Raw genomic sequence first — 72,089 nt, 5'->3', positions numbered from 1 at the left:
CCGGACTACATGCCAAATACCTCGCTACATCAGCAACCGGTCAACTACTTCTTCAAGGTGCCAGTTACATAAGTTTTTGTTACCATGTTTTAATTTACTAAAAACATTTTTATTACAAGTTGTTTTGTTATAACGAAGACTTCGAGAAGTTGCACCTGTCCCTGTCCGACCATTTGGTGTGTAGTCTAGGGGATGAAACTAAAGCGTGGTCTTGGGTTGATCAGTTTCAATGTAATTTTTTTTTCATAAAATAAAAAACGTATCATTTCTCAACACCGCGAAATTCGCGGGTATTAGCACTAGTTTATTCAAATATATTTGCTATAATTTTAGGGCTAAGGTTGTTTTATGTTGGCCAGAAGATTTAGTCATGTCACGTCTTAGAAAATGGGCAGAATCAACATCGTTTGGAGATCTGTTGCATTCTCTCTTCGTCTCTGCTCTGGTATGGTATGGGATATAATGCTTAGTATCAGCTTCAATTCAATTCTGTTTTAGATATAATGTTCTTGATTTTGTTCAAGCCCATTCTAGAGAATAGCTAAACCTTAGGGCTAAATATGTTATGATTTATTATGCTCTTTAATTCTTGATTGGCAATCTAATGCTCTCTAATAACTTAAAAAATAATTTGGATAGTCGATGAAGTTTGCTGACCACCGTGTTATATATGTAACTTTGTAAGCTTTCCGGACCAGAAGCTTGATAGTGGAGTGTGGATACAAGTATTTTCTCATTTTATTTAAGATACTTTAGGTATTTTTAAACTTTTAGCTGCTTGTTGTGTCGTATTAATGGAATTAGGGATTCGTTTATGAATGCGTATTTGTGTGATCAGTGAGGGGGAGAATGGTATTGATTTGTGTTAGCTCTTGGCAATTGCTGTGTTTCTCATAGGCATTATGAGCAATCAAGAAGAGAAAAAGTGCCATTTGATGTTAAAAGTTATGGTTTATTATACTAAAGTATTACCTGATTATAGTTCTCACGATTAAACTTAGTTACTCGGCGGCAATTCTCATTCTTCAATCCAATTGTATACAAAATATCTGCATTTTGCTAAACAGGTTAGTTCTCACGATTAAACTTAGTTACTCAGCGGCCAACATAGGATCTTTTCCAAGCATAGAAAGGTACAAACTTTCAGTTACTATGTGAATTTCCATATACACTTTCTTGATACATTATTTTTGGGTTTATGTTGCTTGAATGATTTGTAATCCTTGTAATGTTCATTATATTTTGAAGGCACCCGGATATTAGCAGGCAAAGTGGGGCCATTAACTTAGACATTTTGAAGGACCAATGGAGCCCAACAATAGCATAAATAAACAGCAGATGTGTCTTTGGATCTTATCTGTAGTTGCCACTGTTCAGGTCTTCGTGGAGGTAAGACTTTTACTCTTATGAGTTCTGCATTTATATGACTTTTTTTATTATTTTTAATAACGAACGCCTTACATATGTGATGTACACTTCGAGCATTGTTTGTTAAGAATCGTTAAGAATCAGGTTTCGGAATCAAAACGCGTTGGATTGCCACACCTTTGATAACACCAGGACAATAAGCACTCTTTGACACTCATTTTATGATTCATTTGGTTGAATATTGTTGCCTTTATAAGGTGTTTTGTCAGAATACAATCGTTTTATGATTATGTTTTAAAAAGTTGTCTTTTTTCAATATATTTTTAGTGGGTAATTCTTAAATCGTCTTATGAAATTTTCATGTTTATGAAATGTAGCAACCACGTTGTTCAAGAACGGGCCAGAGGACAAGGCAGCAAAAGCAGAACATCTTAAAAATGAGCTGAGCTCCTCACTTTTCAAATCGCATTGCTTGCAACACATGCTTTTCTCTCTTCAGGCGATTTGTTAGATCTTGGGATTCTTGTTGTTACATGATGTGCAGGCAACTTTAGCTTTGTTTGCAGCAAGAAAAACTTCAGGGATTCTTGTCAATATCGGTTTTAATCAAACATCTGTTGTACCAAGTATGCTATCTCTTACTTTTTTAATCATTTTACTAATATCAGCCTTTATAAACAAAATCTTGTGCGAGTGTGAAGTTATTTTGAATTAGTTTTATAAATTCTGATTTTATTGTCCATGGTTTCTTGTCAATATCGGTTTTAATCAAACATCTGTTGTACCAAGTATGCTATCTCTTACTTTAAGTGGAAGTGGCAGAAACCATGGAAGCTGTCAAGCCTGATTAGAAGCAGTGATCGGATTAACTGTGATAAGACTTTAAAGGGTCATGATTTGTCTCTCTGGCTTGGTCCAACCACATGATCTTTTCACATCTATCTATCTGGGTATAAAAATGAACGTATCGACTAATTGTACATTCTTTATCCTCGGCTTGGTCCAATCACGAGTTACATTGTAATAATTGTATTTTATCATTTGATTATTGTTGACATTGTATTGATGAGAAACTCTAATCATTTTATTGTTAAGAAATATTTTCATATTTTGATAGAAAATGGCTTATGTAAATGATGTATAGTCATTCGTCGTTTAATAAAACGAGGTATGCAAAATTTCTAAAAACTACCCGTGTTTGCACACGGGGTTTACTACTAGGGGGTTTGGAATATATTGATTTGGAACTAAATGATGTATTAGATAATATATTTTTAATTACTGTGTTTTCTGTGTTAGTGAAATTAAATCATTTAGTGAAATTAAACATGTTTTGTGGGTTCGTTATGCTTCTCTTGTGTCTAAACTTAATCAGTTGACAAATTTAATGTATTCTTAAGTATAATGCGAATGTGAATTCATTAAATAATTTCACATCATATTTTACATATAAACGTAGGCTTACATTCAATGTTTACGATGTACCCGCGTCCATCGGACGGGTGAAGCCCATTTATGCTTTGTGGTCTCAAAACTATGGGTCATTGGGTTGTCATGTGTATTAGTAATCTAATGGCTTACTACTTTATTATGTTTAGTTTCATCTCAAGCATAACAAAAAATTAGCTAAAATGGAACTTGGTCAAGCGGGTTAAAAATCATCCATATTTATTTTAATACATGCATTCTCTTAAATCTAAAACCTAAAAGTGGTTACAAGCAAAGACCACTTGACCTGTTTGACAAGTGCTTAAATGCCTTGTACAAGCCAAGCCCACTTAACATGTTTTGACAAGTGCCAAAATGGGCCGTACAAGCCAACATTTGAATAAGTAACAATTTTTTATGATTTAAAAAAATAGACACAATAGTCCTTTTCTCGATTTTAACTATCAGTGAAAAAATTAGAATTTGTGACGATTCACTATATTTGAATTAAAGGATTGCTCTTCGGTTATGAGTGAATTTGATCAAACGAAAAAAAAAAATAACAAAAGATCAAACGCTAGATAATTTTATATGGTTTCATTAAGTATAATGCGAATGTGAATTCATTAAATAATTTTACATCATATTTTACATATAAACGTAGACAAAAACTTTTATCATTATACTTATAATACTAACACATACTACATACTGTCTTTAACATTGTTTTATAAAGATATGCAACTAAACACAAACAATTTAAATGATATATTATAATCTGTTTTTTTAGTATTTGATTTCGAACGTTATTAAACCTACCCTTATGTTAACACGGGTCTTACAACTAGTGCTAATAACAAGAAGAAGTAAATCAAAATTATTGAATGTGAGAGGGGTGTTTATGTAATGTTTTGTTTCTTCTCCTCATCGTTTTTCTAATTATTTAATATTTTACTAACTAGTGATAGAAACCAACGAAAAAGATGTGCGTTCCAATATAATAATGGCAGGGTGTGATCCGTTCACTTGATCAAATTATCATTTAATGACCATGTTTCCATGTTGTAATACTGAAATTCCCATAATTTAAAATATACTAAGGGGGTGTTTGGCCTAGTTTTTATTTTTTGGCTTATGCTTATATTTTAAAATAGCTTATAGCTTATTTTCTATCATTTGATAAGCTATTTTTAAGTGTTTGGATTAGCTTATAGCTTATTTATATCATTTGCCCTCACACAAAGAAGGGTTCTTCAAATAAGCTAAAAAACCATCATCAAATAAGCTTGTTCAAATTAGCTTATATAAGCTAATAAGCATAACCTTAAAAAGCTAAACCAAACACCAAATTAAGCTTATTTTGTAAAAAAGCTAAACTTTGTTAAAAAAGCTAGGCCAAACACCCCCTAAATAAAAGTATAATAGTTGTAATAGTAATTTAACATTATTTCACGTTATTTTGGCAAACAATTGAGACAAGTAAAAGTAAACAGATGATACTGGTGGCCATTATAATTAATAAACACTTGTAAAGAGTGGCGGAGTTTGACCAAAAATTCCGAGGGGACAGAAAGTCGTGGGACCTAATTTATATATTGTATAAATATTTAGGCAAAATAATTGGGAGAACAATCCTATACAATTTTAAAATTTTCGGACAAAAAATAGAAAATTTTACATTTCTAACTGAAACATTGAGGGTGAGGGTGGGGTGCACCCCCCACTTCACACTAAGCTACGCCCCTGCTTGCAAAGAAACGGACATTGATAAAATATTCGAAGTTAAGAGCATCAATTGCGGATGCTTTTAAATTTACGGTTTCACATTAATCCCATGCTTGCACAGGCTTTGCCCTCCTCATAGTAAAAAAAGGTTCCAAAATGTGTATAACGATTCTTTTGACACCATGGCTAGGCTTCGATCAACATACAACCCGTGTATCGCACATCAAGTTAATCATATACACATACATGCAATTCAATGATCAAACCTTACTAAGATATGGGAATATATATACGTTCAATGTTGAACATGTCCAAACTAATAAGTTATAAATTAAATTGTTATTATATTTTACTCAAGGGATATGATGTGGTGAAGAGATTCTCCACTCAACCAAATGATAAAAAAGTTAAATTCCGCAAGCTACGGTTATTAGTGCATTTTGGAGTAGGTTACTTTCGCGTTAAAAAATAACAACCATACCCAGTAAATCTCACAAATAGCAAAGCTACTTATAGAGTCTGATGAGGGTGGGATGTAGACAGACCTTGTCTCTATCCCTAGGGATAAGAAACCGCTTCCAGAGAGACCCTCGGCTTTAAAACGAACATCATACCAACACACCAAGTCAAAGAAAATAGAGAAAAGAAGTCACCAACGTTTATTAGATGGGGCTAATGATGGGTCGGTCTTTGGTAGACCAACATTTTTTTCCATTCGGCCCACGAGGAACAGCCATTGTATTTAGCCTACGATATTTAGATTTTAGCCCACTGGCTCAATGTACCCTTTTGGCAAATCAAAATTACATATTTTCCTTTAATTAAGTTAGTTTCATAAATTTTAAGAATGTTTATAAGTATATAGAATTTCGTGAATTAAATTCGTTTAATTTTGTATAAATTGCATAGTTCAAAATTTATAGAATATATCGAATGTTTATAAGAATATAGAATTTCGTGAATGATTTGTATTTTGTGATTCAAATAAATAAACAGTGTTGAATACTATTTTAGTCTTTGAGGTTTGTTTAAAATATCTGTTTTAGTTTAAGATATTTTTAAACTTTTTTAATCAAATAGTTTTGGTTTTCATATCAATTTAGGTCCAGTCCACTAATCACATCCAACTTTTTTTGTTAATTTCTCATGAAAAAGCCAAAATACCCCTAGCTCATTTTTAAACTAATATTTTATATTGCTATACCAATAAACGAAAATCTTTTCGAATACTTATCACCCTATGACGCCTCCTCATTTTTAAATAATAATGTAATGATTTTATACACACTATTAGGTATATATATCTTCTCTCTCATATTAAATAATAATTTAATTAAATATAATTTTATTTACTACATTAACGTATATAACCCTACAAAATAATATTAAAAAATATTTTTTTTCTTTATACATGTTTTTAAGATAGTCAGAAAATAATCTGAGAAAAAAACACTGGTAATTTAACCCGTGCATACCATCTTAATAATATAAAATATATTATTTTGATAGAAAGAATAATCACTTATATATTATCAAAATAACATGTATAAGTACTTATTATTGGGTTATCTAAATAAAATACCAAATTATCTTTATAATGTTATTTTGATAGCCATGTTGGCATAATGCACGTATTTATTCAACCCGATCAGACTGTAGAGAACGATGATCGTGAGAGGGATGCGATTGACTTTCACTCAGAGCGGGAAGCGATAAGTAGAATGTCCGGGTCAAAGTCTATCGCTTAACAACTTAGAATTTTACTTTTAGATTTGGGTAAAATGTGTATAAATATAAATTGTATATTTGTATATATAATGGGTCGATATCCATAAGAGTAATATATAAAAAATGATAAATATAATTAATATTTGTGTGCGTGTGTGTATATAATTATTTATATAAATAAACTAAAAAATAATTCGAGTCAAACCAAGCCGAATGGACCTTTGTAGTGTCATATGCATTGTTGTAAAAATCTAAATAAGATTTATTTAAATTATTATCTAACATTAGTATATTATTATTATTATTATTATTATTATTATTATTATTTAATAGAAGAATATTTAAATATTATTATCTAACGTTATTATATTATTATTATTATTGCAATTCGGTCATCTTATATGGTCGAATTGTCCCTCTAGTTAACATAATTACATATGAAATGACCGAATTGTGCTTCTAATTAACAGAAAAAATAGATTAAATTAACCCAGTAGACTAAAATGGCAACGATGAAACCTTTTTGGATCCACGAACAAAAAATGAAACCTTTAGACTAAATTAACAAAATGACCCAAACCACAGAGACTAAAATGACATTTAACTCTGTTATAAAGGTTTAAAATTATAAGATACCAAATAGTTAACTAGTGTGATGATAAATTATTAGGTTTTTCTAATAAATATTAAAAGTTGGTTTAACACACAAATAAACCACAAACAAATTAATACTAATTAAAGCAAATAAATAAACTCAGGTAAAACAAAGCAGAAGACTCGGGAAACTGGAGAAAACTCGATGCTAGGAGAAAACAGCTACCTAAGTCTAGAATCCTACCTGCAATCTACAACTCTCGGGATTTGGACAATGGAATGGCTACTGGGTTCCTAAAAAATACGACTAAATCAAGAAAACCCTAAAGACTGCTAGATCACCTCCTGTTCTCACTAACACCTCTCGGAGAATCCTAAGATGGATGTGTAAATCACCGGTTACATATCAGACCACCTCTCGGTCTCACGTCACTAGGGAATGCTAAGGTACCCAAATGACTCGCTCACCTCCCGGTCTCGCTAATCACAACACACCCTAAAGTATGAAGGGGTTATCTAAGTTTGTTGACAATAAATCGAGTTTGCTAGGAAAACTAAGGTAGCTAAGTAAGGATCTCCTCCCGGTCTCACCTTTACTCAAAACCCAAGAACTAGACAAACCGACACTCTATCTCCTCCCGGTCTCAAGAGTGGCAAAACATTAATTTCAAAGACTCACAAGGTTGCTTATAGGTTTATCTAAGACAAGATACCCCTAGATTAAACCACTAACACAAAGTCTATGAAAAATCACGCAAAATCCTAGATTTGAAACTACTAAAGTAACAAACTGGATAATACGCAAAGCAACAATCAAGTAAACCAATTACTATAAGCATCCATACGCATTATTATCAACAACACACAGTTTTTTTAACCAAATTATTAAGCCAAAAATTAAATTATCCAAAACCGAAAGTCATAGGTCACAAAATATTCATCAATACGACCTAGGTAGGATAACACAAATAAACTTAAAGTCATAAAATTCAGCAAACATGTCTAGTATATAAAGTTTAAACAACCTAAAAATAATAAACGATGCTAACCAAACAATAGAAATAAACTTTAGGCCAAGTTTCTGTAGGATCTAGGTTCACTTTTTATAAAATATAATTACAAAATATATAATAAGGAGACTCTCATTATTCGTAGAAAATATCATAGTACAATACCAGTTGCAATAACTAAATAGAAAGAATATAAAATATAATTATATATACCAATCTTGATTCAAGCCGCATCTCTGGTGGGTCCTTCACGCACACTTGATAGCATCCTAGACTCGAGTATTCATCATCTTGAGTCTTGAAAAATACTCCTTGACTGCAACAAATAGCACACTAAAACGTTGACGATTTTGGTTGAGGCACGTGTTCAACACACTTCCCTTAAAACAGATTTCGCGCCTCTACTAAAGACGACACGCCTGTCTCCCAGGGTACAACAGCCGAAGCAGTCTGTACTGCCGGAAATGGCCACGCGCCCGAGGTTACACCGAATAGAATTATAGTCTTTGAACTTGTGGAAAAATAATGATACGAATGTGATGGAATCGAGTAGAGAAAACTTATCTCTCTATAATTCCCAACATATGGATGTTCAAGTCTTCACCACTTCTCCAAGAATTCTTCATACATATTATCTTTCTCTTGTAGTTTTCTTATCATTCCAATTAGTCACATAGCCTACCATTTTTACAAGAGTTGTGTGTAGTGAAGAGTTTCTCTTAATTGATGATTTTATTAGATATATAAAACTCTAATAAAAGTTCCGCTTAATTAGTGATTTAATTAGAGACATAAAAACTCTAATAAAAGCTAATCAAGTGACATAAAACTCTACTGAAAAGTTTCACCATATGAAGGAGTTTAATTAGTAATTATAATTTCACTCAATTATAAATTAACTAAATATCCATTCACTAATTTTCCCAACAGTTTCTTCAAACACAAGCATTCTCTGTCTTCTTCTCGCCTCAGAATTCGTCCCTTTTGCTGCCTTATGTTCGTTGAATGATGTACCAGCCATCAACAGTAGGTTTTCGTATAATGTCTATCTCTTTCCTTTTATATTATGCAATGTGTATATATAAAAGACCTCCCAAAAAATTTCCCTAAGCTTCTGCCGTTAATTTATGTTGTCATCCAATTAGAATAACAAGCTTCAACACTTTCGGGCTCGCACAGGCGGTCTGTTGGTGTTTAGACTATAGACTAGGTCAATTCTAAGACATCAAACCCGGACTAGGTCGTGTCTTTCCTAGTTCCCTATAGTTATGGCTCTGATACCAATCTGTCACACCCCAACCGATGGCGGAAACATCGGGGCCTGGCACTGAGCGAAACAGATTGTCCAAGAGAATTCATAACAACTATTAGTGACAATATATTTAGCATTAATGTCCCATAATATTAACATATAAAGCATAAACAGTCATTACAGATATAGTCTCAAAAACAAATAAACTATTCCGATAACTCAGATTTTATTGAATGACGTTTCTAGACCTCCTACTCGACTCATCAAACAAGCGAGCTTAGCATCCTACCAACCTGTCACATAAGTTAAAATAAAGTCAATACATATAATGTAAAGGTGAGTACACAAGTTTGAATAGCATATAGTAGTGAAAGCGTTTACGCATAACCAACATGTAACACATAGAAATGTGAATCAAGTAAGCTATCGACAATGGCGTACGCAACCGACATGACTGCGAGTGTAGAATGTACAACACATTATCACCACCGTGACCATGTGAAGTAAAACCCTTAATAACCCCTGTCCACGACAGGTGCTGAGTCCAAACTATAGTACTATCGTTGCTAAGGTGTCAGGAAACAATCACTGTGTAAACATAACATACAAGCATTAATCGAATCATGTATAACATGCGAGAGCGGTTAGCGTTAAAAGTGTTTGCATTGTGTGTTGATGTGATTTGATATCGATAACAACGGGAAACTACACCAAGTCCAACTCAGTCGATCGGATGGGAATCACCCCATTCGATCAGCCTAACTGTTCTTGATGGAGTTTCATGTTCAACCCGTGAATCGGTCGTCTTCTCCGGTGGAAATCCGTTTTCAGACCGGTTCTCAACTAGAGAATGAGTAGAGAGCATGAATGAGTCTGGATTCCATCGGTTTGAGTAGAAAAGTGAAGAAAGCTGGAGAAAAGTTGAGGAAATGCATGAAAACAGTTGAAAATGTATAGATCTTGTGGAAATTTGTGTAAAATAGTGTGGAAATCCTTTAGATCTGGACATATCTTGATGAGATGATGTCACACTACAATTCTCATAAGAAACCGAGATGACGTCACCTTAAAGAAGTCCAAATCAGGTGATTTCATGGTGAAAATTAGTGACTTTGATGGAGAAGATGATGAAGATGTGTGTAATGATGATGGAAGTACAAGATTTAGGAAGAAAACTTACGAAAAATGGCCTTGAATCGAGTGAAAAGTGCTTGAGAATGTCTTGAGAGCGTCTGGGTCGGATAGAGCTGTCACATCAGTGAACAGTGATGTGACAGGCGGGTATTTATAGCGTGAGAGGAGATAAGGCAGTGCAAGTGCGTGGGTCGGATGTCCATTCGATCGAGTGGTCATTCCATCGGCCAAGTTGAGTGAGTTAGTTTTCCGACTTTCGTTTCGTTCGTTAAGCGTTGCGTTGCGTTTAAGTGAGTTGCGAGTAAACGTTGCGATAAGATAATCATTAAACAAGTAATCACATAAATAACACATAAGATGCATAAAAGTAAATCTGCGTTTCGAGTTGCGATGAGATTGCGCGATGCGATAACGTTTAGTATAAACATGTGATGTGATATGTGATAGAATGCATTTAAATAGTATGTGTTGTAATAGCGTTAAATGCGATAATTGCGTTTTGAATAAGCATTGTGAATGCGTTGTAAAACATAGTTTAAAATATCGTTTAAACCCATTGCGATAATCGAAATCTCGAGAGTACAAGATAATTAAGGGATAAGCAATAATTAAGCAAGAAATGGTAGATCTGTCATTTCTTATTATAAGACCCGAAAGGTCGGGTTGTTACAGTCGAATACGATCGACCTCCGTTCCACAATGAGGGATTCAAGTTCGAGTGCTACTATCTGGGCCATCTATCTTTATCCTTCGTCGCGTTTGCCAAATTCGTTTGTGTTCGTGAACCGTTCGCGAACACGCTCATTTCCTTAATGAACGAATACGAACACAAAATCGCGTTCGGTAAGTGTTCATGAACCGTTCATGAACACATTTATTCTCTTAACGAACGAACACGAACAAGGCCTTGTTCGTGTTCGTTCGGTTCGTTTACAACCCTAGTTAAAGTTAAAATATAAGGGAGACTTGCAAGTGTGGTTATTAAGATTTGATGGTGAAAAGTCCAATTTGCACCTATATCTAACGGTCAACATAACTGTTAACTAACGGTACGAGGCATATGGTAAAGAAATACACATGTCAGGGTTTTAGAGGGCAAAACGTGAAAGATATAGAGTAATTGGGCAATTTGGACCAAACCACATGAAAACAAATTATACTTTACTCTTATATTAATTATGGTTCAAAATTTGGTAACATAAATATTAACAAATGCTTTATATAAGAACTCACAAAAATATAGAACCCCTAACCCCTAACCGAGTCGCTTCAAAACAAATTTTTTTTTGAAAGGTGAATTTCTTTAATCCTTGTCGTCTGTGGGACTTGAACACAGACCTTCCCATTCCCAACCTAGGTGTTTTAAAGGCTTTGCCTTTGCCAATGGACCACCACCCCATTGGTCGCTTCAAAACAATTTAATAAGAAAAAAACAAATAACCATCTTTTTTTTTTTGTTATGAATATTACATAGTTACATAATACATAAAAAATCAAGAAAACAAAGTTAAGAAGACTTGCGAGTAATGGACAATACATTCCATTACCTATTTACCTTGCCTTTGAAAGCAAATTTCGTTGGGACCATGGTGCAATCCCTAGAGCTATTGACTCCCCAAGTTCACAAAAGTGAAAAACTAACCTTGAAGCGTGTGCACTAAATGTTGAACGTTTAGAGTCTTAAACCGATAACAAAATAAAAAGAGAAAAATGCCCGGATAGTCCCTGTGGTTCGCCTTTTTTCACCTATAGTCCTCAACTTTCTAAAATTACCTGTATAGTCCTCAAGTTTTTAATTTTCGTTCCCGGATAGTCCCTGGCGTGGATGGAGGTTACTTTTCTCAGTTAAGTTGGTGCAAAATTACTATAATGCCCTTACTGTTTAATTAGTAACTAAAAAGTTTCAAAAAAATATAATTAATATTTAAAATTTATGTGAGACCCACCACACCCACTTTATCTTCCACCACCCCCCCCCCCCACCACCAAGATCTCCATATGCATCACAGACACCTTCATTCACACACAATTCCACATATGAACTTATAACGTCAACAACCTGGTAATAAACTTCAAACTTCACTCCAGTTGCAATTCTTGATTAAAGTTCTGATAAAGTATCAAAGTAAAAAAAAATTAAGATCTCTATGTGCATCAGGTAGATAGATACATTCATACATGCACAGTTCCACACATTGACTTATATAGTCAAACCTGGTAAGAAACTTCACTCCACAGATTGTTTCGCTTACCAGATCCTCTAATATCAGCCGTTCGATGTATAAATCGGCCATTGTTTCCGGCGAGATCTTTTTTCAGATCTAAGAAATTTTCAGCCGTTTCGGGTTCGCGAATCTTTTGAAATTCACAACAGATTTGTTTAATGAGTTTCTTGATTCCGATGAAGCAACTGAACTGAGATCGAGCTTCGAATATGAAAGCTAATTCTCATTTCATTCTCGCCATTATCATCGAAACATCAAAATCGCCGAAAAAACGAACAATTAAACCATCGCTGGAAAAAACGAACAATAAAACCATACCCACAAAATCCCCGGACAACCGCGCCACTGTCGGTACATAAAAAAGTTGTAGGTTTTCTTCATGGCTCAACCGATTGTCGGAAGATGTGGTTGTTGCAGGTTTGAGGTGGTGGCCGGTGGAAACGAGGGGTTGCAGGTTTGAAGTGGTGGGCGGTGGAAAAAGGTGTTGCAGGTGAATGAGGAAGAGAGAAAGCAGTGAGGGAGATGGGGTGGGGTGGGGTAGGAGTAGAATAAAGGTAAGTCTCTTTTTTTAATCAGTAAGGGGATTATAGTCATTTCTGTTGGAAAAATAGGTGAAAATAGCATTTTTCACAAATATAGGAAAATGATTTTTTTTCCTATTTTGGACTAGAAATAAATATAATAAAATGAGAGGGTTTTATATATTTATTTGTGGGTTTGTGTTCTATGTTGGAAGAGCTTCGCAACGAACTAATCCACGTCCAAAACCGAGCTAAGATGAATGAGATATCGATGCTCAAAGTTGGGTGTTTGAAACATTGAATGCTGAAACAAAAGGGAAAGTAGCACCTTGTCCAACATCGGAGGAGAGATGGAACTTAAATGGGTATTTAAGGTGGAAATCTCCATCCTTATTGTTTCATGGAAGCACACACTAGTGTCCTCGCGAAGGGTAGCACCCTAACTCGCACTCGCACGAGCCCGCGCGCGCGCGTGGCGTGGGCGATGAGGCGCAATGTGGCGCTTTGATGGCGCACTTTGCACTTCGCATCGCCGCGAGCCGTTTGAGAGCCGCCTTTGTATTTTTAACTGCGTGCGCGTGGTGGAGCACAAGGGTTGCAAGGACCAAGTGGTAGGTGATGTGGCGCATGGCGTGGCAGTCATGCGCATGCGCGCGCGAGTACACATGGCACGGAGGCGCGCGGTTGCGCATGGTGCATGGGGGTCTGATGTGAAGTGCGCGGCGCACCGAAGTGAGCCAAAACGGCCCGACGGTGTGGCGTGCTCGTAGAGGCTCACAGGTGACATGGCGCACGCGCGCATGGACTTTAGTCAGTGTGGCGCACGCGTGCATGGAAGTGAGCCAAGAGGACGCACCACGCATGGGTGTGCAGACCTGGGCGCGCGCGCACCAGGGTGACTTGCGCGCGCACGCGCGCGCAGAATTTTCCAGCATTGAATGACAGTGCAGTTTCAGTCCAGCTTCGTAACTGACGAGTTAATAGGCTCTGACTGATAATTAAATGACGCATTAAATTGAATTGAGGACGTTTAATGCAATTTAAACCTCTCATTTAATTCGTTTTTGGCTGTTTCAAACCGGGAGCTGTATAAATACAGCTCCATACTTTGCTGTAGAACATACCTACGAATACCAGCTACACAACAGCTATTCAACTTTCTCTCTAGAGTTTTTCTGATCTTTACTTGCTGCTCTTCAAGGTAACCTTCGGGTTGTAGGCGAACTCCGGCAGTACGCTGCTTCGGCTGTTGTACCCTGGGAAACAAAACGAGTACTCTTGGGAGACTCGGAATTTGTTTTAAGGGAAGCGTGTGGACACGTGCCTCTGCCATTCTTCTTCTACCCCATTCTTGTATTTTGTTTTTATTTCAGTTGTAATCGTATTGTAATTTTGCTTTCTTCATTTTTGTATTGTAATCAGTAAATTAAATTTGTTTATTTTATTTAAATTATGCGAACGGTTCCTACAATCTTAAAACAAATTTTTAAAACTGTTCGTTTAATCAAAACCATTCTGTTTGTGATTCAAACCAGTTTTGTTTTCACTCAGTTTGTGTTTTAAAAACAAATTTTTTTTTGTTTTCATCTTCAAAGGAGCGACTTTGGTTGAAAACCATTCTGGTTACATTCTTATTGTCCTAAAAATTGGTAATAAACTTTCTGATTTGCTCTTCAAACTTGGACTTAGAAGCCAATCAGTAAGTTCTAATTATTAAAATTTTCTGTTTTTGGTCTTCAAAGTTGGATTTAGAAGCCTAAACAGTAAATTTGTGGTAAAATTAAAATTTAATAGTTTATTTCTGGTTTTTGCGTAAATCAGAATTTTTGACTAAACTTTAAAATTTTAATTTTTCAGTATGTCAAACGAAAATGTCAACGTTAACAACACCACAAATGTTGTGACGGGAACCCTCCCTCAATGCCACCACTGTGGGAGCGTCCACAGTGGCCAATCACGCTGAACGACCCGAGAAGTTCTCGGGTCTACACTTTAAGAGGTGGCAGCAGAAGATGTTCTTCTACCTGACCACCATGAACCTTGCGAGGTTCTTAACGGAAACCGCTCCCTAACCTGTGGAAGGGGAGACCGACACACAAAGACAGTGTGCGGTAGATGCGTGGAAGCATTCGGATCTCATATGTCGTGGCTATGTGTTAAACGGCCTGTCAGATGCGTTGTATAATGTGTACTACAACGTCAAGACTTCCAAAGACCTTTGGGATGCCTTGGACAAGAAATACAAAACGGAGGATGCTGGCACAAAGAAATTTGTGGTAGCCCGTTTCTTGGATTTCAAAATGGTTGATTCTAAAACAGTTATGAATCAAGTCCAAGAATTCCAAATTATACTACGTGACATCTCTGCGGAAGGCATGACACTTAGCGAGACATTCCAAGTGGCAGCGATGATTGAAAAGTTACCTCCTAGTTGGGTTGATTTTAAGAATTATCTTAAACACAAACGAAAGGAGATGACTATAGAGGACTTTATTGTTCGTCTTCGGATTGGGGAGGACAATAGAATTGCCCAAAAAGGCAGCCTTGCGCAGACTAGTGCTAGCGCAAATTTGGTTGAGCATGGGCAATCCTCTAAGGGCGCGAAGGGCAAGGGGAAAAAGGACAAAGGGAAAGCAAAGGCTAGCAACCTTGGACCGAAGAAAGGGGTTGTGAAAAAGAAACCTCAGACGTTCCAAGGGACTTGTTACAACTGTGACGAGCTGGGGCATCGGGCTAACCAATGCAAGAAACCAAAGCGTGAGCGTGCGCACATGGTGGATGAAGACGGAATGCCTTTGGTGGCAATGATTTCCGACAAAAAGCGCAATGATGGATGAGGTCAATACTGTGACCAACACTCCAAAAGGATGGTGGGTTGATACGGGCGCGACCCGTCACGTTTGCGCAGACAAAAGCCTCTTTACCACCTTCAAGGCGCTTTCTGGGGAAGAGAAGCTGTATATGGGAAATGCAGCCAGCGCTGACATCATGGGTGAAGGAACGGTGATCTTGAAGTGGACTTCGGGGAAGGAGCTCACTCTAAGCAACGTGTTGTATGTCCCGGACTTGCGCAAGAATCTAGTCTCGGGATGGTTGCTTAATAAGTTTGGATTTCGTTTAGTTTTTGAGAGCGATCAATTTGTACTAACTAAACGAGGAATGTATGTAGGCAAGGGCTATGCCCAAAATGGTATGTTCAAATTGAATGTAATGGCTGTCAAGAACATGAATAAAATTGCTACTACTTCTACTTATATGCTTGAGTTTTCTGATTCGAATAAATGGCATGGTAGATTAGGTCACGTCAATTTTAATTCAATACGCCGTTTAATCAATTTAAATTGTATACCAACATTCCATATTGATTCACACTATAAATGTGAAACTTGCGTAGAATCCAAACTTACAAGATCATCATCGAAATCGATTGAACGAATAACCGAACCCCTTGATTTAATTCACACCGATATTTGTAATTTAAAAGCGGTACCCACAAGAGGTGGAAATAAGTACTTCATCACGTTTATTGACGATAGTACTAAATATTGCTATGTATATTTACTAAAGAGTAAAGATGAAGCAATAAGTAAATTTATCTTGTATAAAAATGAAGTTGAGAATCAACTTCAAAAGAAGATAAAAGCTTTGCGAAGCGACCGAGGAGGCGAATATGTTGCACCTTTTGCCGATTTATGCGCAAAAAGTGGCATTGTACATGAGTGTACACCTCCTTATTCTCCACAATCAAATGGCGTGGCGAAACGAAAGAACCGCACATTGAAAGAAATGATGAACGCCATGTTGATAAGTTCTGGGGTGAGCCAGGAAATGTGGGGGGAAGCCATTCTCTCGGCTAATTATCTTTTGAACAAGATACCACTCAAAAAGAGAGACGAAACTCCATATGAGTTATGGAAAAGGAAGAAACCTTCATACAAATACTTGAAAGTGTGGGGGTGCCTAGCAAAGGTGATTGTACCACCTCCTAAGGCTCTTAGGATAAGACCCAAAACTGTTGATTGCATATTTATTGGGTATGCGCATCAAAGTAGTGCACATCGCTTTCTTGTACATGAGTCTAAGAATCCTGATGTACACGTAAACACTATTATGGAGGTGAATCCTAACGTTGTGTCTTACTTTGAAAATGTGTTTCCTTTGAGAAGACAAACACATGCAACGTCATCAACACCTAATTTTGAAGTAGGTGAAAGTTCATCTACACCAATTGATGAGGTGGTTCATGATAAGACACATGAACGACCTGAGGTTGAAGAAAGCGATCGTAGGCGAAGTAAAAGGCCAAGGGTTGAAAAATCCTTCGGTCCAGTCTTCGCTAGCTATATGGTTGAGGGTGAGCCCAATACATATCGCGCAGCGGTTTCCTCTTCAGAAGGACCTCAATGGAAAGAAGCAATAAGAAATGAAATAGATTCTATATTGCAAAATCATACTTGGGAGTTAGTAGATCTTCCACCTGGTTGCAAACCACTTGGATATCGTTGGATATTCAAAAGGAAGATGAAAACTGATGGAAGTATTGATAAGTACAAGGCTAGGTTGGCGATTAAAGGATTTAGACAAAAGGAAGGTCTAGATTACTTTGATACCTACTCACATGTGACGCGCATAACCTCGATTCGATTGGTTCTTGCTATAGCGGCTTTAAGAAATTTGGAAGTTCACCAAATGGACGTTAAAACCGCATTTTATATGGCGATTTAGAAGAAGAGATTTACATGGAGCAACCTGAAGGTTTCTCCGCCCCAGGTCAAGAGGGTAAAGTATGTAAACTCGTCAAGTCTTTGTATGGCTTGAAGCAAGCACCAAAACAATGGCACCAAAAGTTTGATCATGTCATGATTAACAATGGTTTCAAAATAAATGAGTGCGACAAATGTGTTTATTTCAAAGACACAAATGAAGGTTATGTGATCTTATGCCTTTATGTAGACGATATGCTTATCATTGGGAGTAATGATAAAATTATCAAAGCTACTAAAAGCATGTTGAAAGCGAGATTTGACATGAAAGACATGGGTTTAGCGGATGTGATTCTTGGAGTAAAAATCATAAGAACCCAAGATGGTCTTGTGGTAAATCAATCTCACTATGTGGAAAAAATTCTTGAAAAATTCAACTCGGGAGATACGAGTGTAGCTCGAACTCCAGTTGATACCTCCCAACATCTCAAGAAAAATAAAGGAGATGGAGTTGCTCAGTTAGAGTATTCAAGAATTATTGGCAGTCTAATGTATCTAATGACATGTACTAGACCCGACTTGGCTTACGCGGTGAGTAGGCTAAGTAGATACACCAGCAATCCGTGCGCGGATCATTGGAAGGCTATCACGAGGGTGCTTAGATACATAAGATACACAAGAGATTATGGACTGCATTATACCCGACAACCAGCAGTGATCGAAGGATACACTGATGCAAACTGGATATCAGATAATAAAGATTCCAAATCAACAAGTGGTTACGTGTTTACACTTGGAGGAGCTGCTATTGCTTGGAAGTCTTCTAAGCAAACGGTCATAGCAAGATCCACAATGGAATCTGAATTTATCGCCTTGGATAAGTCAGGCGAGGAGGCGGAATGGCTACGTCAATTCGTGGAATATATTCCAAGATGGCCAAAGCCTTTGCCAGCCATATGTGTACATTGTGATAGCCAATCAGCGATTGGTAGAGCTCAAAGCTTGATGTACAATGGCAGATCAAGGCATATGCGACGTAGACATAACACGATACGACAACTACTCTCAACGGGTGTTATCACAATTGATTATGTGAGATCAGCGGATAACATTGCGGACCCGTTTACAAAAGGCTTAAGCAGAGAGTTAGTAGAAACGTCGACAAGAGGAATGGGACTAAAGCCCGTGGTAAATGGGAATATGAGGGAAACCTAACTTAGTTGACTGGAGATCCCAAGATCTAAGTTCAATAGGACAACTTAATCATATTACCAAAATGGAGTCACTTTGGGGGAGTACCCCAAAAACTAAAAGGGAGTTAAATATACTTCCTAGTCCATTCCAATCACTGACATTGAAGTGAGGATACGCATATTAAGGTTAATGATTTCGGGAAATCAAATAACCATGATGCTTTTAATGATTCATGGGAATCACCTATGTTAGAGAGAAGTGGGGTCGCTTCAAATGGATTTGTGGGGTGCGCAAATCCTAGAGCTCTCGCAGAACCAGGCTAGTGTTCTAGGACCATAATAGGACACGACAATGAGGAGTTGGCCAAACCAGGGAGAGTATTGTGTGAAGTGTATTGTCGTTTACACAAATGGGGGTATATTCAAGGACATCGCGTCTACACACCGCTAGTAAGCTAAGTGCGCTTCACAAAAGAAGGTTCAAAGGCTACAACCTACCTATCTTGCAATACTCAACTGTCGAAGTTTATCGTTGAAAAGTGTAAGGAAAAGATCGATTTCCATACATGTGGGGGATTGTTGGAAATTTGATGAAAATAGCATTTTTCATGTGGGGCATTGTTGGAAAAATAGGTGAAAATAGCATTTTTCACAAATATAGGAAAATGATTTTTTCCTATTTTGGACTAGAAATAAATATAATAAAATGAGCGGGTTTTATATATTTATTTGTGGGTTTGTGTTCTATGTTGGAAGAGCTTCGCAATGAACTAAACCACGTCCAAAACCGAGCTAAGATGAATGAGATATCGATGCTCAAAGTTGGGTGTTTGAAACATTGAATGCTGAAACAAAAGGGAAAGTAGCACCTTGTCCCACATCGGAGGAGAGATGGAACTTAAATGGGTATTTAAGGTGGAAATCTCCATCCTTATTGTTTCATGGAAGCACACACTAGTGTCCTCGCGAAGGGTGCGGAGCACCCTAACTCGCACATGCTCGCTTTTGCACGCGTGGCGTGGGCGATGAGGCGCAATGTGGCGCTTTGATGGCGCACTTTGCACTTCGCACGCTTGAGAGCCGCCTTTGTAGGCGCGCGGTTGCGCTTGAGAGTCGTCTGATGTGAAGTGCGCGGTGCACTGAAGTGAGCCAAAACGGCGCGACTGTGTGGCGTGCTCGTAGAGGCTCACAGGTGACGTGGCGCACACGCGCATGGACTTAAGTCAGTGTGGCGCACGTGCGCATGGAAGTGAGCCAAGAGGACGCACCGCGCATGGGTGTGCAGACCTGGGCACGCGCGCGCAGAAGCTTCCAGCATTGAATGACAGTGCAGTTTCAGTCCAGCTTCGTAACTGACGAGTTAACAGGCTTTGACTGAGAATTAAATGACGTATTAAATTGCATTGAAGACGTTTAATGCAATTTAAACCTCTCATTTAATTCGTTTTTGGCTGTTTCAAACCGGGAGCTGTATAAATACAGCTCCATACCTTGCTGTAGAACATACCAACGAATACCAACTACACAACAGCTATTCAACTTTTCTCTAGAGTTTTTCTGATCTTTACTTGCTGCTTTTCAAGGTAACCTTCGGGTTGTAGGCGAACTCCGGCAGTACGCTGCTTCGGCTGTTGTACCCTGGGAAACAAAACGAGTACCCTTGGGAGACTCGGAATTTGTTTTAAGGGAAGCGTGTGGACATGTGCCTCTGCCATTCTTCTTCTACCCCATTCTTGTATTTTGTTTTTATTTCAGTTGTAATCGTATTGTAATTTTGCTTTCTTCATTTTTGTATTGTAATCAGTAAATTAAATTTGTTTATTTTATTTAAATTACGCGAACGGTTCCTACAATTTCACACCCACTTAACAAAAAAAATTAACCTCCATCCACGCCAGGGACTATCCGGGAACGAAAATTGAAAACTTGGAGACTATTCAGGTAATTTTAGAAAGTTAGGGACTATAGGTGAAAAAAGGCAAAACCACAAGGACTATCCGGGCATTTTTCTCAAATAAAAATGTAAACAAGCCTATAAACTCATAAAATAAGTAGGTGTCCACATGTCAAGCGATTCGAAAACTGGTATCAATTAGCTCACAAACGGCTCGTCTAGTTTACGACCCTAAAAATAAGCAGTAAAGTATTACTACAACACATATTTTTTCTTCTTTTTCAACATTTTCATTTTACACCACCTTTAAATGTTTCCACTGTTGCTCTTGGAGCAAATCAAAACTTCTCAAAAACAAATATACAAAACAAAAAAAATTAAAATATTCCTTACTATACAAAGTAATTGAAAATAAAGAGAAATACAAAAAAGACAAAAAGAAAAAAAAAAGCAAAATCTCAAGTTAGGGTCACGAGCGAGAAACAATGCGTGTATAAAGAAACTCGTTCCATGTGTCAGGTAATCCAGGTAAGCACCAGTGAATACAATCTGCATAAATAGCGGGATCCGCCTTTTGTTCGTCAGTCAAAATTTTGCCTTGACGGATTGTGTAGATTGAGGTGTGTGCATCTTTTCGATACTCTGAAATAGTAGTTATGTTGAGGAACTGTACTGGGAATTTCATCGATTGAATCAGATTGGTTGCAACCGTGAAGAGCCGTCGGTCCGTGCCCACACTTGGTGGTGTGGTCGTGTTTAGGATTGGACTTGTCTCCTTGGCACATTTGATGCCATCAGGGTTGTTCCAGTCCGAGCTCCTGTGTATTTTTGTTTCATTATAATCTGTTGCAAACTCTTTTCATTTTGATATGTTTGTTTGGTATACTACGAATATATATGACATAGTACAGAAACATGACATAAACCTAAAACTAAAACATGACATAAACCTAAAACTAAAATCACACATGTATGACATAAACCTAAAACTAAAACATGACATAAACCTAAAACTAAAATCACACATGTAATATACATGTTTTTAAGAGTTTTGAGCAGAAACAAAAAAGAAAAACAAAAAACAGAAAAGCGTCCGGAGGATATTTTTTAAAAAAATAAACAAGTTTTGCGCAACGCGACTGTAACATATGTTACACAAAAACTTGTTTATTTTTTTATTTTTTAAATTTGATCGGTGCTTTTTGATTTTTTTTTCTTGCTCAAAACTAGGGCTGTAAACGAGCCGAGTCAAGCCGAGCTAGACCTAGCTCGGCTCGAACTCAATTCGAGCTGGCTCGGCTCGAGCTTGACTCGATTAGAATTCGAGCTAGCTCGGCTCAGCTCGATCTAGCTCGAACTAAAAAAAACCGCAAAGTTTACTACTTAAAAATGAATTTCTTCATAGGCTAAGGGCCATAATTGCCCTTTAATTTAACCATATGGCTAAATATGAAAGTATAAATAGTTAATTCACTTTGTACATTGTCTTTACCTTCTTTTATATGGGAAATACTCCCTTAGTTTTTGTTTTCTAAGCGATGTGGGACAAAAAAAAAATGAAGGATGTAAACCTTATCGAGCCAGCTCACGAGCCGAGCCAGACCAAGCTCGAGCTCGGCTCGTTTACAAACCGAGCCGAGCCGAGTTGGCTCATTAACAACCGAGCCAATTTCGAGCCGAGCTTTTTTCGAACGAGTTCCGAACGAGCTGCGAGCCACGATTTTTTTGAACACCCCTACTCAAAACCCTTAAAACATGTATATTACATGTGTGATTTAAAAAAAATCAAAAAAAGTTGGAAGGTTAGAATTTCTTAGGTTTTCTCAATAAAAATAGATTTCCTATAACTTTCCTAGGTTTTCTTAACAAAAATGGTTTTCTATATAATCTCTCTCTCTCTATATATAGTAATATTATGTGGCTGAAGTGTCAACATATAATTGTAGGTACAACCAAGGCTTAGATTACAATTTACAACTAATGGTGCAGCTAATACCCTACTAATTCATTTTATGGCAACCAAATTCACACAGTCCACACGTTTTGAAACTAACTAATTAAAGCCAATATATATTCTAACTCTAAGATGTAGACTTGGTAACCGATTACATCTGATCAATTTAACCATTATTAACTAAATCGGACCATATATTTATTAATAACCGTCGTCCTGAAAGTTTTCCAAATGATTACAACCTTCTAAACTATCTATATCTATATCTATATTCCCACTCAGCTCATCTTGACCGAAACTCATTTGTTCTTATTTTGATTAATACAATAATATCTAGTTTTGTAATTATATTAGTAATCAATTATCTAATGTCTATCCCGACTCAGCTCATTTTAACCGGAACTCATTTGTAATATAATAGCTAGTGTCATTACATATGCGTATATTTATTGATTCATCCAGTTTTAAACCGCGTGGAATGGTACGTTAGACGGATAAATGACTGGTCCGATTATGCAAAAGATTGTTGAGAACTTACTTGATATGAAGAGGAGACATGCTATTAAAAAAGACCATGGTTCGATTAGGGTTTACATTTAAATGGACCCACTCGGACCACGTTTTGAGTACTCTTCCATACGCTACTGGCCTATCGACTTCGTCATACTCTGTTGCGCCTTCATCGAAGGCTCCTCGCCTGTTTAATTGCAAAATCCAAAATAAATCGTTTTGTATAAATAAAAGTGAATTTAAGTTATGTAATGCTTACAGGACTTTCATCTTTAATGTGTTCATCCACCAGATATATGTGTTGAAGACCAAATAGTCAACATTTTTCCAATTTTGACCATGCTTGTTAATTGACTCAGGCATGATAATTCTGTCTAATATACTGTGCATATCTGGGTCATCAGAATTGGATTCTACTAGAAATGGGGCCCAGTAAAACTCCACCGTGGCATTATAATCCTGAGAAAGAAACAAGTTAACATTAAATTTTGTCTCACTTAATGTACAAAGTTATTTGTTGTACATCACTGGCATTTTTACCCGCGCTGTGCTGTACGGCGGGATAATTTATCTCAACACGTAGACTAATTAAAAACATACATAAAAATAACCATGAAAACGTATTATATCTGACTTCGTCTACGTTTTATGTCACGTTAGTCATTTGGTATTTGAAATTTGTGTTTTTGTTTTACATTTTTTCCTGGTTTTGGTTGTCATTCGTTTAGCACAATTTTGGTCTCCTCCCTCACAATGTTGGTAGCACGGGTTTACGTCCTCTGCCTCACAACACGGCCTTAGAATACGCCCCCTACCTCGCAACGCGGGAGACTAGTAGTTATCAACAGAAATCACAAGCATAACCAATTTTACTTTTTTATTTAAAGTAAGCTTTGCTATTATATGTTCACAACTTTATTTTCTGACTATGGTAAATTTAGCAACAAAATAACCAATTTCCTTGTTTTTTTTTTTTTTCAAAAAGTTATGTTGTGTTCTAATACATGCTAATTTTTTTACATAACTGCATATGCCTTAGTAATGACAAATATATAATATTGTCTCCAACTATGTCACAATCTTACTGAAAATGACATGTAATCTATATATGATAAAAAATAAACTGAATGAACAGGGATTTTGTATTTAAATTAGAATTAGAATTAGATTAGAATTAGATTAGAATTATTTAAAATTAGAATGGAATGAATAGTAACATCATTAAGAGATGAGCAAAAGGTATCGGGTATAGGTACCGGTCTCAAATTTACCAAACCGGTGTATTTTCGGTACCGGTTCTACACAGGTATTCACCGGTTTTTACCCTCAAATACCGGTGCCGTACCAGTACCGACCGGTACCGAACCGTACCATACTAGGTATATTCGGTACCGGTACCCACTTTTGGGGATTTCGGTAACGGTATTTTCGGTACCGGTTGGTAACGAGCTCATCAAATCCTGTAGCAACGCAACAATGCAAGTAATTGCACCGTTTAGATTACTTTTCATACACACAGTAAGTAAACGGTATTTGGTTTGAATGAGGTTTTATATACACAACAACTTATTTTGCTTTCTTTTTTGTCTTTTTCTGTAATGAATGAATTGTAGCATGTAAAATTAACTTGGATATTTAGAATATTGATGAGCAAATCGTATCAAATCTTGTAAACGAACCGGTATCGTATCGGTACCAAATTTACTATACCAAATCATTTTCGGTACCAATTTGGTACCCACATTTTGGCGTTTTCAGAATCGTTACTTTCGGTTCGACACCGGTCTAGCACCATACCTGTATTTATTGATTTTTACCTTCAAATACCATACCGTATTGTACCGAACATTTTCGGTGCCGGTACCTAATTTCGATGATTTTCTGGATCGGTACTTTCGCTGCCGTTACCGGTACCGAGCTCATCCATATTTTAACGTGTTAGCACCGTAATAACTGAACTGAAAACAACCGAATTTTCAACGTGTAGGACGTGTGGTTCCTATTATTATATATTAGGTTATTTAAAATCGTTTTTTTTTACGGAGTGACTATCTTTACCACGTCATTTTATTTATGTTTTGATATTCGGTATCTGTTTGCCGTTGCTGACACGCCTTTTGTAGTCATTGGGTCCCGCCGCAACGCGTGGGATGAAAATAACTAGTTTTTCTAGAAAAATTACAACATGAAACCCATCATATTATATTGTTTTTACACTTATTCTTTAAATTAATTGCAAGATTCTTTTAAGGACCATTTGCTTTTCTTTTGACAAATGCTAAGGACATCATTATGAATGAAGTGGTCAAAAAGGGTTTTCCACTCAAAAGCTTACAGAAATTATGGTTGTGTTATCATTTTTTGCTAATACATTATTTTCATTTGCCGTCTAATTATGTATAAAACTAAGAGGAAACTTATGATCATATGATAACAACAACGCATTTTTTATGTAAGTTTTACTTTAGTGTTTTGAATATCAAATTAATAAAATAGGTTTCACCCTTAGAAAGTTGAAAGAGTTGGGTCGTAAATAAAAACTAACAAAAATTATTTCATTATAAAATTTACACATTTAAAGGTGATTAAGTAAGTAATCAATTCTAAATATAGAATCGCGAAAATCACTTATGTAGCATGGCTAATTATAATGAAAAAGGTAAAGGGGTCGAATTATATCATTTCATAAGTCTCTTTCTTATGTATTATAATAAAAAATGTACAAGCATTTACACAAAACATGATGCGTGTCATAGGTAAAGCTGTTACGCGAATCATACCCGGCATTAACCTTAAAGTTTTCCATGAGACCAAACATGAACCAAAATATCGTCACACACATGAACTCAAAAACGGCATGAACTTTCATAGGTTGACACGAACATGTCCAATTTTGAAAAAAAAATTATATTATTTTATCTTTCATATTGATGCCGTAAAATTACAGCTTTACCACCAAAGTTATAATTATATATAAAATATAAAATATTTATAGTTAAACCATGTACCTTATTCTCATTTGTCTTTTAAATTATCATACGAGATACCAAATCATAATAATATATTTTTTAACTAACTTACAAGCAATAAACCAACCACCCTATACATTAGTCATACCCAAACACGACTCATTCAGCTATAGTAGTTAAACGTCTTTTTAGACTAAAACCAAGCTCGTAAATTTCGTAAGTATCTATGCTACTTTTATTTTTGAGTTAAATGTCATTTTAGTCCCTCTGGTTTGGGCCATTTTGTCAGTTTAGTCAAAATGTTTCATTTTTCGCATGTGAGTCCAAAAATGTTTCACCGTTGCCATTTTAGGCCACTGTGTTAACTTTATCCATTTTTTCTGTTAATGAGAAGGGCAATTCGGTCATTTTATATATAATTCTATGAACTAGAAGGGCAATTTCGGCCATATAAAATGACCGAATTGTCTTTCTCGTTAATAGAAATAATAGACGAAGTTAACTCAGTAGACCAAAATGGCAACGGTGAAACTTTTTTGGACCCAAAGATGAAAAATGAAACCTTTGAACTAAACTGACAGACCAAACCACATGGACTAAAATGGCATTTAATTCTTTATTTTTAATTGTGAAAGGCAGAGGAGAGAAGAAACCTCGAGTCTAAATATGGACAGCGACCCAGTTTTGATCAAGCTCTTTCTTCCCGGACTAGCAACCGATTGAACCAAACACACCATCGATTCCCACTGATTCCTATTCAACGAATCCCCAACAAACATCAACCTCTTGTTCCTCAACTTCTCCACCAACAACTTGGCACTAAACCTTAATTCCCACAAACCAAAGTCAAAACCATAACAACTCAAAACACAACCCAATAAAACATCAAATCAAAAAACAAAATAACCTTACTTTGGCAAATCACAATCCTTAGGCTGCCACCTCCACTTCTGATACATAGAATCTTGTCTCCCATTTTTCATGCACGTAACCTGACGTGTTAAAAATTCACACTCCTCTTCTTTATATAATGGGTGTGTGACATCGTCATACACCCAACTCCCATCGAATATATCGCAGCCGTCCGATGGGAACTCAATGTTCTCATCGTAGTCGGCTGCGATATCTTTATCTAATGTGTTACTGGATTCACCCGTGACGGGTGAGTCAGGAAGTGAGTTCTGGCGGTATTGGAATTTGGTGAATGGGAATTGAGCTAGGGACTTGACATCTTCGTTGTAAAAGACGATTCCAATGAGAAAAACCGATACGAGGATGACCGAAACAGAGATGTGGCTATTTTTCCGGTAAGTCATTGTGGTGGTGAAGGTGAAAGAGTTGAGAAGGTGTAGGATATTGTGAGGGGAGCAATGGACAGAGAGACATTTATGGGGGGTGAGTGGAGGGATTTGGTGAAATGTGATTGTCTTGAAGAAATTGGTGGATGAAATGTTGAATTTATTAGTAATTTGGTTCAACAATTCTATTGTGTATGACTTGTTTCTTCAGTCTCCATCTCTGGTTTTAGAGAGAGAGAGAGAGAGAGAGAGAGAGAGAGAGAAGAGTGAGAAGAAAGATTTTGATCCCTTTCAAAGCCGGTAAGAAAGGTATTGTTTTCGGATAAATCGAAATATCATAGTTGTATTTGTTTCTTTTTATGTTAAACAAAAGTTGACACCCAAATATTTTATTCCACTAATAATATGATTCAATTTTTTTAACGATAAATTTGGATTATTAATATACCACTAAAATATTATTGTGTCATCAGTAGAATTACCTAATTATATTCATCTCTATTTGGCTATATGCTTATACACCAATTCAAAAGAATAACCTAGTAAATCTGAAAAAATCTCTTAAAAATCGAACCCAAAACCTAATGATATTTCATCAAAGATGCCACTAAACTATAATGTCATGTAAAATAATATCATTCAATTAAAACTAATGCAAGCAACAGGATCGTTGACCCCTAACAACTCCATTAATTATATAATTCAACTAAAACTAATAAAAGCAACGGGATCATTGAAACTTAAGAACTTTAACATAGAAGTGAAACATCAGCGTGGAAGAGAGAGGATAATTGATCTATAGCCACAAACAATCCGTAAGAAACGAAGGTGAGCACTTTAGGTGAGGTGACACGATTTATGAAGTTTTTGAGCTCGCCTTGATTTTTTGGCATCTATGACACGGAGGTCCTATGGAGCGATGACCCATTGGTGATGCTCTAATCAATAATTTATAATAATTAACTGAATAATATATTAGTAAATATTTATATATAATTATTTAAGAAATGATAAATAATTTAGCACGATAGAAGTTGCTTAAAATCTTAAAAAATTAAAAATTCAATAGGTATAACAATAGTTGGTAATGTGCAAATAAATATTAGTCAATGATAATAGAAAAGTGCAAATAAATATTAGTCAATGATAATAAAAAAAATATAACGTGTATCATATTGACTCAGTTCAAATGCCATACAACTTACGGAATAAACTCGCTTAAATTATTATTAAGATATTATGTTAAAACTTCGTGTATTACACGCGTTTAATGTATAAAACTTAGTTTTAATTTTTGTAATTTTAAATATGTGGGATTAAATAATATAAAATCAATAACAATAATAATTAAAGACTATATCTCATAGATACACAAATAAAATAGAGACGTCATGGTCTAATCACACCGTCTCAAAATGTGCCAAGTAATTGATCGTAACAAACAAATCAGATTAAATTATACATTTTTACAATTTTACTACAAAATATATTAAATTAGTTGTAGTTATTTTTAAACAGTTTTTCTCGACTATGTTACATATCTTAATATATTAATTTAACTAATTTTCAGATATTATATTCGTGTGTTTCAAGATTGCTATGGATTTTAATAGATACTTATAATATCATTTGTCTCATTATTTAATTTATATTTTAAAGAGTTTTTATATATTTATAATATTAATCGGATATTTATTTAGTATAATTTAATAATATTATTAAAAATTAAAGAAAAGATTATTATATCACATTAACTAAAATCTTTTATTATAATCTAGATGACTAATAAAAATGAACATCTTAAGAATATTAACTTAAATTACTTTTATTATTACAAAACAAATATCGATTTTTGTTTTATTTTCTATAGAAAAATTTCCATTTCAAAATTTACATATTAGTTTTACGGTTATATAAGAAATTGTTTTTTAAAGTGTTAACTGTTATTTTCGTTCCTGTAATTTGTTCATTTTTGTCATTTCAAGCGAATTTTAAAAAATGCATCAGTTTCCTCCCTAACATACTGGAAACATGTCACTTCAGTCCAAAAATTAAAACCAGTTAAGTCAGACGGGTTAAATGAAAGTTATTATTATCAATTCATGTATCTTTTATTTTCACCTTATTTTATGAATTAACAATAATACCCTTCATTTAATAACTCTAACTTAGCTGGATTTTAATTTTTAGACTGAAGTGACACGTACGTTTCCAATATGTCAGGGAGGAAACTGGTGCATTTTTTAAATTGGCCTAAAATGACAACAGTGAACAAACCATAGGGACGAAAATGACAGTTAAGTCTTTTTTAAAACAAGATACATTCTATATGTTATCTATACTATATAATAAAAGAAACCAACTTTGTGACACGTGTCACTCATTGAAAGCGTCTACGTTTTAATTTCCTACATTTTCATACTTATCTTATATCAATTAATTAAATAATAAATAATCAATTAATATTAAATCTCATCTTACTTTACTTTGAATGTCGGATAGAATAATTCTATTTAATCTAATAATATATTATCTTCAAATTTAAATTATAAATTAAAGATTTTTTAAATAATAGCACAAAACAATAATATTAAACTTAAAAAACAATAATACACTCATATAACAAATTTAAAGTACAAACAAAATATACAAAATAACTTATTAGACATTAGATCAAACTTTAAAAAACACTAATTAGTAAGAGAAGCTTATAATATAATTCTGTTTTAGATTTTCCAAATTGGGGTTCTAATCAATTCAAATTAAACTTAACCAAGTTTAATTTAAAATTACATTTATTCAACCCTTGTAATACACGGGGTTCTAACCTAGTTTAAATTTTAAACATAACCAAAATCAATTTCGATAAAAACATATATAGCGGTAACTAAAGCATTTTTCTTTATCGTAAATACACGTATGGTAAACAAATAGAAAATAATAAAAGTAACGTATTGATTCAAAGAACTTCGTGTTATAGTGCGATTTTCATCACCAATCAATGATTCAGAACCCGATCAACGTGTTCTTCAGCTTTTTTTGAAGAAAACCCAGTTTAATTTCATAAAAAAATCTCGTTTTTTCCGATGATTTTGGAGATAATCACTCGATTCGTTCGATTCGAGCGTTGATAAGTGTTTCTATCATTCAAATTTTGTCAATTGATGAAGAAATCGGCTTCGATCCATGTAAGAAATTCTTTAATTTCATTTTCATGATCTGGGTTTTTGATTTAGTCATTGCGTTTTACGATCTTTGCGGGGGTCCGGGGGCGGCAGCCCCTGGTAGCGGGGTCCAGGGGCGGCAGCCCCTGGCGGGGTCCAAGGGGCAGAGCCCCTGGCTGGGGTTGAGCTGCGTTTTAGAATGAGTCATTTTCCATAAATTGGCTCATTTAGGTAAAACACATTTTTTAGGTGTTTTCAGTCCATTGCGTTTTAGAATTAGTCATTTTTAAGTGTTTTCTGGCCATTGCGTTTTACATATAAGACATTTCTTTGTGTTTTTTGTGCATTGCGTTTTAGGTAAAACATTTTTTATGTGTTTTCTGGCCATTGCGTTTTACAAATAAGACATTTCTGTGTGTATTCTGGCCATTGCGTTTTACAAATAAGTCATTTCTTTGTGTTTTTGGTGCATTGCGTTTTAGGTAAAACACATTTTTATGTGTTTTCTGACCATTGCGTTTTACAAATAAGACATTTCTGTGTGTTTTATGGCCATTGCGTTTTACAAATAAGTCATTTCTTTGTGTTTTTGGTGCATTGCGTTTTAGGTAAAACACATTTTTATGTGTTTTCTGGCCATTGCGTTTTACAAATAAGACATTTCTGTGTGTTTTCTGGCCATTGCGTTTTACAAATAAGTCATTTCTTTGTGTTTTTGGTGCATTGCATTTTAGAAAAATGTCATTTTTTAGGTTTTTTTTTCATTGCGTTTTACGTAACTGGTGGTTTTCTATTGCGTTTTACGCAACTGGGTTTTAAATTTTTTTTTTTAAACTATAGCAATAGTATACTCGTTTTAAAGATAAAAAAACGTTCGTTTTTTTGGTGCAATTTTTATAAAAAAATAATGTCGTATGAAAGAGTTATTAACGTTTAAAAAATGGGGGTAAATTGGAGGAGAAAGAAACTATTGGCTTGGATTGACTAGAATGCCATTGAACAAACTCACGCGCCTCTTTTCTTCCTTTCAATTTCCCTGATTTAATCTTAGCCCTTGATTAACTTAATGGATGGTTAAGATCACTTCCTATCCTTCCTAGCCAAATAAACTTCTATTGTATCTCCACCCATATTATCTAATGTCATTTTGGTATTTTTCTGTTTTGCTAAAATTACTTTAACCAGATTACGCTATATAAGAATATAAAATTGATTTTTAAATATGTTTATATAAAATAGAAAAATGTATTAAGGATTAAATAAATACCAAACAATAATAATAAGTTGATATTGATATATCATTATAACGAGTTAACGCAACCCGCGCGTTGCGGCGGGATATTAATTATGAATGATTTAGTATCGCTATATTGGTTAACATTCGTAAGTTTCTTTAAAACATTATTTTGAATTTATTTTATCCCTTGCCTTCAAAACAATGACACCAACGAAATCTTATGCCACTATTGGGTTTATACAGTCGAAACACATATAACTATGACTTCGAACTGTAAACAAACTAAATAACTTAAACCATAAAAATAAATCAAATATGAATTGTAAACAAACTAAATAACTTAAACTACAAAAATAAAACAAATATAATAAACATGATGGCAAGGAAACATATTGTTACTTGAATAATTCTTAGGATAAAAGGGAATCAATAGAATATATCATGGGAGCCATGAGAACCCCAACCCTTATTCAGTCCATTTTGCAGATTTTCATGGTAATCTTCCCAGCCTAGCTCCTCCATTGTGAATGCATCTTCTCATAACCATAATCCTTACACCACTTTCCTCTATCTTCGCTTGTTTCAAACTCCTTATAGGTGTAATTCCTATCCAATAAGTGACGCACCAAAACCTGTAACCTACGACAGCAAGAGATACTCCGGGTTAAGCCTGGTGACTCGTTCTTATAGTTCAAATAGGATATGTTAAATGACCCCTTTGATGTTCGAACAGTCGCGATAATGAGATGAGATGTTCTGATTGAAAATTTCATCAAGAAAAGAGGACATAGCGGTGGATTTGGGATTGTTGAGAAGGCAAGGTTAGGGTAAGGAGGACAAACCAACTATGACGGTGTGATTGAGATGATTGTATCAACTATTGTGTAACTGGAACTTATCACTTACAGCATTCCAAGAACAGCTTGAGACGCCAGTACTTTGATTAGGTCTTTTCTTTTCTTGTCTCCAATTATAGCATAGTATCAATCACAAACAATGAAAGCAAACGAAGGACGAATAATAAAAGCAAACCTTGAAATTTCTTTGATCAAAAGTGACACCGATTTTGCTAGAGCACGCATTGCTTTGCGTGACTGTTTTGTATAGCATATGGTGCACTACCACCATCTTCACGATCACAAAAATAGATTTGAAACAAATGCTGATGGTAAATATTTTCTTACAGAAACAAAACAACAAACATTCAGTTAATATGCACTGTTAGTATAAAATGAATTAGTGGATAACAATTCACAAAAAGCACCATACACATATCTATACTTGTAAAATACACACCGGTATATGCAAAATAAACACATAAATATACAATTTATGTGCACACATATGTGGCAACTTTTTGCTAGAAGTTTGAGAAAGATAAATTGCATAGCAATGAACACATCAACCTTAGAGAGTTTACCAATAAACTATTTTGTTGAATAGGGGAGTGTATTATTAATCTTAAAATGACTATCAAATATTGCTTAATATTAACTCCCAGGAAATTAAGCGTGTACATTAACCCACATATTCGAGTTCGGTTAATTCAAATCCGGTTCGAATTCATATTTAGTTTCAAAAGTTTCAAATTCGAATAAAATGTTTTGAATAATTCAAAAACGAACTTGATAAACATGTCAATAGAAAATATATATACAATGAAATTGTTTTCATATTATACAGTCACATTTAAATCTCAGTTTGTTTTAATGGTATATTATAACTAAGGGTGTGAATTTCTGACACGACCCAAAAACCCGACACGAACCTAACACAAAATTCGCGGGTTTAGGTTGAGTCTAAACGGGTTCGGATCAGTTTCATGTTGAACCCGCGAACCTGTTTAGGTTAACGGGTCGGGTTCGAGTCAACCTGGTCGGGTTGGCGGGTTGACACATTTAACACATTTATACTATATTATATCTTTTACAATATATTTTATGCCACAAAATTAAATGGGGTGTGTATTTTATGTCATAATTATAACTTAATAAGAGAAAATAACATAGATTTTATAATTTAAATATGATATTATTATATACATTTGTGTTTCTTAAGTAAATTTTAATTTTAATATATTAATTTCCAAAAAAAAAAATTAAAAATTCGGGTTGAACGGGTCGTGTTTGGGTCAATCCACGAACTTCAGGTCGTGTTCGGGTTCGGAAGCGTGTACGTTGTCACACTCCCTGCCTTCCAAAGGTGCCTAGAGGACGGGCCAGACCTTGCTGAAGCCCTGCCTATCTCAGTAGTGCGGAGAAGGTACCCAGGGGACCAAACGAAACGGCGCATGATTTTTGGGTTCGGGTCGGGTTGAACCCGCCATCCCGCGAACACGACCCGTTTAACACCCCTAAATTTATAACATCACTGAATATGTAGAAATTTAGGGGGATAAACCAAAAATATAAAATTTCATTAACATAACATTTTAAACTGCATATTAGTTATATTTCACAAATTTGAGATAACCATGACTTGCAAATGCATGTGCGCCGATTTTGAGTTTAAATTTTGTAGGGAAAAAAATCGGAGAGAAATCAAACATATGAACTTATGCAAATAAACTCAGACTTAACATATTTTTCAAAGAATGAAACTTTGATGGATATATATACCTCCTCAAATTCCTCCAATAGATGCTTCATCGGTGTTTCATCGTTTTGGAAACATAGTTCACCATAAGGATATGAAAATCAACAGAAAACAATTAGAACAAAAAAAACCCACGAAAAAAGGATAATTATTGAAGAGAAAAAGTAAAAACTCACGGTCATGTTCATCTTCTTTGTCACCGTTGATTTGTTCCCCATTCCAATAAAATGCTCTTGAAAATAAAAAAAATGGAACGATGACATACAAAGACATGATTATTCAAGTTAGATTTACAGATTTTGTATAAAACCATAAACTGAAGAATCAAACAACAACTTCAAACACATTGGATTTGACTGAGAAAAAAAATGAAACACGTTACCTTATGGGATTCGGCAGATTAAAATGGTGATTCGCGAGACGAAAAGAGCGATGGGAATTCGTGCGTTGATGAATAAAAGAAGAAAACGGTTGAAGACGAAGAATGAAAACGCGGTCAATTTAATGGGGAAACGGTGGCGGTGAAGATTGTTAATGACGGTTACGAACTTGGGAGATCACATACTGAAACAAATCATTTCCCAAGTATAATCTTAAAACATTTGCAGAGGAAATCTGATACTTTAATATGATCTACATGTGCACAAATCATGATTCCATTCCAATTCCAATATAATACATTTATTAACCAACAAAAATCACATCTTCAAACAACATATTCTCTAAAAAATAAAACAATGAAACTGAAACCCTAATTTAATCTAGGTGTTCATAAACTCACGATTCCAGTGACTTAAATTCATCATTAATTACACATCTCCAAACAACTTATTACACAAAAACTACAACAAACGAAAATAAAATCCTAATTTGACAATGATATTAAGATTTTGCATAACATTAGGGTTCAAGCCAAGAAAAAGAACAGAATACAGAAAAAAAATACCGTGAAACGTAACGTGATGGTAAACGGAGATACCGCGAGTATCACCGCCGGTGTACTTGAGGCGGCCGTCGGAAGGGCAGGGAGGATCTTGCCGCCATGACTGCAAATAAACTTCACGCGGTCTGGTGCCGGATTCGGATCTGGAACTATCAGAATTCGATTCATCATCGGTGCGAAGTACATATGACGATCGGTAATATAAAGCGAGAGATAATCGGCCAGAGTGGATATATGAAAACTTCTGTAGTGTATGTGAAAACTGAAATAGAAACACAAAAACTTTAGAACGTCGGATGTATATGATGGTGGGGAAGACCGAAAGGGGGTGTCGTTCATGTTTATATCGACGCAACGGTTGAGTGCCGGTAGGAATCTTGGGTTGGTAAATGTATAAGGGTATAATTGTAAATTAGCATAGTTATAAAAAGAAACATGAAGTGTAAGTGCTGGCCACGACATGTGATCTCTTAAGTGGGCGTAATATGTGGCGAGTGATCACCACTTCGGAATTGCACGTGTGTGGTGATGTTGCCATATCGGTTATTTGGAGAAACAAAAAGCAGTCATACATTCGATAAAGAGTATGCTAAGGGGCATGTTTTGCTAAGCTTTTCAAACTGATTTATTGGCTTATTGACTTATCAAAAATCCAATAAGCTTCTTATAGTGTATGGTAAGTTAAAAAGTGCTTTTAGAAATGACTTTTGATATGAATAAAAAAGAGTTTTTGAAAAGTTATAAGTTTGTGACTTCTTGAGCATATTATAGCTTTTCAACCAACAAATTACCATTATACCCCTTAATTTTTAACACCCTTTATATCTTTATATCTGTGCCCTACAACAACAATCGTTCCTTCTCCACACATCTCTGTGTGTTCTACCGTAAACACAAGCAGCCGCCACAGCTTCGCCTCCGGCTTCCCTTTCCGGCGGCCCCACCTTCGGCTCCTTTTCCGGCGGCTCCACCTCCGGCTCCTTTTCCGGCGGCTCCACCTCCACCACAGCCAGTTCCTTCTCCACTGCAGCAGGTATGTTTCAATTCACAACGATTGCCAATCTGTTTCAAATTGGATCTGTTTGGTGTTCGATTGGATCTGTTCTCTTTGTCGAAGCATGTTAAAGCTATTAATGCATCTGTTACAATCGTATGCTATTTGTTAATGTTAAAGCTGTTAATGCATATGTTAATGCATCTGTTAATGGATCTATTTGAAATTGCATGTTAACGCATCTGTTAATGGATCTATTTGAAGTGAAGCTTTAAAAAAATGCATCTCTTAATGCATCTGTTAATGGATCTATTTGAAATTGCATGTTAATGCATCTGTTAATGCATGTTATAGCTGTTAATGGATCTATTTGAAGTGAACACCATGTCACACTTCGGAACACACTGGGCACCAGTTTATTATTGAAATTCTTAATGGCCATCCGAGACGGTGTTATGATATGTTTCGGCTGAATATACCTGTTTTTAAACAGTTATGCGTTGATCTTGTCACTAAATACGGATTGGAACAAACACGTCATGTGTTTATTGAGGAGTCGGTCGGAATCTTATTGATGACCTTGGCTCATGGATGTACAAATAGGTTCGTGCAAGAATCTTTTAATCATTCCGGGGAAACAATTCATAGACATTTCTATAGAGTTTTGGCAGCCGTGCTTAGGATGAGTGCTGATATCATCAAGCCAGCCGCAAACTATAATGATGATGTACCTGCGCACATATTAAACAATCCTCGGTATTATCCAATGTTCGAGGTATTATCTAATGCTCGATGTATCTAATGCTACAATTACTTTAATAAATGATTTAAATATGATATCGTTTTGTATTTGTAGAACTGCATTGGCGCTATAGACGGGACACACGCGAGGGCATCGGTTCCACTGAACGAACAACCGAAGTACATTGGTCGAAAGGGATATGTGATAACCCTCAAAATTCCATGTATTCTGTACAATTTATTATTGATAATTAAAGTGCTTGACGACTGTGTGGAATTACTTAACTGTTCTCTGATTACTGTGTTATACTTACATGTACTTGTTTACATACTAATAGAGTACAGAAAAGTCATTAAATAGTCCGTTATGCTTTCCTGAGTGTTGAAAATTAAAAACGTTACAAAAATATATATGTATGACACTTTACGAATTAATTAAGCACTTTAACGGAACAGTATCGAACCGAACAATCGGACTTTACCCGAAAAATAAAAATATTGTCAATAACAATGTTTTTCCTTTTCTGAGCTGGTTAGGGTCCCCGAACGCCCTAACACCCGTTATATTTCATAACACACTAATAACCAAACTTAATCTCTAACTAAACTAACTAGTGCCCAACTAAATGGTTAAGATCTAACCATATAACCCCCCCCCCCCACCCAATGATCGTTTCCCCCAAGGGGACACACCCCATCCACTTTTGACTATTTTATGTATCCATGTCTAATATCTCAAGGACATTTTATACAATGGATTTTAATTTGTAATGGACTATGGCAAACCATCAGTGATGATAGACACTGATGTAGGGCACAACTTACTTGCGTAGTAGTCGATATTATACGGTCTAGTAGTTCACATGGGGAAGCCCCCACTAATCATGGACAGGGTATGGGTAATAAAGAATGAACTGGTTAAACTTTCTTTCAACTACGGGGTAACCCCCACGGCAATTACGCCAACGAAAGACAAACCACGTTTTCAGAAACAACTTAAAACTAAACTACCAAACGTGAACTCACTCAACTTTGTTGTTGACTCGTTGTTACATGCCTTACAGGTCGCTAAATGCTTGGAGCTTGCACGAGGAAGGAGTCGTTGTGGAGTACGGACTGTTATGTTCCGTGCTTAACATTTAAATCCTCATGAACTGATTAAACTTACGCTTTAAACTTAAAACTTATAAACTATGGACTTATGTTTTGAACTTTACGTTTATGCTTCCGCTGTTTAATTTAAAACTTGGTTAACTAGCTTTTGGTCACCAACCGTATTGTGGTTGGTTTTATTTACTTAAATACGTTGTTCAGTATGATTGGTGGCTCGATCCTGGTCACGTCACGCCTCCAAGCAGTGGTACTCCGCATGGTGGATTTAGGGGGTGTGACAGATTGGTATCAGAGCCATTGGTTATAGTGAACTTGGTTTTAAAAAGGGGAAAAGCTTTTTGATAAAACTAGACTATAACCGGTACAGTGCTCAACGATCCACAACGACGCTTCGCTCCACGTGCAAGACTCGACATAATAGGTGGTATGATTTATGTTATATTGTCGGTTAGATAGTTCACACTGTGCATTAGTTAACGTGATAATTGCTATTTGAACATTAGGTGTTTACTCTCTCCTGTCGTCCCGCACTTTCGCGACCCTTTCCCCACTTACGTTGCTTCATTATGAAGATCATGAACAGACGCAGAGGACGTATCAACCTAACTCAAGCCCAATTGACGGCTCTGATCAACGAACGAGTTGCCGAGGCACTCGCAGCTGTACCTGCAGGAGGTATAACCTGCCATATCAACCCATCTTAGGACGTTTAGATCCTACCTTCGCAAAACCAGCCCTCGTGCTTAACCTTGTCTTTTATTCTCGCACCTCAGGTCAACCTGCACAACCTCCTATGTGCACATTCAAAACCTTCATGGATTGCCAACCTAGCACTTTCAGCGGCACAGAAGGAGCTATAGGTCTTCTTCACTGGTTCGAGAAGCTTGAGTCTATTTTCGAGATGTGTGAATACCCTGAAGATCGTAGGGTGAGGTATGCTACTGGAACACTCGAAGGTGCTGCATTAACCTGGTGGAAGGCACAGGTTCAACTGCTTGGGTTGGCAGTTGCTAATGCCACCCCATGGAACGGTTTCAAGGAACTGATCAAAGAAGAGTACTGTAGTCGTGACGACATCCACAAGCTGGAGGTGGAATTTTTCAATTTGAAGATGACGGGGTCTGAGATCGAGGCATACACGAAGAGGTCAAATGAGCTGGCCATCTTGTGTCCCACAATGGTGGACCCTCCCATCAAACGCATTGAGATGTACCTTAAGGGCTTGGTGCCAGAAATCCAGAGCCACGTAACCTCAGCTAATCTTGGCACCATATAGCAAAGCGTTAAGTTGGCTCATCGTCTCACTGATTAGGCAGTTGAGCAAAACAGGCTGCCCAAGTGTATTAGCGCTACTACTTCTGATGCTCCCAATGATAATAAGCGTAAGTGGGATGGAAATTTAGGCAAGGGTTCTGCTTCAGCTCAATGCCAGCAGCGAAAAACAGACGAGTACAGGAGCCGATCAGCAGTCTTCTGGGAATCAAGGTCAGGGTGGGTACAAGGGAAATCACCCTAAGTGCAATCGGTGTAATCTGCATCACAGCGGGCAGTGCAACAAGGGCCGTTGTCAGAGATGTCACAAGCTGGGCCATGAAGCCAAAGATTGCAGGAGCCCACGTCCTGTGAATTAGAATCGCCAACAACAGCAAGCTCCACAGAACCACCAGCAGCAGCATCAGCAGGGCAATAAAGGATGCTTTCAGTGTGGTGCTGAAGGCCATTTTAAGAGGAACTGCCCCCAGCTGAACCAAAACCAGAATCAGAACAACCCAAGAAACGGGAACCACAATGGAAACAACAATGGAGGCAACAACGGAGGTAACAACAATGGCAATGGCGCCCAAGGTCGGGTGTTCGTGATTGGTCAGGGAGAAGCAAGGAACGATCCCAACGTTGTGATGGGTAAGTTTCTTCTAGACGACTTCTTTGTTACTGTTTTATTTGATTCGGGTGCCGATACTAGTTATGTATCCTTAAAAGTTAGCCAAATGCTTAAGCACACTCCAACGCTTCTGAACACCAAACACACGGTAGAGATAGCAAACGGTAAAAGTCTTGAAGCCACACACATAGTTAAGGGCTGTAACCTCGTCCTAGCTGGTCAGACCTTTTCCATCGACCTCATTCCTATCGTTTTGGGTAGTTTTGACGTTGTCATTGGAATGGATTGGTTATCTCAACACCAAGCGGAGATTATTTGCAAGGAGAAAATCGTCCGTATTCCTCGTCCTAGTAAAGAATCCCTTGTGATTCGTGGCGACAAGAGTGGTGCTGTTGTAGGCATAATCTCTTTCCTTAAAGCCCAGAAGTGGTTGCGAAAGGGCCACACCGCCATTCTAGCCCTCGTTTCTGATGCATCCTCGGAAGAAAGGAAGATAGAAGACATTCCTATTGTGCGCGGCTTTCCCGAGGTACTTCCTGAGGAATTACCTGGTCTTCCGCCTCATCGCTAAGTCGAGTTTCAAATCGAGCTAGCTCCTGGAGCAGCACCAACAGCTCGTGCACCTTATCGACTTGCTCCGTCAGAACTTGAAGAACTGTCCACGCAACTACAAGAACTCTTGGAAAAGGGTTTCATACGTCCTAGCTCTTCGCCATGGGGAGCTCCAGTGTTATTCGTAAAGATGAAAGACGGTACCTGCAGAATGTGTCTTGACTACCGCGAACTTAACAAGGTGACCGTGAAGAATCGTTATCCTCTTCCACGCATTGATGACTTGTTCGACCAGTTGCAAGGGTCGAGTTATTACTCTAAGATTGATTTGAGATCGGGATACCATCAGCTGAGAGTCCGAGAGGAGGACGTCTCCAAAACAACATTCAGAACTCGTTACGGCCATTACGAGTTTCTGGTTATGCCTTTCGGATTAACAAATGTACCTGCGGTCTTCATGGATCTCATGAACCGAGTGTGCAAGCCTTACCTGGATAAGTTCGTTATTGTGTTCATCGACGATATCCTGATCTATTCGAAGAGTCAGGAAGAACACGAGCAGCATCTACGACTTATTCTGGAACTTCTTCGAAAAGAGCAGTTGTACGCCAAGTTTTCGAAATGTGACTTCTGGCTTCGCGAAGTCCATTTTCTAGGCCATGTGGTAAACAAGGATGGAATTCATTGGATCCATCTAAGGTTGACTCGATCAAGAACTGGCCTGCACCCTGCACACCAACAGAAATCCGCCAATTCTTGGGTTTGGCAGGATCTTACAGAAGGTTTATCAAAGATTTCTCCAAGATTGCGCAACCTCTCACTTCACTGACTCAAAAAGGTGTCACCTATCGTTGGGGTGATGCACAGGAGTCCGCATTTCAGCACCTAAAAGATAGACTTTGTAGCGCACCTGTCCTCTCATTGCCCGAAGGCACAGAAGATTTTTTGGGTTATTGTGACGCTTCCATCCAAGGACTTGGTTGTGTGTTGATGCAACGTGACAAGGTCATTGCCTACGCCTCGCGCCAACTTAAAGTTCACGAAAAGAACTACACTACACACGACTTGGAATTGGGAGCCGTTGTTTTCGTGCTTAAGATATGGAGACATTACCTGTACGGTACCAAGTGCACCATTTATACCGATCACAGGAGTCTCGAGCATATCTTCAAGCAAAAGGAATTGAAAATGCGAAACCGCCGATGGGTCGAGCTCTTGAATGATTATGAAGGCGCTATCAAGTATCATCCGGGCAAGGCCAATGTTGTGGTTGACGCCCTCAGCCGAAAGGATACTATACCTAGGCGTGTACGTGAGTTACAGCTTACCATCCAATCTAACCTTCCCGCTCTGATTCACGATACTCATGTCGAAGCATTGAAAGTAGAGAACATCAGGGCTGAGCCCTTACGAGAATCGAGGCAGCGGCTAGAACAAAAGGAAAACGGCACCTACTATGTTAACGGACGCATCTGGGTTCCACTGTATGGAGACTTACGCGAGCTTGTGATGGATGAAGCACATAAGTCTCGTTATTCAGTACATCCTGGTTCGAATAAGATGTACCACGATCTCAAGACTACGTATTGGTGGCCTGGTATGAAAGCCAGCATAGCAACCTACGTCAGCAAATGCTTGACTTGTGCGAGAGTCAAGGTCGAATATCAGAATCCATCAGGCCCACTTCAACAACCAGAGATACCTAAATGGAAATGGGAGCAAATTTCTATGGATTTCGTTACTGGCCTGCCCAGATCTCAACGCGGAAATGATACCATTTGGGTGATCGTGGATCGACTGACCAAGTCTGCACATTTTCTGGCTATCAAGGAAACGGATAAGTTTTCTACTTTAGCAGACATTTACCCAAAGGAAGTGGTATCAAGGCACGGAGTGCCAACCTCCATCATTTCTGATCGTGACGCGCGTTTTACCTCTGAACTGTGGCAAGCTATGCACAAGTCTTTTGGCTCACGTTTAGATATGAGCACCGCTTATCATCCACAGACGGATGGGTAATCTGAACGCACCATCCAGACCCTTGAAGACATGCTTAGGGCATGTGTAATCGATTTTGGTAACGGCTGGGAAAAGCATCTCCCGTTAGTGGAGTTTTCATATAACAACAGCTATCACACCAGCATCCAGGCCACTCCGTTTGAGGCATTTTATGGACGCAAGTGCCGATCACCTCTCTGTTGGGCAGAATTTGGTGACAGCCAAATCACTGGCCCAGAACTCGTAGTAGATACAACCGAGAAAATTGCTCAGATACGACAACGAATGGCGGCAGCTCGTGACCGTCAGAAAAGCTATGCTGATAAGCGAAGAAAGCCACTCGAGTTCCAGGTTGGGGATCGAGTGCTACTCAAAGTCTCACCTTGGAAAGGGGTAGTTCGTTTTGGCAAACGAGGCAAGCTCAATCCGCATTACGTCGGACCATTCGAAATTATTGAGAAAATTGGCAAGGTCGCCTACAGGCTGAATCTACCTGAAGAACTCAGCGGAGTTCACAACGTTTTCCATGTGTCGAATCTGAAGAAGTGTCTGTCAGATGAGACCCTCATAGTTCCCCTCAAGGAACTCACTATCGACGAACAGCTGCGATTCGTCGAAGAACCAGTAGAGATTACTGACCGAGACGTTAAGATTCTCAAGCGCACCAGAATACCTCTCGTCCGAGTTCGTTGGAATTCCCGTCGTGGCCCAGAGTATACCTGGGAACGAGAAGACCAAATGAAACTCAAGTATCCCCAGCTGTTTAAGAAAAGTGCAACCACTATTGAGGCTGAAGCTACTGCAGAATTTCGGGACGAAATTCCAAATCAACGGGGGGATGATTTGACACCCCAGGAAAACCAGGAAACCAACGCAACATAACTAGCTTCCTCAGTAACCACGAGCTAAATTTCGGGACAAAATTTTCTTAACAGGGGGAGAATGTGACAACCCTCAAAATTCCATGTATTCTGTACAATTTATTATTGATAATTAAAGTGCTTGACGACTGTGTGGAATTACTTAATTGTTCTCTGATTACTGTGTTATACTTAGATGTACTTGTTAACATACTAATAGAGTACAGAAAAGTCATTAAATAGTCCGTTATGCTTTCCTGAGTGTTGAAAATTAAAAACGTTATAAAAATATATATGTATGACACTTTACGAATTAATTAAGCACTTTAACGGAACAGTATCGAACCGAACAACTGGACTTTACCCGGAACATAAAAATATTGTCAATAACAATGTTTTTCCTTTCTGAGCTGGTTAGGGTCCCCGAACGCCCTAACACCCGTTATATTTCATAACACACTAATAACCAAACTTAATCTCTAACTAAACTAACTAGTGCCTAACTAGATCTAACCATATAAAACCCCCCCAAACGATCGTTTCCCCCAAGGGGACACACCCCATCCACTTTTGACTATTTTATTTATCCATGTCTAATATCTCAAGGACATTTTATACAATGGATTTTAATTTGTAATGGACTATGGCAAACCATCAGTGATGATAGACACTGATGTAGGGCACAACTTACTTGCGTAGTAGTCAATATCATACGGTCTAGTAGTTCACATGGGGAACCCCCACTAATCATGGACAGGGTATGGGTAATAAAGAATGAACTGGTTAAACTTTCTTTCAACTACGGGGTAACCCCCAAGGCGATTACACCAACGAAAGACAAACCGCGTTTTCAGAAACAACTTAAAACTAAACAACCAAACGTGAACTCACTCAACTTTGTTGTTGACTCGTTGTTACATGCCTTACAGGTCGCTAAATGCTTGGAGCTTGCACGAGGAAGGAGTCGTTGTGGAGTACGGACTGTTATGTTCCGTGCTTAACATTTAAATCCTCATGAACTGATTAAACTTACGCTCTAAACTTAAAACTTATAAACTATGGACTTATGTTTTGAACTTTACGTTTATGCTTCCGCTGTTTAATTTAAAACTTGGTTAACTAGCTTTTGGTCACCAATCGTATTGTGGTTGGTTTTATTTACTTAAATACGTTGTTCATTATGATTGGTGGCTCGATCCTGGTCACGTCACGCCTCCAAGCGGTGGTATTTCGCATGGTGGATTTTGGGGGTGTGACAGATACGCTACACAAAATATAATGGCTGTGTGTGATTTTAACATGTGTTTTACATTTGTGTGGGATGGACAAAAAAGAAACAAAAAAGCTAAGCCAAACACTTTTTATTTTGTAGGTTTTTTATTAAATTAAACTTTTTATTAAGAGAAAAGAAACAAAAAAGCTAAGCCAAACACTTTTTTAAAAAGCAACTTATTGACTTATGAAAGAATGTCCATTTTAGTCATTTTACATCAATAAACTTAGCCAAACACTTTTTAAAAAACAACTTATTGACTTATTGGCTTTTCCCACCCCAAAAGCTAATCCAAACACTTTTTTTTTAAAACTCCTTTTCAAAAAGTCCTTTTAACTCTAATAAGCTTAGCCAAACATGCCCTAGTTTAGGATATAATAGAAAGTTTATTTAAGTAGAAAGTCTAGAAAGTAATTTTGACCATTTCTTTATTTAATCTAGGGCTAAGATTAAATGGGTGAAATTGAAGGAAAAAAAGTAGGCGCATTGTTTGTCTAGAGGCATTCTAGTCAATCCAAGGCAATAGTTTCTCTTTTCTCCAATTCCCCCTCCCCCACATTTTTTAAACGTTAATAACTCTTTCATACGAATTTTTTTTTATAAAAATTGCACCAAAAACGAGCGTTTTTTATCTTTAAAACGACTATACTATTGCTATATTTTCGAAAAAAAAAATTTCGAAAATCCAGTTGCGTAAAACGCAATGGAAAAAAACCCAGTTGCGTAAAATACAATGGAAAAAAAACCTAAAAATCACATTTTTCTAAGACGCAATGCACCAAAAACACAAAGAAATGTCTTATTTCTAAAACGCAAGCCCAAAAACACAAAAGAAAGTGTACTTTCTAAAATGCAATGGACTGAAAACACATAAAAATGTGTTTTACCTAAAACGCAATGCACCAAAAACACAAAGAAATATCATATTTCTAAAACGCAATGGCTAGAAAACACTTAAAAATGTCTGTTTTCTAAAACGTAATGGCCAGAAAACACAAAGAAATATCTTGTTTCTAAAACGCAATAGCCTAAAAACAAAAAAGAAAGTGTACTTTCTAAAACAAAATGGACTGAAAACACATAAAAATGTGTTTTACCTAAAACGCAATGGCCAGAAAACACTTAAAAATGTTTTTTTTTTCTAAAACGCAATGGACTGAAAACACATAAAAATGTGTTTTACCTAAAACGCAATGGACTAAAAACACTTCAAAAATGTGTTTCTTTAAAACACAATGGCCAGAAAACCCATAAAACTGTCTTATTTCTAAAACGCAATGGCCTAAAAACAGAAAAAAAAAATGTTCTCTCTAAAACGCGATGGACTGAAAACACATAAAAATGTGTTTTACCTAAAACGAAATTACTAAAAAAACTTCAAAAACTGTCTGAACCAGGAAGTAGAGATAAAAAATTGTCTACGAAAATGAGCCAATTTCCATAAAATTAATTTTTCTGATGCAGTTTTATTAAAGCAATTTAATAAAAAAAAAATTTCCAAGCTCGACCCTTGGACCCTGTTCCCAGGGGCGCTGCCCCCGGACCCCCTCCAAGATCGTTAAACACAATGATTCAATTGAAAAACCAAGATCGTAAAAATGCAATTCAAGAATTTCTTACATGGATCGAAGCGGATTTCTTCAACGATTGACGAAATTTGAATGATATAAACACTTACCAGCGATCGAATCGAACGAATCGAGTGATTTGCTTTAAAATCACGGGAAAAAAATGAGATATTGTATGAAGTTAAGCTGAGTTTCTTCAAAAAAGTTGAAGAACACGTTAATTGGGTGTTTGATTCATTGATTGGTGACGAAAATCGCACTATAATGTAGAGATTGTTGAGATAGAAAGTGAAGAAAAGGTTGAAGATGGTGGGTTTTGAAAATGGTGGGTTTTGAAGTTACCGGCGGAGAAGAAGGAAGAAGATTTGATACGATTGACTAAAATATCATTCCTCTTTATTTTAAATTTTGCCACATGTCATAACCTTATCGCTTCCTATCCTTCCTAGCCAAAATCAACTTCTTATCCTTTCTATCCACATTCCACACAAAAGACCATAGCAATTAATATATCGGCTTTTAACGTTTTTAAGATGCAGGAATGGCAAGGGAACTCAAATTTGATGTGAACCCGAAATTGATGGGTGATGAGACATGTTTAAAGGCATGCGATTAGATTTTAGAAAAAAACACGAGTATAAGACGAGCATGATATCAAGTGATAACCGACCTTTAGTCCCTATGGTTTGGTGAAATTTCACCTTTAGTCCACAACTTTTCAAAATTACACTCTTAGTCCTTGTGGTTTGAAAAGTTGTTACTCGGATAGTCCCCAAAGCAGATGGAGATTAGTTTTTCTGGTTAAATAGGTGTGAAATGACAAGGACTATCTGAGTAACAACTTGTCAAACCACAGGGACTATCCGAGTAACAACTTGTCAAACCACAGGGACTAAGAGTGTAATTCTGAAAAGTTGAGGACTAAAGGTGAAATTTCACCAAACCACGGGGACTATTCGTGCATTTTACTCTATCTAAAACATATATAACTTTGTGTGTATATGTAACTAGGTTTAGAGACGTTCGTCGCGTTGCGGCGATTTTTTTTTTGTTATTTAGTTTGTGTTTACATATGTTTTGAAATCACTACGAGCGCGTTACAAATGGAACTGCTACCAAGAATAAAAGGAAAATGTAGAAAACATAATACTAAAAGATAACCGAAAGAAAATCAACCAAAAAAGTTGTATGGTAACGATGTTGTTCGAACGAAACCCATGGTCAGAGATGATCAAATGGTGCTGGGTATCGGTACCAAATTTGCCGAACGGAAAGATCTTAAGTACCAATTCGGTACCGACTTTTGGCGTTCCTGGTACCGGTTCATTACCGTTTTTTACCTTCATATACAGGTACCTTAACCGGTATTTTCGGTATCAGTACCGATTCTGTATGAGTTGACACGAGCTCATCCCTACCCTAACTAAAAAAAGAAAAAAACTAAAAGTTGAAGAAAATCAACAAAAAAAAGTTGTACGATACCGTTGTTGTTCGTACGGTACCCGTGATCAGGGATGAGCAAATGGTACCGGGTAGCAGCACTGAATTTCCCGAACCAAAAGATTTCCAATATCAATTCGACACCAACTTTTGGTGTTTTCTGTATTAGTGTCGACTTTTACCTTCATGTACCGATACCTAACAGGACCGTACCGGTATTTTGATACCAGTACTGGCTCGATACCAGTTGACACCAACCTTATCCCAACCTGTGATAGTAAAAAATGATTAAAGTAAAAATGTAAAGAAAATAATTATTATTATAATATTAAATAATGAAAGTATTAAAAATATATATATATTATTATAATCTTATAATTACTATTCATTTCACTTTCTCTATTAATAGATATAGATATAAATAGATATAAATATTAAATAACAAAAGTATTTAAAAAGCTATATTATTATAATTATAATATTAAAAAATATATATATTATTATAATCTTCTAATTACTATTCATTTCACTTTCTCTATTAATAGATATAAATATAAATATAAATAATACAAAAAATATATATATTATTATAATCTTCTAATTACTATTCATTTCACTTTCTCTATTAATAGATATAAATATAAATATAAATAATACAACATCACCACACACGTGCAATTCCAAAGTGGTGATCACTCGAGTTGTAAAAACCATGAGAAGTCCTACTTTCTACGTGAGTTAGGCCATAAAATTTTTTTTGCACAAATGTAGATAAAAATATTATAAACACATCTGTAAAAAAACAAAAAAAGATTGTCGAATCGGTAGTTACGGCTGATGTAAATTTTGTTACGGCGAGAAATTTTTTTACACCTGATGTATATTTTTGAATGCGACATTTCTTTATTTTATTTTATTTTTGCTAAAATAAGTGATTTTTTTAAGATTTTTGTGAAATCTTAATTTTTTTGGAAAAACCTTTTGAAAGGTTTAGTTCTCATGGTTCTCACAACTCAATGCGGTTCCTATTTTCCCTTTTCATACACACACACACACATATATAGGTAAAGAGTATGGTACAAATCTCCTTATTGTACATTATGTACGCGCTACCCACAGCCATACACGTGTCCTGATTCAATTTAATTAAATAAGGGTATATCAGACATTCTATTCGAACATCTGGGGGCTAATCAGGGAATTCCGTCAACTAGGAAGCAGATATGGAGTTCGTTTCGTAACCGTCCCATTTAATTATTGTTCGTATCAATTCGTCATTTAGGATCAATAGTTTTATTAGGTTGAGTTCTAGGTTTTATTTGATTTGAAGCTTTTTTCATTTTATTAGATTGTAATGAGGGTTTAAGATAAGTTGTTTCTGGTTTTATTTGTTGGGTTACTATATCGCATGTGTTGTTTGATATATCGCATGTGGTGTTTTAACATAGTCCAAATAGTTAAGAATGGATCCTTTGTATAATTTCGCATGTTTTAAAATAGACATTTTCGCACACAATGAAGTTTAATATTTAATTTCGCATTTTTAAGTTCGAGATTTCGCAAACCTGAAAGTATTTATCAAATATAGCTATTTATTTCGCACGCTTTAATAATAATTATTTTTATTTTCACACAGTGTGTTTCATAATTCAGTTCAATAATTGAAATCAAATAATTCAGTTCCATGATTGATTTCAATAATTCATATCAATAATTTTTCTTTTATTATATATTTTATATTTTTATCACTATTTCAAACATCCTATTAAAAAAATGGCAGATCTACCAACATCCTCTTCTTCTGAACCAAGTATCAAGCAGGCTTTGAGGAAAAGGATTCAGCAACAAATTCAAGAGGATCAATCATGTCAAGAGATGTTGGAGGCCAACATTTCTCGTGTAACAGAAAACATGAAGAGAAGACAAGAAATTCTGAAGTTGCTATCTCAGATGCAAGTGAGTAGTCTTAAAGAAATTGCTGTTATGTTTATGGTGGATTTGGGTGAGAGGGATGAGAAACAGTTGAAAGAGTTGGCTGATGCAATAACTGTCTTAAGATGCTCGATGAAGATGAAAATGGAGTTTCTTTCATCTTTTGAATGAACTTTTGTTTATTTTGGTGCATGTTTCAATAAATTCGCATGTTGTGTTATGTAGTGGACTTGTATTTCGCATGTTCATAGTCACATATTTATTGCAAATTTTAATAATTCAATGTCAAACATGCGATTTTAAACATAATATTTGCGAAATAAAAAACACAAATGCGAAATTAAAAACACTAATATATGCGAAATTAAAAACACTAACAAGTTTAAATATTTAACATAAATCCATGATCAAACAAGTTTACTTTGGCTTTCCAAAATATCTACTCATCCTATCTGGGATTGTCTTATCCAAATCTTTCATATACCTCTCTTTGTCTGGCCTTTTATCGAAAGCATTTGCCTTTTTAATTATTAGTTGACGATGCATATTGTGTTCGGATAGAATGATTTTACTGAGATATCTGTTCCTTAGGAGATGAAGTTGTGAATTTTGTCTATTGTTTACTTCATCTTCTTTCACAAATCTAGCCACCCATGGTTTTTGGTCTCCTTTGTATGTTTCCATGTGACGCATCGTAAACACTCCACAGTCTACACCGTTATTCTTCGTCCTCCAATCCATTTCTTTTCTTTTCTTTCTATAACTGAGTTTGCAAGTTCTTTTATAGCCGGTGTTGGTTTTAAAGCCTTTTCTAGGTATAAAACCAATACCCTTCTCTGTAGCATAGCAACATTGTGTTAGTAGCTTTTACATAAAATATAACATGTATATGAATAAGTTTTTGTATTACCAGTGTGTCTGGAAGCCCCTTGTATCTATCCTTAAACTCTTGTTTAGCTGCTGAATTGTCAATCAGCTCAATTTTGCCGAATTTCAAGTTGAAGCACAAGACATAGAAGTGGTCACCTTGAAGTACCGTAATAAACACCAGGTCAACCGAATCAAGTTTTTTTTACCTCATATCTCAGTAATATGTCTTCAAAATTTGAGGCAAATATGTTTAGTCGTTGGTTGTCTGTGTATTTCTCCTCGTCGTAAAAGATATCCGGCTGTATGTTATGTAATTAGAATCAAAGTTATGCAAACAATAGATTTTTTTCACATGCGAATAGTATATATACCACATGCGAAATTACAACAGTATGAGAAATGTTGTTTCACAGGAAAACTTTCTTCTATACTACATGCGATTTAGATATAATTAGCGTGCGAAATCATTGAATATGCATTTACTGTTATAATTTTAAATGCTAAAATGTATATGAAAACATACCATCATTGTGCTAAACAAGAAGAGTCTGTATGGTGATGATTTTCTATCCCTCTTCTTCTCTTCAAGGTTTAGAACATCCACAAATGCATCTATTCTGTTCGATGCTACGTATTGACCCCTGTAGAAGCTTTCAAATATAGCTTTGAATGTGGCAACCTCAGTTTTTTATCGGTAAAATTCTTCTCTGCCAGTCATAAAATAAATAATTAGTATTTGTTGTGTGTATATATTTTAGATGTTTGTTAGTTGATATAACTATTTTACTTACTCTATGCCTGTAAGTGTAGCAAATGTATACTGAATCACACACAATTCTTGAGTCAATAGTGCTTCGTGCATGTTTACCACTCTGTTGCAGTAAGGGGAACAAAATTTGTCTCCAAGCTCTGCACATCTTTTCTCAGCTCGAATTTTGGCTTGTTCTATTGTCTTATAAAGCAGTTCATTTAACCCTTTTGGTATAACTTGTTTTGGAACTTGCTTTGGCTTTGAGTTTTTTCTTCCCCTAGTTAGTTTTTTTTCTTTATTTTCTTCCAGGCTGGGTCCCAGGCTCAAAAGCAACTCAACTGAATGCAATTCCTCAGCCGTTACTTGAGGGCATTCAACTTCTGGTTCCTTCTCAACTTCGATTCCCGAATCGGGTTGTTGAGGGTCTTTTTGTGTAGTTTCTCCTAAAGAAACTGCTTCCACTTCTGGCATTTTTTTCTTGAACTTTTTGTTGAATGTTTTGTGTAGATTCTGCCAAGTTCACTGTTTCTTCGATAACAGTTTCGTTTTCACCACTTTCTGCAGGCCAGAGTAATTTAAGAAATACAATAATTTGTGCTTTTTATTTTTTTCCTAATATAAAGTGTTTTTTTACCTTTGGCAGGTGGTTTGTAAGCGTATACACCCGTTTCCACAGTTTGAATGTTTGCAATAAGGGTGTCTGTGACTCCTCCATTATCTGGCTGCAGTATACCTATAGATACAAATTATTTAATTTTAATACATTAGAATCAAAATCGCAGGGGTATACATGACATCGCGTGCGAAATCAAATTAGAAGTGTTTTGACAGAAATCGCATGTGTTTTTTTAGGTTTCGCATGTGCATAAAAAATAGTGATTTTTTTACATAATTTCGCATGTGTTAATATTGAGTTCGCATGTTTTACCTTCTGATGACATTTGTACCAAAACATTGGATATTACTTTTTGAGCTTCTTCATCCTGTCTACCTTCTTCGTTTGTAGTAACTTCATGATGAACTTCAGAAGCTGGATTTTCAGGCTCTTGATGAACAGGAGAGGGTGCAGTTTCATGCTCTTGAACCGAATCAGGCAGCACACGTGAAATAGAGAAAGCCGCCCCGTCTCCAACTGAGGTCTTCTCGCCCGCTGCCCAAATGGGATTATTCCGAAGCGTCTCATCCCACTGCTTACAGGCCTTCATAATCTCTGGATCCCAAAAACACTTAGTTTTTGCTTCTGTGTTGGGATTGAACCCTACCAGAGGAACAAATAATTAAAGCCAAAACTGGATCAGATCAGTGGATCCAGAATAAGCAGAAGTTATGCATACAAGTCTCTCCCCTTGAAAGTGGTTTCAACATCTGCTGACCTCCTATCTACTAATCATACAAACTGTTGACCTACAACTACTGATCTAGTCAAAGATTGTTGAAGAACTAAAGCCCTACTGCCCAATCTACTGCCTTGAGTCAAGCACTGCTGATCATGACAAGTACTGCTGGGTTCACAGCAGTGGAAGGATGCAGCAGCAGTTTTATTTACTTTATGTAATATATTGTAATAGCAGTAGTTAGCATAGCAGAGGTTGTATAGATCAGAGGTTAGAGTTTGTTAGGAGGTTAGATGTCACTTTCATGGTGACGTCAGCTTAGATGCTTCAGTGGTTTGTTCGTGCCTATAAATAGAACAGTGCTCTGTACTGTTCTATTAGCTCTTTCACCATCTTCTTCCTGCACGAACAAATTCTGTGAGCTCAGGCTGAGGGGGAGTTTGTTGCATACTTGCATATTGTAATCGTTGTTGAAAATAAATTCAATCATTCTTTCAATGTTAAACTTGTATGTTAAAAGCATTTCTCCTGTTTGATTGTGAAAAGTTTGTTCCATTTTAATTCCACTGCACAACTCATTCATCTTCATCTTATTTCAAACATAAATCACAATCAAAACCAAATTCAGATCCTAACAATTGGTATCAGAGCTTGGACAGTCAAATTTGATTTAACAATCATTTTAACATAAATAGTTCAGCTCACAATCGTTGATACTGATAGTTTGTTCGTTTTGTTGAAAAACAAAGCAAGGTTTAATCACCATTAAAGTTGATTAATCAGTGCCTGTAAAACAACCAGGATGACGTCACAATCAAAAGATGATAAAAATAACATTGGCTCTTTGTTTAAACCACCTATGCTTAAACGTAATGAATACAACATCTGGGAGAGAAGGATGGGTCACATCCTTGCTCAAAAGAATACTGGATGTTGGAGGTCTGTTGTTTTTGGTCCGCATGTTCCCATGGTGCCAAGTGCTGAGGATACAAAGAAGTTCGTATCAAAACCACCTGAAAATTATACAGAAAGTGATTTTCAGAAGTTCGAACTCGATGCCAAAGCATTTAGCATCATTGCATCTGCATTACCCAATGAAATCTATGTTGGACTGTTACATTGTAACAGTGCTAAAGAGCTATGGGATGCATTGAAGGAACAGTTTGGGGGGACGGAAGAGGTTATTGAAAATAATAGGGAAATTCTAAATCAACAGTATGAAACATTTTATCACATCAAGGGTGAATCATTGACCCAACAGTTTGAACGTTTTAGCTGTCTCATTAGTGAACTAAGGCTTGTTAAAGTTACATTTCCTAACTCAACACAAAATAACAGGTTCCTTAGATCACTTCCTGAAAAATGGGACACAATTGCTTTTGTGACTAGAAACTCAGCTGAGTTCAAAGATCTGACCCTGACCCAACTTCATGGTAGACTCCTGACCTATGAAAGGGAGTTAAACCAGAAAAAGATGTTGCAAGAGTCTGGCAAAGTTGTTGATGATTATTCATTTGGTAACATTGCTTTACTTGGTCAGGAAGAATCTGGTAGCAGCAGTAAGGATCAGAGTTTTGATCATTTTAGTGACATAACTGCTGGTTTTAACAACTCTGATCCTCACTCTGCAAATTATGCTTTCACTGCAAATTGTGAAAACCAGATGTCAGATAACCTGTGCTTTGAACTTAATGATTTGCAACATTTTGATCCCACTGACTTAGAGGAGATGGACATTTTGCATCAAATGGCTTTGCTTAGTGTTAGAACAAGCAAATTCTGCAAAAGAACAGGGAGAAAATTCCAAGGGCTTCATGGGAATTTAAAAGTGGGGTTAGATAAGTCAAAAATCAAGTGTTACAAGTGTAATAGGCTAGGTCATTTTGCTAGGGAATGTAGGAGTCAAACCACTGGTCCAATAATTACTCATCCTAGCTCAAACCCTAGACCACAACAACAAAACACTGTGCACTATACCCAATATACCCCTGCAGCACATGTTAACACTGCTCACTATGCTGCAACCCCTGTGCCTGTGCATTATGTTCAAACCACTGTTCCACAAATTCAGTATGTTCAAGCCCATGTTCCTCAGGCACAAGTGCAACCTGTTGCACCTCAACAAGCTGCTCCAACAGTGGCACAACCAGATCAGCAAAGCTTTTTCACACAAGGCTTTGTTGATTGGAGCAGCATGTCTGATGAACTTGGTGATGAAAATTTTGCTCTCTATGCTTCTAGTGATACTTTTGATAATGAATTTTGTTTGATGGCATTAGAGTCAATACCAGAAGGGGTAGAAACTGAAGGTGAACAACTAAGTGCTGAAACAGTGGATGAAGTTGCTGAAGCAGTGGTTACTGCAGTTGCTGGTGAACTACTGCTGGGAGATAATTCAGAAACCCTGATTGAACCACTGTCTGACCCCTGGTCTAAAGAAAACAAAGAAAAGGAAGAAGAGAAGAAAGCAGGTGAGAAAGAAGTTAGAGCTGATGAAGAAGGTGATCATCAATGTGATTGTGCCATGATGGCTGCTGCCAAGGTAACACCTCAAGTTCTTGAAAAACTATGTTCATACAAATGTATTATTGCATTGGCTAACATTAAAGAGATAAATGAAAACCTTAGGGATAAAGTCTTGTCTGATGAAGTCAAATTTGAAAAGTCATTAAAAGAGCTTAGAAACAAATTGGCTGAAAAAGATAAAGTGATCAGCAGTCTCAAAGAAGAGCAGAGCATAACCAAAACTCAACTTCAAACTATGGTAGAAAAATACCAAGTTTGCAAAAAGGAGTTGGAGTCCACCTAGATCACTTGTGAAAAATGGGTGGAATCTTGCAAAGGTTATGAGGTCATGCTTGAAAAACAGATTAAGAGCAATATAAAATTTGGTGTTGGTTTTAGAAAACATGATGAAATTGAAAATAATGCTCTTAAAGAATCTGTTCAATCCATTGTTGAAGTTATTCCCACAAACAAGGATGGCCAAGAGGTTAAGATAACTGACAAACTTGGTAACAAGATCACTCTGGAAAGATCTGTGGGATCCTCAACCTTTGAGGAAATTGAGAAATACCAATTCAAACCCACATGGTCTGATGAGTGTGACATCTTGGAAAACTTCAAACCAATGGATTTCACAACCACTGATGGTGTAAAAGCTCCAAAAGCAAAGGTCATTCCTCTTAAAGATATCCTAACAGTGGTTCAAAACTCTGTTACAAAGGAATCTGAGAAGAGGAAGAAAAGAGAAAAGATCAAAAACTTGTTTTGTGATTTTTGTGAAAAGAAGAATCATCTAACAAAAGATTGCTTTCATCTAAAAGCATATGATCTAAACAAAACAAGTGTCACTATAACTGCTGAAAGCTGCACCATCTGTGGTAAAAATAACCACAAAACTAAGGAATGTGTGTATCTCAAAAACTTTGATGAGAAAAAGAATGAGTACACTGCAAAAACATCCTTAATTTCATCAACATCATCTGTCAAATTCACCAAGAAACAACCACTGTTTGTGCCAGTTCAAACAGCTGTCACAAAACAGCTGAACCAAACATCTGTCCAAAGAGATGTTCAGGTGACTGATGCACCCCCTGCCAGTCAATTCAGAAGAGGTAAGGGACAACCACCATACCAGAGGATCCCACATGTTTATGAGGCCTACAAAAGGCCCTCTAAACCAAGAGTGAACAGACATCCTTTTGGTTATCAACAGGTGATTGGCCAAGACCCTCAACAGTGGTTAGAGAAAAACATTCCCAAAAATGTTCAAACCCCTGAGCTAACCACTGTCCATGCATCTGCACCATCCCAGACACTGTTGAGACCCCTATCCCAAGCCTTATTAGCTTTGGAGACCTTAATGACAGGATGTAAAGCCCTTCTTCAAGATTTCAAAATCCATGGAGGGGGTGATATATCCTTTGGTAATAATAGTAATGGGAAAGTTCTGGGGTCTGGTATAGTGAAGTCTGGTAATGTAAAATTTGAAAATGTCAATCTTATAGACAATCTAAAATTCAACCTCCTGAGTGTGTCACAAATGAGTGATAAATGGTTTGGCTCATTCTTCACAAAGGATTGTTGTAGGATTGTTGGACCAGAAATGGTTGATAAGATTGAAGCAATAATTAACAAAGGCACAACTAAACTTGTTGCTCAAAGAAGTGGCAATGTTTATGTTGTTGATATGTCAAAAGAGTGTCCCAGAACTGATGCCTGTCTGTTCTCAGCTGCCTCTAACGAAGAGACAGAACTTTGGCATAGAAGACTGGGGCACACAAATCTCAAGACAATCACTGAAATTTCAAAAAATGGCCTAGTAAGAGGCTTGCCACAAAAATTGTTCTCATGTCCTGAGCATTGTGTTTCCTGTTAAAAAGGAAAACAACATAAAAGCTCTTTTAAGTCCGTTGAAGAGTCCAAAACAACCCAGTGTTTGCAAATGCTGCACATGGATTTGTTTGGCCCAGTTCAAGTCATGAGTCTCAAGAAGAAGATATATTGTTTGGTTATTATTGATGACTTTTCTAGGTTTACATGGACTTTCTTTTTACACTCTGATGTGCGTGAAGTGTGTTATATTTTAGGTATGTATTTTAAGCCCTTTTACACTTTTTAGCCAAGTTTTAAATTTATAAAACACGATATTTGCTAAAACTAAACACACATATGGGCAAGTGCACCCATCGTGGACGTAGTATAGTGTTGGTAAGATACCGAGGTCATCCAAGGACACAAGAGCTTTTAGTACCGGTTTATCCTCAACGTCTAATCAAATCAAAATGTTAGAAAAAGATTTTTAAACTAAGAAAATAAAACTAACTAAAATGCTGAAAAATAAAATAAAAATAAAAACAGATAGATAAGATGAATCACTTGGATCCGACTCGTGTGTTAGTGTAACCTTTGATTATTTTCTCACTTTTGCACTTGTTTAAGAGATTATCTTAGTTATTTTAGTAGGCCCCTCTTTTGAAGGTGACGTTACCCTCAACCCAGTAGTTTGAGTCAGCAAGGATACAATCCTAAAGGGTCGGATTATTGAAAGATAATTAATTAAGTTATTAATGCATAATGTGGTAGGCCCCTCTTTTGAAGGCGACGTTACCCTCGGCTAAGTAGTCTGAGTCAGCAGGGATACAGTCCTAAGTAGCCGGGTTAAAGTTTTAATAGTAGTTTAACTTATGAGGGGATCAAAGAGTTTGGACCCCCGCCATCCAATACCTTTGGGTATTGAAGGAGGTCCTACTAAATTTGACCCAGGTCCTTTGCAGGATCTATACACTGAACAATGGCAAGAGTCTTACCAAACCGTTCCCTTAACCCCCGACCAGGTAGCCAACATACCTCCATATAGACCGTGGAGATATGAATGGTGAAAATCTTTTATTTTATATAGACAGTAAAATAATGCCAAGACACCACGGACAAACGATAAGGAAGAATCACCTTCAACATAAGAAACTAGTAATTAAAGTCATTAATACAAAACCAATTAAAAAGTGCAAAAGATTAAAAATAAAAAGTATTACACTAAACATTTGTCTTCACCAAGTGATGTAAGAGACTTAGGCAAACATGGCCTTTGATTGTCAAAAACTCTTATGATCAATCTTGGATCCCTAGACGACTCACACACTCTATGATGGACAATGGATGATGGTGGTGGATGATGGTGTTATGGTGGTGGTGGGTGGTGGGTGGTGGTTGAAGTGTGAGAGAGGTGGTGTGCCAAGGGATGAGTTGCAAGAGCTCCAAGCACTCCTATTTATAGGCTGAACAGAAGCCTGGGCACGGCCCCGTGCCCGCTGGGCACGGCCCCGTGTCCGTCTGACACTCTCTCTCTTCATTAATTGTAATTCGCAATTACAATAAATGCGCCTGCAGCAACTTGACCACGCCCCTGTGTCCGCTGGGCACGACCCCGTGGTGGGCAATAGAAGCTTCTATAGGTTTGTCTTTTCTGCTGCTTCTTGGGCACGGCCCCGTTCTCGCTGAGCACGGGGCATGTTCAGTCTTCTGGCTTCTCTGTTTTGCTTGGGGAGATGCTGTCGGGGGGTCGGGCATATCACTTTTGTTCCTTTTCTTGTATTTATGTTAGATTTTGCTGTCTTTTTACTTCTTTTGTTATTTTGAGCTCATTTAATCCTGAAAATACAAAAGGAAGACAAAAGCATACTTTTTCCAACATTAGTACTAAAAAAGGGTTAGTTTTAAGCCACAATTGATGTAATTTATATGTTGCATTTTGTGCACATCACACTCAAAAGATGAGACTGCAGGCATTTTGCAAGACTTTGTAACACAACTTGAAAAGCAATTTGATCTTCTAGTAAAAGTCTTCAGGAGTGACAATGGCACGGAATTCACAAATAAGAAGTTGGATGCCTTCTGTGTGAAGAAAGGGATTGTAAGGCAGTACAGCATCCCTAGAACACCAGAGCAAAATGGGGTAGTTGAAAGAAAGAATAGGACTCTGATTGAAGCTGCTAGGACCATGCTTGCTGACTCAGGTTTGCCTTTGACATTCTGGGTAGAGGCAGTAAACACTGCTTGCTATGTCCAAAACAGAGTTTTAATCAACCCCAGGCACAAAAAGACTGCTTATGAAATTCTGTATAAAATCAAACCACTGATCTCATACTTTAAAGTATTTGGCTGCCCATGTTTTATCTTGAATTTATAAGATTCCATCTCAAAATTTGCAGCCAAAGTGGATTGTGGTTATCACCTGGGATACTCAACCACTGCCAAGGCCTACAAAGTGTTTAATACACGGACCAAGGTAGTGGAGGAGACTTTGAATGTAAAGTTCAATGAACTTTAATCAATGAAAATCCCAGCAAATCCTGCTAATTTGTTTGATCTTGATAAATTCACTTTTGAAAATACTGCTGTCAAGACTAACAGTGCAGGTCCATCAGCGGATTCAATACCAGACTATGGGTATGAAATTATCATCCCTCAAAAGTCTGTCAAAATGGGAAGAGCAGTAGATGTCCAAACAACTGTCAAAGCTCAACCACTGCTACCTCAACAGTTGTTGACCAAAGTAGCCCTTTAACCCCTGCTTCCACATCATCAAACACTGTTGATAAAAGTCCTCAAACATTGGATCAAAGTCAGCATGTGTCCACACCTTTACCTCCCATTCCACCACCTTTTGAAGCCACTGCTGGATCATCATAGTCACCAGCAGTGGTTAGCTCAGATGATACACATCTGCAGCCTTCACCAACAAATGCCATCATTCCATACCAAGGAGATTTAATCTTCTTGAGATCTCATCCACCTGACCAAATCATTGGCAACATCAATGAAGGGGTGCTCACAAGAAGCCAAACCCAAAACATTTGTCTTTTTGCTGGTTTTCTATCACTCCATCAGCCAGTCAAGTACCAAGAGGCACTGAAAGACAATAGCTGGGTAGAAGCCATGCAAGAGGAGCTCCAACAGTTTAAAAGACAACAAGTATGGGAGCTTGTACCACTGCCAGAGAATGTAAGTCCTATTGGCACAAAGTGGGTCTTCAAAAACAAAACTGATGAAAGGGGTATTGTTGTCAAGAATAAAGCCAGGCTTGTGGTTCAAGGTTACAGACAAGAAGAGGGCATTGATTATGATGAAACATTTGCCCCTGTAGCAAGACTTGAAGCTATCAGACTCTTTCTGGCCTTTGCTATCAACCACAACATCAAGGTGTATCAAATGGATATAAAATGTGCTTTCCTCTATGGTAAGATTCAAGAAGAGGTTTATGTTTGTCAACCTCCAGGCTTTGAGGATCCATTTTATCCAGATCATGTCTACAGGCTAAATAAAGCATTGTATGGCTTGAAACAAGCACCAAGAGCCTGGTATGAAACTCTTTCCACCTTTCTACTCTCCATTGGTTTCACCAGAGGAAGAACTGATAAAACACTGTTTTCGAAATGGAGAGGAAAGGACTTGATGAATGTCCAAATTTATGTGGATGACATCATCTTTGGAAGCACACGTAATAAAATGTGTGAAGAGTTTAGGCAACTCATGACAGCTGAGTTTGAAATGAGTGCAATGGGTGAACTCCAGTGTTTTCTTGGTCTCTAAGTAAAACAACTGCAAAATGGCACTTTTATCCATCAAGGAAAATATGCCAAAGAACTTTTAAAGAAATTTGATATGGATGATTGTAAGCCATGCAGTACACCCATTGCAACCAATAAACTAGTCATGTCTGATGAGAAGGATGATTTGGTTGATCAGGCCTTATATAGAAGCATGATTGGGTCTTTATTGTACCTAACTACATCTAGACCAGATATCATGTTTGCAACATGTGTCTGTGCAAGATCCCAATCAGCCCCTAGAAAGTCAAACCTTATTGCTGTAAAAAGGATATTCAGATACCTCAAAGGTGCTCCCACACTCGGTATCGGGTATCCAGCTGATGGTAAAATTGAGCTTTCAGGTTTTTCAGATAATGACTTTGCTGGATGTGACAAGACAAGGAAGTCCACTTCAGGAGGGTGCCAATTCCTAGGCAATTGCTTAGTGTCTTGGCAAAGCAAAAAGCAAGCAGCTGTTTCCACATCCACTGCTGAGGCAGAATATATAGCTGCTGCAAGCTGTACAGCCCAACTGCTCTGGCTTCAAAATCTGTTGCTGGATTTTGGTATCACTGCCTTGAAGACACCACTCATGTTGGACAGTCAGGCAGCAGAAAATATCATCAAAAATCCAGTTTCTCATTCAACCACCAAACACATCGATATCAGAAATCACTTTGTGAGGGATTGCTATGAAAAAGGTTTGATTTCTCTGCATCATGTTCCAACTAAGGATCAGCTGGCAGATGTGCTAACCAAAGCATTAGAGACATCCACCTTTGAAAGCTTGATCTCTAGGATTGGCATGCTAAACATGGAATAACAGGCAAAATCCTGTTTTTCTATGAATAAAAACATTAAAATGTTTTCAGAAAATCAAAAATCTATCCTTAAAAATGGCTAAAAATGAATTTTTCATTAAATCCTTAAAAGTCTGCCATAACCACTGATGAGGTCAAAAGTCTGTTCTACTTCAAAATACTGTCCACTGCTGAAAGTCATCCCATGTTCTCTCATTCCTTTGATAAACACTGTTGTTCAAAAGCAGTGTTGTATCCACTGATGAGCTATCCACTGATAGCAAAAATCATCCACTGCCTTCCGTACCGTTACAACCACTGCTTTCACCAGTAACTTTCATGAAAGTACTGTCTTTCACTACATCAGGGGGATGGCACGTGGACAGTACATAGTGGTCAGTGCTTTTGTAACCGCTGCCACGTCAGCACTCACTTTATCTCCATAAAACCCCCTTTCAAACCCCAAACAGAGTTTTACTGTCGAATTGAATTCATAAAAATTCTCTTCTCAAAGCAGTTTCCATCACTTTCCATCAAATTTCTTCGCAAATCTCTTCGATTGTCTTCTTAAAAAATGACTAAATCGAAGTCCTCCACAAAATCCACTCCATCTTCAAAAGATGCCTCTCAAAAGGCTACACCCACAGCAATTCCACACAAAACCACTCATAATCTTTTGAGTCTTCTCACAAAAATCGGCACCATTGATACCTTTGATTCCATCCTCGATTTGATCACTGCTTCAAAGTACAAAACTTTGTTAACAGCCGATGCACCAATTTATCTGACAACCCAAAGAGAGTTTTGGAAAAATGCAATCCTTGAAAAACAAGGTGAGACTGTCACTACCATTACCTCTTCTCTAAAGGGTAAAGCTGTCAACATCACACCGCAATCCATCTCGGAAGTTTTTGCACTCAATGATCAGGAAGGTAAAGATTCCTTTCCCAAAAATGAGTTAAAAATTGATTTCATTGAAAGAGGGTATGCTGATACAATGATGAAGAGGGATACCTTACAAAAAGGTTATTTCCCTCCTGCAACAAGATTTTTATTTCATACCCTGCTTATGTGCGTTTCAAATAAAACAACTTCTTTTAATGAAATACCATTAAAGATTCAAAACCTAGGGTATACTATTCTTCAAGAAGAAAATTTTAATTATTCCCAGGTAATCTTTAATGATATGGTTAAAAATGTTGAAACAAAATCATTCTTACTGTTTCCAAGATTTCTAAGCTATTATTTTGAAAAGACATTCAGTAAGGATGATCTTTCTGTAATAAACCAAGGTGAATCTTTCCAAATGCACAGCTTAACTGCTGAAACTTTTACAAGAATGTCAACACCTTGCAAAACACAAGCAGAGGTGCCTGAGCAGATTTTAGCAGCAAATACTACTACTCAGGTATCTGCTGCTGAGCCCACTGCTCAAGGTGATCAAAGTAGCAAAACAACTGCTTTGAAACCCACACCTACAATCACCAAAAGGCCACAGAAAAAGAAAACTCAAAAACCCCCCAAATCTATCAAAAAGGCAACTCTGGAGGATGAGATACCAGAGCAACTGCCTGTGACAACACAAAAGTCACACGAAACCACTGCTGCTACTTCCTCACAACAGTTGGTAAAAATATCTCAAACCATAGCTGAAACTCCTCCTGTCTCTTCTCAAAAAGAACAGGTTGTACAACAAGGGACATCACTCTATGATGCTCTGGAATCACTTGTTTCCATCATCCACAACCCAATGCTCGGGGTAAATTCTCTTTCTACATCCAACCTCACATCCACAATTCCACCAAACACCAAAATTTTGTTGGATGCAATTGATTTGAACCTGACACAAACCAGTCCTTCTCAATCACCTGTTCATGAGAATATACCTCAACAACAGACTGGGACTGATGTATCAATCTTTGCTAACCCACCAACACAACCTGAGGAGGTTACACCCCTTGAGTTACAAGTAACTCTTGGTGGTATTCCAAGTGAAGCAGCCACTACAAGTATTGAACCCACTGGTTTACACTTGGACAGTGGTTACATCAATAAGACTTCCTTGGAGGCAATTCCTTCTATAACACCTCTGATATCTGCTAGTGAGTTTGTTCCGACCACTGGTTCCATCAAAAGATTATCAAGTGTTGAAGGAAAAAGACCCCAGTACCAAGAAAAAGGGGCATTTGTGGTTGATGTTTGAAGTACACTCCCTACCTCAACCTCTGATAAAACCACTGCTAGTGGGAAATCGGATGATCCCATTAAATTGGGTGATGGTTTAAGATACCAGGAATTGACGAAACGAGTTGAAAAACTGGATACTTCGGTTGCAGAGATCAAGGATATGCTGCAACAGTTGTTAACAGTACAAAAGATGCAATCCTCTACTGTTCCATCTCAAACATCTGCTCCACAAGCATCTGTTACAAATGAGCTCTAGAACTTCTTCCAACCTTTTCTCCACCAACAACAACAAATGGCTGATCAGCAACCTGAAAAACATGTCCAAGAGCTGAGAACCACAATGGAGTCTAGGTTCAAGAACACACAAGCTGATATCAAGGCTATAAAGGCCCATCTCTTGACAACCACTGGCACTGCTCCTCCAATAGTTCTTTTTATTGATGAATTCCCCCCAGATAATGCCAAAAAGGAGGAGAAAATTCAGGAGTGGAGGAAGAAAGGGATTAATAATGGTCTGTATCTTGAGCCAGAAAAGGATGCTATGCTCAGAAACATTCCCTTGCCAGATGGTAGCAAAAAGGTTGATGTTACCCAAAATGCACTTGATGAAGGAGTAATCAGTGTAAAAAGGGATAGAGCGGCGAAGGATTTGTCAAGGTGGAATGAGGAGAAAAGAGCTTACATGGAGTTGAATGCGCAGGGTTGTTATGGGTTAAAGGATGTTCAAAATCCTGTGCCAAAAAGAAATCTTACTAGAAAAGTAAGGAAACCCGAGTCCACACCATCCAGACTCACAAAGCATACTTCAAAACCACCATCCAAAAGCCACCAATATCAAACCTCCAACCAAACAGTTGTTGTAACTCCTGCTGTATCAACATCTGCTGGTACTTCAGTAGTTACAACATCTACTATCACTGTAACACACACCACTTCAACACACACCATGTCACACCCCTTTCTGCGGCGGAAGCACGAGGTGTGATCATGAAAGGTTCTCATTGCATATGAAAGGTAAACATACTATATGCTCGAAAATAACTTCAAACATTACATTGCCAAAACATAAGTCAAGTGTTTACAACACCAGATGGCATATTGTCTTAAAGGTTACAACTTTATTTAATAATAAACAAGCGACATCCACGAGCATAAGTAAGACCACGCGCACATCCATCCTAGTTACCTGAAATACATGTGAGTTTTGGAAAAACGTCAACATAATGTTGGTGTGAATTCATGCCGTTTTGTTTTGCATTTTTGTATACTTTGTATGAAAACATAGTTTGTGAATAAATCGAGTTTTCATAAATCCAGTTTCATGAATACACCACGTACTCATGTATGATTCAAATTCTTCTTGAGTACCCCACGTACTCAAGTATAATCCATACCTCTCTTGAGTACCCCACGTACTCAAGTATTCATCAAGTTTTAGAATGGTATGTGTTTTTATGTAAATTAAGTATTCCTGTATGTATCAGGATTGTTAATGGGTTGCAAAGCCATTAACATGTGACACGACATAGGAAGTCACCAAACCTTAGGCATTTAATTGGTATATTCTGAGACACAAAAGCACTACTCGATACTCGCCCTCACCGAGAGTGTGGCTGCCCGGCACCCGTTAGATCTAACCTTTTGTTCTGCGGTCTAGGTATATTGTTGATTAATGGTGCTTCTGTACCCTATTCGTGACACGATTTCTCGCATCATTTTTCATAGCGCATCCTACTTGGTACTCGTTTCTCACCAAGCGCGCTTCCCGTATTCTTATATCACATCACACTTGGTACTCGTTTCTCACCAAGTGTGTTTCTTGTATTCTTATATAGCTACACACTTGGTACTCGTTCTCACCAAGTGTGCTTTTTATTATCATACCATTTGTTAAACATAAAAATATTTGTAACATGTATTTCACCCCCGAAGTTATAAAATTGAAAACAGTTAAGAGAAAAGGGGGAGCATGAACTCACAACTTTGCGTTCCTGTGCGTCGTAAACTTCACCGGTTTGCTTATTTAACGTCGTAACCTATACGTGTTTTCTTAACGTTAGTCACTAGACTCGCGTCGTACAAGTTCGGTCACTCACTTTTGTATTCGTATTGTTGTGTTAAAAATATTTCATATTTTTAACTAAGTATCTTACTTATATTATTTTTCGCAAATTAATATAAGTATCTTGTGTTTTGCACTTTGCACCCGAATTATGTGTCTTGTATATTGTATGTGTATTTTCATGTTTATACTCCTCATGAGTATTTAGTGTATTTTTACGTCTTAATACGCTAGCACGTATAACACATACTATATACACTTAGCACAAAAGTTGGTGATAAAATAATATATATTTTTCTCTCAAAAATATACATACATATATCCATTTTTATTCTTGAAGAAATCCTCATTTCTTATGACCAAAAATTAGGGAAACCTTGGAAATAGTCTTAAATACATTCTTAGGGAATAAGTTTCTCAAAAACTTATATTTTTCTAAGTGTCAAAATTTATAAAAATTTTGGCAGAGTTTCCCCTAAAAATGGAGGTTTCCCATGTTTTCAAAACATGTGTTTATTTTCTTTTAAATCGTCAACAATCATCAACAACACTTATCAACAATAATCATCCACAATTATCACTAATATCTCCATTCCATGAACTTGGTTATTTACTAAAATTATGTAGTAACTTACTAGCACATTTAGTAAGTTTTGTTATCTTTAAAAATAAGTTTAGTTTCTTAAAAACCTCATTTTTAAAGAATGTGAAGTTTCACAACTTCTAGTCGGTTTTTACGAAAATTATTTCTTTGTTAAAACTTTTGTTACACAAGTGTCCATACACTTGTTTGTTCACAAAAATCACTTTTGTTTGTGTAAGATCCGGTTTGTAACATGTGGTTTCTTTTGACGCTTGGTCTTTTAAAAATACCACTTGTAGATTCATAGATCGGCTAGTTTTAAACACTATTTTACAAGTAAAAATACTTTTACACAAGTTCATGATTCGTGTGTGGTAGAGTTTCACCCTTTAACCCTTGTTTCATTCAAAACAACCTTATGTCATGATTCATGATCATGACCAGCCCGGGTTAAACGATGATCCGAGCTACCACAACATAGATCAGGTCTAGATAACCCCACAAATCAAATACTACAACATTTACACATCATGTGAGCTTTTATCCATCATTTAAGTGTCTTTTAGTAGACTTTAATGCATCAAATTGCAAGATTCCGAGTTTTAACCGTTATCTATCATATTAACCACTCTAGATTAGTTCAAGAATGTGCTTTAAGTAACTCACCACTAGCTCGAGGCTAGGGAAAAATCTAGACGCGAATGTGGTGGATAAAAGCTAGAGAAAGAGGTCCTTCGAGCTCCGAGTGCACCAAGCCTCCTAATACGTGATCCTTGATGCTTGGGTATGCTTGGAATGGCTTGAATAAGACTCGAAAAATTGATGGGTGATTAGGGATGCTTGGCCGTGAGCTTGAGAGAGCAAGAGAGAGTGTGATGTGTGAAGTTATGAGGTGTGAATGATCTTATGTGCCTAACTAGTTACTTATAGATAATTTAGAGATTATAGACCAAAGGTTTCAATGTTCTCTTGATATGAGACAAGAGTTAATAAAATAATGAAATTTGTACAATTCTAGTCCCATGGTAACCGAATTCGGCCCAAGGGGGGGGGGTCTAGTTCAATTTCAACTAGATAGTTGATGATTAGTTAAGTTAAACCAAGTTAGATTAGGGGTTAACTCGGTTAGTGGTGTGAGGAGCTTTTATGTGGGTGTTAGGGTATTCAGGGACCCTAACTGGCTCAGAAAAAGATCAATATTGTTATTAACAATATTTTCATGTTCCGGGTATAGTCCGGTTGTTCGGTTAGACACTGTTTCGTTAAAGTGCTAAATTACGCTTTTTAGTGTCCTTTAAGTACCTTTCTTGTATCCTTACGATGCCCAACACTTAGGGAAATATTCCGGATATTAAAACGACATTTCTGCATAATATTCATATGCTTAAATGCTGAATTATTGCTGAATTATACATATTCTGCACTTAAAGTGCGTTTCGGGTGCTTTTTGGTGCTTAATTTTGCTTTCGCAACGTATATATATTAAACCCTTATATGTATCCTTGGGTTTTAATGTATTCTTGTCGTAGGACCTACACCTAGGCCTCCATTCTAATGTCTGACTGCTTTCTGCAGTTCTGTTGACACATCGTGTCTTACCGGTGAGTTTACTTAGTATTTTTGACGCAACGCTCTTGTTTATGCATAAAGCAGTATTCTGTAGTATACAACGTGCATGAATTCACTTGCTTAACATCAAATCAGTCAATGCTGATATTTAAGCACATAATTGCAGTCATTAAATAATGATTAAAGTGTACGGAAATTACCGGTTTTGTGCCAGTTGTCACAGTCTCCCCCCGTTAAAAGAATTTCGTCCCGAAATTCAGGATGAACTAACCCTCGCAGGAGTCTCTTCGAATAGGTGGGGATACTTTTCCTTGAACTGGTCTTCGCGTTCCCATGTATACTCGGGTCCGTGCTTAGAGCTCCAACGTACTTTGACAAGTTTCACACTGCTCCTCCTAGTCTTGTTGACTTTCCAGTCAGTAACCTCAACGGGTTGTTCTGTAAATCGGAGGGCTTCATCAATCTGCACTTCATCCACCGGGATGATCACGTTTTCTTGTGTTGGACTCTTCTTCAGGTTGGATACATGAAACGTATCATGTACTCCATTAAGTTCTTCCGGTAACTCCAACTTGTACGCCACGGTACCAATTCTTCTCAAGATTCTGAATGGTCCGATGTATCGTGGGTTCAGCTTTCCACGCTTTCCAAATCTGACTACGCCCTTCCAAGGTGAGACTTTTAACAATACTTTGTCTCCCACCTCGAATTCTACTGATTTTCTTTTTGGATCAGCGTAGCTCTTTTGTCGATCTCGAGCCGCCTTAATGCGCTCTCGGATCTGCGCAATCTTGTCGGTTGTATCTTGTACAAGTTCAGGACCAACCATACGTTTATCTCCGGCATCTGCCCAACATATGGGCGATCGGCATTTGCGGCCATACAGAGCTTCGAACGGCGCGGCCTTTATGCTTGTATGGTAACTGTTATTGTAGGAAAACTCAACTAATGGTAGGTGAGTATCCCAGCTGCCGCCTAGATCCATGACACATGCGCGAAGCATATCTTCTAACGTTTGTATAGTCCGTTCGCTCTGGCCGTCTGTTTGCGGATGGAATGCCGTGCTTAGATCTAACTGAGATCCAAAGGCTTCCTGAAATGATTGCCAGATTCTTGAGACAAAGCGTCCATCTCTGTCTGAAATGATTGAGATAGGCACTCCATGACGTGCCACAATTTCTCTTAAGTATATTTCTGCAAGCTTTCCAGTGCTATCCTTCTCACGGATTGGTAGGAAATGCGCAGACTTCGTCAACCGATCAATTATTACCCATATCATGTCGTGCCCTCTCGGGGTCCTGGGTAATTTCGTTATGAAGTCCATCGAGATTTGTTCCCACTTCCACACGGGAATCTCTGGTTGTTGTAGTAGACCGGACGGTTTTTGATATTCGGCCTTAACCTTAGCACAGGTTAGGCATTTTCCAACATAGACAGCAACATCGCTTTTGAGTCTCGGCCACCAATAGTACTCTTTCAAGTCTTGATACATCTTGTCCGATCCTGGGTGGATCGAATATCTCGATTTGTGGGCTTCATTAAGGATGACTTCTCGTATGCCACCATAGAGTGGAACCCAAATACGCTTCTTGAAGTATAAGGCTCCCTCTTCATTTGGTGCCATGTACTTCAATGCACCTCGGAGGTATTCAGCTTTACGGTTCTCTCCTTTAAGAGCTTCTTGTTGTGCATCACGAATGCGTGCAGTGAGGTTCGTTCGAATGATCATTTCTAACGCTCGAACTCTTAGGGTCTTAACCCTTTCTTTTCGACTTAATGCGTCTGCTACAACGTTTGCCTTTCCTGGGTGGTACTTAATCTCACAGTCGTAATCATTTAGCAGCTCGACCCATCGCCGCTGGCGCATATTCAATTCCTTCTGATCAAATATGTGTTGCAGGCTTTTGTGATCTGTGAAGATTGTGCATCGAGTACCATATAGATAGTGTCGCCAGATTTTCAAGGCGAATACCACTGCGCCCAGCTCCAGGTCGTGAGTGGTATAATTTCTTTCGTGTACCTTCAATTGCCTTGAAGCGTAAGCGATGACTTTTTGGCGTTGCATGAGCACGCATCCCAGTCCTTGTCGCGAGGCGTCGCAGTATACCACGAAGTCTTCCGTGCCTTCGGGTAGTGACAATATTGGTGCATCGCATAGCTTGTTTTTGAGTAGCTGAAAAGCTTCCTCTTGTTTAACACCCCAGTCATACTTCTTGTCTTTCTGCGTAAGAGCAGTTAGCGGCTGAGCTATTTTCGAGAAATTCTCGATGAATCGCCTATAGTAGCCCGCTAAGCCCAAAAATTGCCGAACTTCAGTCGGGGTTTTGGGAGCTTCCCAATTCTTTATTGCTTCTATCTTGGACGGGTCTACATGAATGCCCTTCTCATTCACAACGTGTCCAAGAAATTGTACTTCGCGAATCCAGAATTCGCATTTTGAGAACTTTGCATAAAGTTTCTCCTTTTTCAGTAGCTCCAAGATGGTTCTGAGGTGTTGCTCGTGCTCTTCTTTCGTCCGAGAGTAAATCAGGATATCATCGATAAATACAATCACAAATTTATCGAGATATGGTTTGCATACGCGGTTCATCAGATCCATAAAGACCGCTGGTGCATTCGTCAGCCCGAATGGCATCACAAGAAACTCGTAATGCCCATAGCGTGTTCTGAATGCAGTCTTTGGTACGCTCTCCTCTTGGATTCTCAGCTGGTGGTATCCAGACCGAAGGTCGATCTTGGAATAATAGCTTGACCCTTGTAACTGGTCAAACAAGTCGTCAATCCTCGGTAGTGGGTACCGATTCTTGATCGTTAGCTTGTTCAGTTCCCTGTAATCGATACACATCCGCATGGTTCCATCCTTTTTCTTCACGAACAAAACTGGAGCTCCCCATGGCGAGAAGCTTGGCCTTATGAATCCTTTATCCAACAACTCCTGAAGTTGTGTAGATAATTCTTGCATTTCGGATGGCGCAAGTCTATACGGTGCCTTGGCTACAGGAGCAGCTCCCGGAACCAAGTCTATACGGAATTCGACTTGTCGTTGCGGAGGTAGTCCTGGCAGATCCTCAGGGAACACATCAGGAAATTCCTTCGCCACAGGAATATCTTCGAGTTTCGGTTCCTCAGCCTTCTTATCTATAACGTGTGCTAGGAAGGCAACACATCCTTTCCTTAAGCACTTCTGTGCCTTCATGCAACTGATGATTCGAAGAGGCGCGTCTCGTTTTTCTCCATGCACGATGAGAGTTTCATCATTCGCCAAAGGGATGCGAATGATCTTCTCATGACAAATAACTTCAGCTTTGTTCTTGGACAGCCAGTCCATTCCGACTACTACATCAAAGCTACCCAATTGAATAGGTAAGAGGTCGATGCTAAACCTTCGCTCACCAAGTTCTAGTGTGCAGTTTCTAACAACTTCGCCTGATTCAACAAGTTTTCCATTGGCTAATTCTATGGAATATGGAACTTCTAATCTACTAGATTCTATTCCGAGTATGCGTTTAAATTCCACAGACATGAAGCTATAATCGGCGCCAGTGTCAAATAATATGGATGCAAAGTGATTGTTAATGAGAAACGTACCGGTGACCACGTTAGGGTCCTCGCGTACGTTCTTTGCTTCAATCACAAATGCCAGAACTCTGTCTCCAACCTTTGGAGTTCGGCACGAGAGCAATACTTCTCTCTCATCTTCTCCTTCAATTCATCCCAAGTCATGCCGTATGCAGCCTCATCGCCCAGCGCTTGAACTTGCAAATTCCACCATGTCAGTGCTTCGTCGACAAACAACCCAGTAGCAAAAGTGACTTGCTGATCTGCGGTACACTTGCTCATGCGGATTGTGGCTTCAGTCTTTTCCGTCCAACGCACAAAGGCTACTGCTCCTCCAGTGCCATCGTAGTTCATAGGTTTGCAGTCGAGGAACTGCTTGAAGGTGCAGCCTGTAATTAACCCAACCAATTCACTTATGAGCAATCGAAGAAATAATGAAACAAAGACCGTTCATAAATTTCTTCATGCTTAGTAAATTGTTCTA

The 72,089-nt window shown here is 37.3% G+C and overlaps 1 protein-coding gene across 1 annotated transcript; it reads right to left on the bottom strand.

Annotated features, from left to right (window-relative positions):
* Positions 1 to 21,027: 21,027 nt before the first annotated feature.
* On the bottom strand, positions 21,028 to 27,800 carry LOC110878080 (protein ESKIMO 1). Its single transcript, XM_022126334.2, has 5 exons — positions 27,121 to 27,800; positions 26,862 to 27,033; positions 23,499 to 23,698; positions 23,268 to 23,426; positions 21,028 to 21,593 (listed from the first exon to the last, which is right to left on the bottom strand). The coding sequence occupies exons 1-5, from the start codon at positions 27,522 to 27,524 to the stop codon at positions 21,245 to 21,247; spliced, it is 1,284 nt and encodes a 427-aa protein (XP_021982026.1). The 5' UTR covers positions 27,525 to 27,800; the 3' UTR covers positions 21,028 to 21,244.
* Positions 27,801 to 72,089: the final 44,289 nt, after the last annotated feature.

Source organism: Helianthus annuus, chromosome 9 (genome assembly GCF_002127325.2).
Source record: "Helianthus annuus cultivar XRQ/B chromosome 9, HanXRQr2.0-SUNRISE, whole genome shotgun sequence".
NCBI lineage: Eukaryota > Viridiplantae > Streptophyta > Magnoliopsida > Asterales > Asteraceae > Helianthus > Helianthus annuus.
Note: the sequence above shows the minus strand (reverse complement) of the source record. Positions and strands in the feature narration are given on the sequence as shown.

What these genes read in the sequence shown, in the direction of transcription:
- LOC110878080 (XM_022126334.2), bottom strand. Translation starts at nt 27,524, where the DNA reads ATGACTTACCGGAAAAATAGCCACATCTCTGTTTCGGTCATCCTCGTA. An exon ending in TGTCCATATTTAGACTCGAG is followed by an intron (nt 23,699 to 26,861) that starts GTTTCTTCTCTC and finishes TTTCTTTCTCAG; the next exon opens with GATTATAATGCCACGGTGGA. An exon ending in ATGTCTCCTCTTCATATCAA is followed by an intron (nt 21,594 to 23,267) that starts GTAAGTTCTCAA and finishes AAAAATACACAG; the next exon opens with GAGCTCGGACTGGAACAACC.